The sequence below is a fragment of the Eubalaena glacialis genome, chromosome 5, assembly GCF_028564815.1.
Source record: "Eubalaena glacialis isolate mEubGla1 chromosome 5, mEubGla1.1.hap2.+ XY, whole genome shotgun sequence".
Lineage (NCBI taxonomy): Eukaryota > Metazoa > Chordata > Mammalia > Artiodactyla > Balaenidae > Eubalaena > Eubalaena glacialis.
In genome coordinates this window covers 155,891,334-155,952,281 of record NC_083720.1, presented here as the reverse complement: position 1 = coordinate 155,952,281, position 60,948 = coordinate 155,891,334, and the positions used below count along the sequence as shown (strand labels likewise).

The 60,948-nt window shown below is 41.9% G+C and overlaps 1 protein-coding gene across 1 annotated transcript; it reads left to right on the top strand.

Annotated features, from left to right (window-relative positions):
• The first annotated feature begins 252 nt into the window (after window positions 1-252).
• GUCY1B1 (guanylate cyclase 1 soluble subunit beta 1) lies at window positions 253-50,468 on the top strand. Its single transcript, XM_061191781.1, has 14 exons — window positions 253-320; window positions 846-919; window positions 16,419-16,519; window positions 18,147-18,265; window positions 31,288-31,485; window positions 34,379-34,609; window positions 35,880-35,996; window positions 36,964-37,097; window positions 41,543-41,740; window positions 44,794-45,031; window positions 46,004-46,144; window positions 47,545-47,699; window positions 47,998-48,124; window positions 49,235-50,468. The coding sequence occupies exons 1-14, from the start codon at window positions 318-320 to the stop codon at window positions 49,256-49,258; spliced, it is 1,860 nt and encodes a 619-aa protein (XP_061047764.1). The 5' UTR covers window positions 253-317; the 3' UTR covers window positions 49,259-50,468.
• The last annotated feature ends 10,480 nt before the right edge of the window (window positions 50,469-60,948 follow it).

The window sequence follows — 60,948 nt, the reverse complement described above, 5'->3', positions numbered from 1 at the left end:
CCCCCCCGGGGCAGACCTCTGCAGAAGAATACGTTTGGTGGGAGGACGCAGCAGCTGCACCTCCCGCCCCAGAACTGGTGCGCGGAGCCGCTGCGGCTGCTCCGCCGTCCCTGCCGCGGCCTCAGACGAAAGCTCGTCAGCGGGCGGGGCGGCACCGCAGCCGCCGAGCTCCCTGCGCTGCGCGGCCGCGGATTGGTCGGGAGGCGGGGGGCGGCGGCAGCCGGGGGCTCGGCGCGCGGGCGCTGCGGGAGGGGCATCGGGGCGCGCCGGGCCGGGCGCCGCCGCCTGGGTCGCTCGGCCGAGCGGGCGCGGACACCATGGTGAGTGCTCTCGGCGCCCGGGCCGCGCGTCCCGCCGGCCGGTGGGGCCTGGCCGCCGAGGGGACCGGCCGAGCGCCGCGGACGCGCGGGGGCCCGGGGCAGCCTGGCGGCTCGCCGGCGTCCGGAGGCGGCAGACCGGAACGGCCGGGGTCGCGGCGCGGGCGGCCGGTGCCCGGCTTCCCGGGGTCCGCACCGCGCGGCCTCCCGAGCTCGGGCAGGGGGCGCGCGGCCGAGGCGGGGGGCGCCCGTCCCAGGCGGCCGGCGGCCGGGGAGGGGGCGGGCTCGCGTGCCCTCCGGAGGCCCAGCCCGTGTCGGCGGCCTGGGGGTGGGGAGCACGGGGACCGAAGGGCTCTGCGCGCGGCCGGCGCCGGGGCCGCCCCTCCCCCGCGCCCGCGCCCCCCGGCCGAGCGGCCACCGAGGAGGCAGGAGCGGGGGGCGGGTAGCGGGCGCGGCGGCGGCCGCCGGGCCCCCGGGCGCCTTGCCCCGCAGCCGGTCCCTGACGCTCGGCTCTCCCTGGCCCCGCAGTACGGCTTCGTGAATCACGCGCTGGAGCTGCTGGTGATCCGCAACTACGGCCCGGAGGTGTGGGAGGACATCAAGTAAGTGCGCGCCCGCCGCCCCGCTTCCTGCCCGGGGCCGCCGCGCTCCCACGCTCGGAGCCGGCCGGGAGGGGCGGGCGGGAAGGAGCCCGGGGGCCGCGCGGCCTCCGCCCCGGCGGGCGTGGGAACGCGCTGCCGGCGGCCCGGCGGCTGCCACGCGGAGGGGCCCCGGGGACGGCGGGGGCCTCGCAAGCGGAGCGAGACCGGCTCGCGGGCCCTTTGCACACCTCGCAGGCACGCGCGGCAGGGACGCCTTTCCGGGTGCGGACACTCCCTCTGAGCAGCTGTGAGCCGAGCGCGTTTTTCCCTCTGAAACGGAGGGACACCTCTCCCGCCCCCCCACCCCGTCTTTTACGTCTGATTTGTGCCGTGGTGAAGGCTGTCAGCGGTAGGAGGGCCCCCTACTTTCTGTCCACAGCTGCGAGCCCCGTGCTCTGCACGTGCGCGGAAGTACCGCAGCCGCGGGAGTTTAGACCTGCTGCAGCGACCGGGGCATCGTCCCTGCGGACCCCTGAGCGTTGCAGCCCAGCAGCGCTCTCTCCTTTTGTCCCTCTCACTCTGGTGAAATTTGCGTGTAACGTGTATGGACGACCGCAGCCAAGTCGCCACACCGACACCCAGTACTCTCTGGATTTGCATCCTGGGACAGCAGTGCGACTGCCACAGGCAGCCAGAGGGAGAGAGGGTGTTTTCCCCGGTGGGCAGAGAACACCTTGCTGTTATTCACTCTCATTGCCTGTGCTCACGGATTTCTTTCTGTTACGTCAAGTAGGTGATGCTTTATGCGGTTTGCTCCTAGATGTATTACAGTTAGTGGCGGTGAATGCTAACAGGCTCTATCATGCAGTTCCGCGGTAGTGATTTCTTCTACAGATCTGTTTCCGTGGAAATGCCCAGGATTAAATATTAAGCAGTAGAATGCAACTTTTCCTTCCCTCGGGTCTGTACCCTTGAGCATTGTTTCAGGTTCCATAAGCCACTTAGGTTGCCCACGGAGCACATCTAATTACTATAAAGAGAAGTGGGGATTTGAGAGTTATGTGGTTCAAGCAAATGAGAATCGAGGCACTAAAGCTTACTTTGGGATTTGAACTTTCTATCCACCTTATTAATACCTTCATAATTTTTATGTTTCTTGGTAGACAGAGTTATAGAGAAGGCAGGCATCAAGAGTAAGATGTTAAACAGTGTAACCTCAGTGTAGGATTGTTTTTAAGCCGCTTTCTCTGTGAATGTATGAAAACGCCATGTATATCTCCCACGTGCTAATGTCTCATCCGTAAGCTAGAAATTCCCACATTTCCCGGTGGATGTGCGATGGCAGTGAATATGTTTAGAATTTTGAGAGCACAGGATGGCTGTTGTGGTGAAACAGTCTTATGTATGTTTATTGGATTTAGAACGTGTGTCTTACCCATTATCAGTTTCAATCACTGTCAAATACAGAAATGAAAAATAATACCTCACAGGGAAACGTGTCGGAAATTTAAAAATTGAAGTATCGAGTGATTTGTTTACATTGGCCGTATTTTCCACAGAGGTCAAAAATATCTAAAAATTTACAAATCCCCTCGATGTGAGAACTTAACTCTACCAAATCACGCTAAGAATGTTGTTGCATTTTCCTTTAAAAAAAAGTATTAATTTTCAATTAAACATCAATATCGTCTAACTCATGAATTTATTTTTAAGTAGCATCAAGCAGTATCCTTCATCTGTTTAAGTGCTAATAATTTAAATCATACAAAACATTTTTTTTTTTCTGGTAAAGTGAAGCAAATATTATGGATCTTTTTCCTACAAAATGACCTCAAGGATTGTGTGCCCCTGCAAGAGAAATGCTACTAGTTATACTAGTGTTGGCAATCCAGGTGTTAAGTTTGATTCTCTTTTGTCTCAGCATCCCTCTTGGTGGAGCCCATCTTGTCTTGGATGTGGTTTAGTATCTGGACGGGAGAGCCTTGCTGAGCTTTTTGCGTGGAGGACCTTAGAACGGCTCGCTGTGAGGACCCCTGAGGGATCACTGTGTGCTCCCTGGAAGAGTATTTACTTAGATCCACAGAGATGCTCACTGCCTGGGGGCAGGACGGGAGAGGTTGGCAGGGTTTAAGTTTAAAATGCTCCCTGGGAGATTCTGAGTCCTTCTCTGACCTCACCATCTGCTCTAGGGAGGGTTGCTGCAGTCACTGGTCCAAGATACTTTCAGGTGTACCTTTTTATGGAAACTGAATATATGAAAAAAAACTTTTTTGTCTCAGTAAATTCCAGACTCCTCTAGCTTCCTTTTTGCTCTGTGAGAAACTGTCTAAATTGATGTTTATAAAATTTCATATAATACTTTTTTGGTTTAGGAGGGAGTGGCCGTCCATCCTTCTTCAGAAAGTATGCCAAACATTTAAGGACAAGTAAAATCCTAAGTAACAGATTCCAGACAGAAAATTCTAAGTGGGTTAGAGCCAGAAATGCTTCATTGTAAACTCTGCGTCCACTTACACTATTACCAACAATATAACCATTTCACAACAGTTCTGAATTCCTCTTTGTAAGAAAATGAAAAATTGTCAAGACTGAGGGTCAGCAAACTTTCCCTTAAAGGGCCGAATAGTAAATATTTTAGGTGCTGCAGGCCACGAGTCAATATTGATGATATTATGCATACCTGTATAACCATTGAAGTGTAACCACTTAAAAAATGTAAAAGCCATTCTTAGATCCCCAAACAGCGGAAACCAGTGGTGGGTGAGATTTGACCCAGAGACTGTAGTTTGCGCCTCTGATCTAGACCATAAATACATGTAAAAAAGTCAAAGAGACCTCTGAATCTACCTCAGATCTTGTTTTGTTGGCTTCCTTTCAGTTTTGAGATGGCCCTTTCTGGAAGCCATGGGTCCTAAGGGATGAGAAATATCAATCGCCATTTCAGGAAAAACATCAAGTCAGGATATACATATTAGAAAAGCACCTAAATACTTGATTAATAACCATCTCTGTCACCCTCCCATCGGCCCTGGCTACGCTAACATTGCATCAAATTACTGGGTCCAGAATCTTGGTACGTGATTTGGAAGTGAAGTAATGACATGTTAGTTGATAAATATTGGAGTATGTTCCTTTAGAAGGCCGCCAGGAAGACGATTACTTCCCTGTGTAAAGAATGCAGACATGTTTGGTATGTGTTGTGAGATTTATCTATAGCAGGGCAGCGTACTTTTTCATTCAGTGACTCAAACCTGCTTTCATTCTCTAGTTAAGCTTATTTTTAAGGAGCACAGTCTAGTGTTCGGGCAATGAGGATGGAAAAGTGATTGACATAATCCTTGCTTTCAAAGAGAGTCTAGAGATATCAGGATATTCCTAATCTTATTATATCTTGATTTTTCTGCCTGTAACTCAAACGTGGAAGCATTTGGCTGTTGGATAGCATATTCTGATCTTCCAGTTTTGAAGTTAATGCATCTACTTGAATTTGCTAATCATGAATTAATCATTATAGTTCACATACGCAAATGCGTGGCTGTAAGCTAGTTACGTGACTTTCCCAGTTGCCTAAACTTTCCAAGACAACTCTGTAAGGAAACAGATAATAACTACTTCATAGGGTTGTCATATGTTGAATGATGCCTGTAAAGTGCTCAACACAGGTCTTGATAAATAACTGTTTAATAAATGGTAGCTGTTAAGGATTTTCACTCTAGAGCCAGAGTTTTTCAGCTCGTCCCTTCCCCAGCTCCGCCTACATAAGAGTAATCCATTGAATCCACATGCCACATCCCTCTAAGTGTGCACTCATCACTCTAGGACAGGTGGTGACTTCTTGTCATTTCACTCCCTTTGCTACTTTCTCCATGCCGTGCAGCCGGTACCTGTCCTTCGCATGCGAGGTGCCCCTGAGATGCTCAGGTTCTTCCTTCCCGGCTCTGAGCACGTTCCCTTCTTACTCTGATGGCCCCCAGCAGGTTCTCTGCGTCTGACTCATCCCACTTCTCCCCCTTCTGCACATTACAGGGAGACTTCCTTTCACGATGCTCTTTTTCTGCTCAAGCTCTACTTTGGAATCCATCCTACATTGTATTCTTCTAGCCTCCCCTCCTCCAATTCCTGTTTGTTATTTGAAGATGCAGCATATGCTCTTTTTAAAAAACATTAATTAGTTTGTTTCATTTTTTAGATCCCATATATAAGTGATAACAGACAGTATTTGTCTTTCATTTTCTGTAGCGAATTATTTCACTAAGCATAATGCCCGCCAGGTCCATCCATGTTGTTGCAAATGGCATTATTCCGTTCTTTTTCATGGCTGAGTAATATTCCATTGTGTATATCCACCGTATCTTCTTTATCCATTCCTCTCTTAATGGACACTTAGGTTGCTTCCATATGCTCTTAATATTCATTTTGTCAAAACAAATTAAAACCAAATAGTGGACCACATTTTGCCATGTTTTAATCAGATTTTCCTGTTCCTGAGGCAATATAATTAAATTTCTATACCTTCCTATACTCTTGCTCAAGTAGGTTTTAAAATATTAACAGTACTTTTTATTATAAAAGCTGTTTAAAATTTCCAAAGTCCTTTCCTCTCTAATTTCACATGAGTGCCACAATACCCATTTGAAATAAGGAAGGCCCTTCTACCTCAATTTTTTTTCCAGCTTTATTGAGATATAATTGGCTCATAACATTGTGTAAGTTTAAGGTGTATGATGTATGGATTAGATATACTTGTAAATTGCAGAATGATTCCCACTGTAGTATCAGCTAAACTCCTCCGTCCTGTCACGCAGTTACCTTTTTCTGTAGTGAGAAAGTTTGACCTACTCTCTCTCTCTCTCTCTCTCTTTTTAAATATGATCATTGTAGCTACTCCTTTATTTTTTACTTATTTTAAAATTTTGTTTTAGGCCACACTCGTGGCATGTGGGAAGCTTAGTTCCCCGACCAGGGATTGAACCCGTGCCCCCTGCATTGGGAGTGCAGAGTATTAATCACTGGACCGCCAGGGAAGTCCCTAGACCTCCTCTCTTAGCAGCATTTAAGTGTGTGATACAGGATCAGCTACAATCGCCATGCTGCACTGCTGATGCCCAGACTTGTTCATCTTGTAGCTGGTTGTCTGTACCCTCTGAGCAATGCTGCCCTGTTTTCCCGCCTCCCAACCCCTGCTAACCACTTTACCTTGTTTCTCTGAGTTTGTGTTTTAGTTTCCACATATAAGCGGGCTCAGGGCTTTTCTTTTTAATGATGGAGTTGAGTCTGTAAGAGGTTAAATGATGTCAGGAAGCTGAAGACTCAGCACTCCAGCTCTGCTCTTCTGATGGCAGGTTTACTGCTCTTTTTTTTTTTTTTTTAACTTTTATTTATTTATTTTTGGCTGCATTTGGTCTTTGTTGTTGCATGCGGGCTTTTTCTCTTGTTGCAGCGAGCGGGGGCTACTCTTTGTTGCGGTGCGTGGGCTTCTCGTTGCGGTGGCTTCTCGTTGCAGAGCACGGGCTCTAGACGCACGGGCTTCAGTAGTTGTGGCGCACGGGCTCAGTAGTTGTGGCTCACAGGCTCTAGAGCGCAGGCTCAGTAGCTGTGGTGCACGGGCTTAGTTGCTCCGAGGCATGTGGGATCTTCCTGGACCAGGGCTCGAACCCGTGTCCCCTGCATTGGCAGGTGAATTCTTAACCACTGCGCCACCAGGGAAGCCCAACTGCTCCTTTTAAGATAAAAATAGGAACTAATGTAGTTACATACTGTACAAATGTGAAATCGTATTAATTTTCATACCCAGAAACTTCCTCAGTACAAATAAACAAATGAATGCATAAATTAAAAAAATAGGTAAACTAGATAATTGTTTAAAAGATCAGGACCTTTTTCTGTAGAAAGACCTGATGGTTAGCCTGAAAGAAGGAGGGGGCCCAGTGTGTGTGTTTGAAGCCACGTGTGCCCATGGAACTCGATGCCCAGTGCAAACCCCATCTCGTGACCCCCCAGGGGCCCAGGGCTCACCCAGAGCCCGGACCATGTTATGAGCAGCCAGGTGCCTGGGCGGTCAGCCAGCTCACACCCTCATCTCAGGGCTTCTCCTTCATGGTCTGAAGTATCCCCCAGACATCAAGCTGGGTCTTCGTTTCCCTTGCATTTGATCATCTTTGCGAAATAAGAAAATCATAGACGCATGTTACTTAATAAGGTGTCAGAGGAGGAGCTTTGTCCGTTGCAGTGAGCCCCAGAGGAGAAACCAGAGGATCTGTCTTCTCTACCCTCATCCCCAGACCTGCTTTCGGCGAACGTTGACTAGACGTTGGTCCTGGTAGCCACGAGCGCTGTCCTTCCCACCCTCACCTCTCTCCAGGGTGAGAAGCTAGCAAACGTTTCTCATCAGTGTGTTGGAAAGTGATAAGCGGGAGTCGATACTGTGCAGACATCACCAGGAAAACACACCTGAAGAAAACTCTAGAATCGGCCGGCTCGGAGGCTGACACCTGCCAGCACGTGGGGCCTGGGGGCTTTTCCATCACTGCTTTGCCTCTCTGTTCATTAAAGAGGAAACGGGGGTGGGGAGGGTGGGGAGCGGTTTCTCAGTTTATGTCCGGCCAGGTGAAGCAGCTTTTTCTGCAGTGACACTGAGGTGGGAGGTGTCTACTCCAGGTAGAAGGGAGACGTTCTGATGTATGTATTGTTCCTTCTTGTTGTATTCGCGGGCTTTGCTTGTGTTGGGTATCCTGATGTATTGCCCTTTGTTGTTGTTTTTAAAATTATTTACTTATTTATTTATTTGGCTGTGCCGGGTCTTAGTTGCGGCATGCGGGCTCTTAGTTGCGGCGTGCGTGTGGCATCTAGTTCCCTGACCAGGGATGGAACCCGGGCCCCCTGTGTTGGAGCGCGGAGTCTTACCCACTGCGCCCCCAGGGAGGTCCCTCCCTTTGTTGCTGAGTCCTGAAATACTACGTTGTTCCTCTATTGAAAGTCTTGGTGGTCAGTCTTCAGATCACCCGAACGTGGGACCTTTCAGTCCCCACGGCCTGCTTGCTCTCAGCACCCTCATGGGCCGGGGGTCAGTTCCTCAGCCAGGCTGGCCTTTCCCGTCCAGGAGGGGGATGCCTGTGCTCAGTAGGGTCTCTCTCCGCACGCCCCACTCCGTCCTGCACATGGAAGTACTTCCCAGCTTTGAGATGGCAAGACAAGTCTTACTTCTTAAGGGAAGACTTCTTTCACCTCCACGGCTGTGCTTTTTCTTCATAGCCCATGCACAAGTTTATAGTACTTAACTGTAGCATTATCCGATGAATAGCTGTCTCATCTCACTAAAGTCTAGCATCTATAACTGTCAGAAGCCTTCTTTCTCTCTGTATCTATCTACCTATAATATGTATATGAATTATCTTTCATTTTTTAATTTCCAGAGAATGGAGCACGTGCATATTCATCACACTTAATATTTTTTTTCTGTAACCAGGATTTATTATGCCAGAATGGTGACATCTTCAACTACTATTTAATAAAATATAAGCTCCGTTGAAATGGGCATTTCTGATATTAACAAAGGCAGAAGATGTAGCAGTAAATTATAACGCCTCTTTTTGGGAGGGTCAGCGTTCACACATGGATATAATAAAAGGACTAAGAACACTGCTGTTGGATTACCAATTTCATAAACCCCAAGACACTTACTGGGTTGGATTCAGGGCAAGATTGAATCCTTTAGCAAGTGTCTCAAAGATGCTGTTTAAAGTCAGTATCATAGACTGTAAGTAGACGTTTGTGATGCTGAAGTTAAATTTAAAAACCAGATGAGAATGCTCACCAGGGCCTTCAGTGTTGAATGTAGCTGCTCACACGTGTTGGACACTTACATATGTTCCGCAGTAGTGGTCCTAAAAGCTTTGTACCTGTTAACTCACCTAATCCTCACATCCACCATAGAAGATAGATTCGTTCATTATTCTTATTTCATAAATAAGGGAACTGAGTCTTCAGGACTTTAAACGCCTGCCTCAAGCCACTCATTTGTTAATCATCAGAGCAGAGATTTGGACCCAGATAGGCTTGTAATGATCATATTATGTGCTTTTCCCCAAACAAGGACTTAACGAGCTTCTCCTTTCCGATTTTCCAAAGACAATTTAGCATGGAAATGGGCAACATATATGTGTGTTACTACTACCATCTTTGTTTCTGTTTTCCTGTACTTGTCATGCGCTTGCCAGGTGCTTGTGGCTGTTATATTTTTTACAGGTGGTTTTATTCAGGAACAGGACCTCTACTAAAGAAAATCAGAGCCTCAGAAATTCTGAGCAGTTCATGTAGTTTTGGAAGCGCTCTGGGCCGCTGTACTCGTGAGCCGAGTTCAGGGTAAAGGACACACAGGGCTGAGGGACTCGTTTGTCTGATGAAGCTGCCGCCGAGTGCGCCTTTGAAGTGTTTGTGATTGTGTTTCCAGAACTGGGGCAGTTTACTCATGAGGCTGTCTCGTGGCAAGCTGGACACAGTCAGAAAAAAAATACCGTTATGTATCCAGAGCGGTCCTTTGCCTAAATCCATGTCACTTGTGGGAACGTGACTGTCACCGTTCATAGGGCTTGGATGAGTGAAGACGCTGGCTTGAGAGGACTGACCTCCACCAACTGGAAGGGGGCCCGAGCAGGAGGCCTCTCTCCTCCAAACCCCCCAAACTAGTCTCTCCTTCGGGGATTCAGACTTTTTGGGAATCGTCGGATTGTGCTGTGGAAAATTGAGAGGCAGTTAATGCTTCACAGCCACTCCAAATAAAGGAATGTAAAATTTTAATTTTTAGGTGTCATACATCGCAATTGCCTTGTTTTATGGTGGGAGGTTTTAATTTTAATACCAGATGGACACAACCCAGCCTTGAACGTCCTTACCTGTCACTAAAATGGACCATCCTAGGCTTTATCGTCACGACGATATCTGCATGCTGTCTGTAATACAGCATGTGCTGGGATAATGGTTTTTACAGGATCGGCACCCCTGGGAGCTGTCGTTGGTCAGGTTGATCGTTTGACGTGTGTTGATCTTTTCTGCCTGAGACCAGACCTTATTTTGAGACTCCTGTATGCAGCCTGTCCCATCTAAGAATTCCCGTTTTCATACCTCCCTGGGAAGCTTCTTTCTCTACTAGCCAGCAGTCTCTGTAGTATCCTAAACTTCCTTGAAAGGTGTGTAGTAGCAGGAGCTCAGTGTCAGAATATGAATTCAGTTTTGTACATTCACATTTTGAAGGTAAGGAATATCTCCTTAGGTATGGAGTTATGAGAAATGCTGCCTGGATATTTCTGACCACTTTAAAAAATAAATAATAAAAAATTCCCAAGTTTGAAAACAAACTCTGAACTTCTGCCAGTAACGTGTGATTGTTTGATTTTTGGTAGGGAGTTTGGAAACACGTGGAGGGAAATATATGTAATTATATTTAATTAATTCATTCCCTTCTTTTCAAACGTGCACACATTCACAGAGTGAATCCAGGCATCTGGGTTAGGCACCAGTGATTAAAAAAACAAAACCATAAAACCCCACCGTAATAAAAATATCTGCGACCCTTTTGGGGAAAGGTAATTTGTGTAAATAAATGATCAGTTTAAATTCCAACAAGTAGCCATCTCTAAAAGTAAGTAGGAAATGAACTGCTACTGGGAACGTTTTTCACGTATACAGACTCAATTTTCAAATACTTCTCACGGCTACAAATATATAGAACAGAGTTGTTTCTTGTTTTGTTTCCAGGTGAAAGTTAGAACTTCATTTTTAAAGCTCTTGGGAGAGGTGGAACTTGTTTGGGTTCGGCTGTCTGAAGTGATAAATTCTGTCAGCTGAGCAACACACTAAGTGCAGCTTTGGTTTAATTGTTTGGATGCTGAGTGGAAACCTCTCCCCGCGCTGTCCCCGCTTCCTCCACTCGCCGTTTCCTTGTCCTCCGCCTTCGTCTTCTTCAGCTACTGACTACTGTCGGTTAGATGTTCGGGACATTGAATGTGGGAGGCCTTCTCCCTAGATTCTTCTGCCACCAGCACGGCCCCAGGTAGCGCGGTTCTGCCTGTGAGAGCTGAGCGCGCCCGTCCTCGGGGCGGTGCGTGTAGGGTCCTTCCTCTACGTGATGTGCAAGTGAAGACGGTGACCTGGGATGAAACCAGTTGAGCATCTTTCCATCTGGGTTTACTTGGTGGTCAAAGAAATTGCCTTTCTACCTCCCCACACCTCACTTAGGCAAACTTAGAACTAAACCTTCTCTAAATATTTATTACTGTCTGCTGACCTCTTTCAGGGAGTAATGCACCAAGTAGAAAGATCTAATGCTTAACCCCAAACACAGTTATTAAGTGTACAGGGAAAGATAACACAAAGTACGGTCAGTCACACTATTGGAAACAGTGGGAGACTCGTCTGGGTTTATCCAGGGGTTGTTACAGTCGTGATGGGAAACAACAGCGTAATCACACACACCAAGATACTTGGTGATAGTGTTTCGTCGGTTGCCATTTGATACATGAACAGCGTTGAATACATTTTAATCCAGTTTGCCTATGGCTTGATATGGTCTTTTTTGTCAGCTAAAAATTATTGGGAAAAGAAAAACATGTCCAAAGTGTTTCATTTTGGGGAAAATTTTCAGTCATGTTTCTCAGAGAAGCCTGTGTTTTCCTCACATGTAAACGGCATGTAATTTAAATAACAGGGAATTCTGTAATTGTCTTGTGTAATGCAACATTCTAAACAAAATTGCTGCCCAAAAATATATTCTGAATAATGAATGAGTCTAGAAAATTTGGTCAGTGTGCATGGCTGAATTTGGATAATTTAAGCGTAAAAGGAATTCTACATATCAAGAAGATAAATCAAATATTGTTAGAAATGTTGTATGTATATATTTGAGTCATCATTTACTTTGCTTTTAAGGAGGAAAAAAAAACTTGAAAGTTATGGGGTGACAAAGTGAGGGATAGAGAATTATAAGGTGATGTTACCTGAATTATGTACGGTGTTTATGTAATCTGAATAGTAGCTTACTTCCCAGCCTTTCTTTCATTTGTTGGTCACCCTCTGTGATTTTCAGGTAGCTGGTGAAAAAACATTTTCTTCCCTCAAAGAACAGGTAGAGCTGAGAGATTATTATCACGTCTGTGCTCTCTGGAGGCCAAAACATTTGCCAGCAAAGAGTCTGAAGGAACCTAAGTTTACCTCAAAGTTAGAAGAAAAGCAGTGTTGAGAATTGAGAGACATTCACTCAAAATGTCTACTGGCTTCAATGGCCATATTGCCAGAAATTAATTTTTTGGGTATGGCTGCTTTGGCTCTGTAAATTCTCCTGTTCAGTGTAATGGAGCAGACCAGTTGGCAGTAAAGTGTTTGCAATATCTCCAGTTAGCTTTTACTCCGAAAAGGGAAGAATCTGAAGAATGGGCTGCAGAAAGACGTGCGTTGGGTCCAGAGAGATGAGGTCCCAGACGTAAGTGTTGCCTCTGGACCCTTTGCTGAGACGTAGCTTCAGGAAGCCTCTGTGGTCACTGCTTAACCTTGCATCCTGCCCCTCCTCCTCTGCCCTCCCCTCACCCGTTTATCCTGATCTCCTTTCTTTTGTAGCATTTATCACCTCATAATAAATTATAAAATGTGCATATATATTATGTAAACATAATAATATATAAATATGATAATACATGAATATAATGATACATGCTTGTTGTTTGTTTCCATCTGCTAAAATGTAAAGCTCTTTGAAGGCAGGAATCTTCATCTGTTTCGTTCATTCATATATTAAAAGTGCTCAGAAAAGTGCTTGGAGCATAATAGGTGTTCAGTTATTTGTGGCAAGACTCATCCCCCAGGGGGAAAAGGACCCAAAGGGCGACCCAGAGTTCCCAAAGATTTCTAAGACAAATGTAAATAAGGAATTCTAAGCATTTTGAATAATTTATTGGAATTCAGTGTGAGATTTTTGAGAAGACGATTATTTCCTTTCATGTACTGCTGTTTAATTTATATCTTAGCCTCCCTCCGGGGAGCATGTTGGGCTGATTATTCCAGGAAGTAAAGCTTAAAAGATAAAGGCGCTTATTTTATTACAGCAAGAGAAAGAAAAGAGGGAATGCATTGACTCATGGTTATAGGGGATTTCTAGGGAAATGGCCATTTCTCTATTTTGTGCAGAAGAACTTCGTATTCTGTTTAACGGTTATGAATTGGTGACTGTTTCTGAGAAACTGAGTTCATTACAAAAACTTACGTCGTTTGATTTATCTCAATTGGAAGAAAAAGAATAGGGCATAGAGCATGAGTTAATTTGTCTTTTATTATATATTTAATTAAAATTTATTTATATTTATTTATTTATTTATATTATTAGAATGCCCTAAATCAGAGGCTTCAAAATTCCAATCTGTAGACCAGTGCTGTTTCATAATAAAATGTTAGTGACAAAATGAGAAAAATTAGACTCTCCATATCCTGCAAATCAGCAATTTCTTCTCTAGGAATTTATTCTAGAATAAATTAGAATTTAATTTAATTCTAAATCTAGATTTTTACATAGAAATACAAATACTGCTACAAGGATGTTCATCACAACATTTTGTTTGGACTTGTGAAAAAATAAAAGGAATTTAATATCTACTAAAACTTCAGTGTGCCTAACCAATGCAATTTTATGTAGTCAAGGTATAGAAAGGTATGTTTATTGACATGAAAAGATGTCCATCAAACAGTTACGTCACTAAAGGAAGTTTTAAAGCATTATGATCTGGTGTGTGTTATATATGCAATTGTTTTCAAGCATAAGGAACCTGAATATAATACCAGCGGTGGTTGTCTCAGGATAGTGGAGGATTTTTTTAAGTTTTTCATTTCATATACTTTATATTTTTATACAGTTAGAAATTAGAATGTGTAAGTTACACAGTAGCATTTATCAAAAGATAAGTCAGTGTTTTTACATTCTATTTTCATAATTTGGGGATATTTCACTGACTTTTGGTATTAAAAAGACTTGAAGTTTTGAAGATGTGTTCCTTTCATTTAACAGCAGCGTATGTTCAGCCAAAGGGAGAGTTTCACAGCTTGTATGTAGCTCTTTGATTTTTTTTAATATATAGACATGGCAAGCACTGCGGTCACCAGTTATATATATAAAATGCTTCAGCAGCTTAGAACACACTTTTGCACTCTTTATCTCACTACAGCTGTGGAAGGTGGGTTATATTATTGCTCCCATTTTAGAAGAAAGTGTTTTAAAAAATTTTTTTATTGAAGTATAGTTGATTTACAATGTTATGTTAATTTCTGCTCTACAGCAAAGAGTTTCAGTTATACACATATATGGATTCTTTTTCAGATTGTTTTCCATTGTGGTTTATCACAGGATATTGAATATAGTTCCCTGTGCTATACAGTAGGACCTTGTTGTTTGTTCATTCTGTATATGATAGTTTACATCTGCTAACCCCAAACTCCCAATCCTTCTTTCCCCCGAGAGAGAGGGGTTTTAATGCTCACATGCTTATGTGATTTGTCCAAGTTCATTCGACTAGGAAATCCTGGGCTCTGAAGTTCACGTCTTCGTGCCCACCAAAGTCATGCTTTCCCCCCACGTGCACTGTTACGCGTAACTGCAGGCAAATAAATGGACTGCTCCGAAGAACACAGGGTGTTTGAAGAAATGTCCGTCCTCCCTGGACCCAAGCTGTGCTACCATTTGGAGCAGACACTGGTGTCACAGCCACGGGCAGCCCCTGTGACGGCCCCACTTCCGAGGGAGAGGAGGCAGGAGGCTGCCAGGCAGCGAGGAGGAGCTCTCCCAACCCCTGTGGTGTGAAACTTCACCCAGTTATGTTCTCCCCGAGCTGCCTGTGTTTGTGCATCTCACGTGGACAAGGTGCCTGGGACCTTGGCTGTGCTCTTCCAGGGCAGGCAGTGTTTGGAACGATGGATTTCTCCTCCCGTTCAGACACTAGTTTGAGGAAAACAATCTAAATCCCATCAAAGTAAATATATAACCATGACAGCTATTTAACTGATAACTGTGATTTCCTGTCACTAATCCTGCGTCTATTTTGAGTCACTGCACTTGATACGCTGAGGATGTGCTGGAAGATGTTAGCTGTCCACCGGGCACCGCAAGCTTCACATGTTTAATATGGAGCCCTGGGCCTTACCCCTTGGTCCACGGCCAGCCGTCTGTCCCAGTTCAGCTCCTGGTGACAACGTCCTTCCAGCTGCTCCGGCCAAAACCGCAGTGTCATCCTTGTGTCCTTCCCTTCTCTCACGTCCTGCGTCCATTTCATCAGGGAGCCATGTGGAACCTTCATGTACACCGGGATCTGGGCCACTTCCCTCCCTCCACTGCTTTCATCCCAACTCAGGTCACGGGCCTTTCTCGCCTGAATGTCCCGGTGGCCTCTAACCTGGTCTCCTTGCTGTGGCCTTGCTTTGTCCTTGCTGTGACATTGCTGTGTCCTTGCTGTGACATTGCTCTGTCCTTGCTGTGACTTTGCTCTGTCCTTGCTGTGACATTGCTCTGTCCTTGCTGTGACTTTGCTCTGTCCTTGCTCTGACATTGCTCTGTCCTTGCTGTGACATTGCTCTGTCCTTGCTGTGACTTTGCTCTGTCCTTGCTGTGACATTGCTCTGTCCTTGCTGTGACATTGCTCTGTCCTTGCTGTGACTTTGCTGTGCCCTCTCTTCGCCCTTGCTCTATGTTGCTCTGTCCTTGCTGTGACCTTGCTGCGTCCTGTATGCCTTCCATCCACGCTCCGTGCAGCCCCAGGATCTGTCCCCTCACTGAAGCTTCGGCTGCTCCTCCAATGCCCTGGACGGCCCCCGCCAGCGCTTTGCACCTACTCTTCCCCCGTCCAGGGCTCCCAGGCTGCTCAGGGCTCCCTGCAGAGATGCTTCACGCTTGACTCCATTGCCGGCTTCTCAGTGATGCTTCCGGCTGTCGTACTTGAGTCCCTTACCCCCTTGCCCAGCTTTATTTTTCTCCAAACTACTTGCCATTATTTTATATATATATATATATGTGTGTGTGTGTGTGTGTGTGTGTGTGTATGTATATATATATGTCTTAGTTATATCTTAGTTTTATGCCTCTTCTCTCTCCCCTCCTAGAATACGTTTGTTCCAAGAGGTTGGTACTCTCTCCTACTAAAGGCTGTATCCCTAGTGCCTCTAACTGTGCCTGGCACATAGAGGGACTCAACACATATTTGCTGCCCATTAATTTAACCAAAAGTTATTTCGTGATTCTATTTAATATCAGGTATACTATTGGGCATTAGAGTACTATACAAATGTTAATCTTGTTAAAACATACTTAAATATATCATTTTTAATTTGGGGAGGGGGATGTGAAATAAGATCTTTGTAATCACTAGACTTTTAGGTACCTGTCACTGATTTCACCAAATTTGCCAAAAGTAAATTCTGTTCCAGATATGCAGCCATTTCTTATATGATCATTGTAGCTGTTCTTTTATTTGTCTGTCTTGTTTTTGTTTTCTAGGAGAGAGGCACAGTTAGATGAAGAAGGGCAGTTTCTTGTCCGAATAATATACGAAGATTCTAAAACATATGATCTGGTTGCTGCCGCAAGCAAAGTCCTCAGTAAGTTAAATGTGACTCTCCTTCTTTGGTTAAAGCCACCGTAGACGTCCAAAGGCATGCGTGGCCCAAGGTCGCGGTGTGAGCTGCGCAGGGCATGTGCTGAGGCTAACATCACACGTGGGGCACAGTCACCATAGACGTCCAAAGGCATGCGTGGCCCAAGGTCGCGGTGTGAGCTGCGCAGGGCGTGTGCTGAGGCTAACATCACACGTGGGGCACAGTCACATGTAAGGTTAGCCTCAGGCCACACTGAGCCCCACCGCTCTTTCTACAGACTCTTTAGAGAAGAGAGGAGCTCTCTGCCCCTCCCCACAAAAAGCCATGTGTTGAGGAAGGAAAAAAAGTATTGATACTTAATGTAATAAGTTAATAACGCGATAATTTAATGTTGCCATGTCAACAGCACAGTAATTACAAAAGTGTAGAATGCAGAAAATATTACCTCCAAATCTCTTTTGTAATCACAGGTTTTATTAGGTATTGGTAAAAGAAACAAGAAACTGAGGTCTGCATCAGACAAAACTCATGCAAGGAAGGCAAAGTCCAAAAAAAAAAAAACTTGATGGGAAAAATGTTGTTCTCAGAGTAGTATCTCGCGTCTTCATGGTACTTAATTTACAGCTAGGCTACAGGTTGGACAGACTAGATGGATACTTTTTAGCTTTGTCAAGTATAGCTAGAAGAGCAAGTGCTACCTTTTGCAGGGTACAAGAATTACCAAAAAAAAGTATGGTAAATTGTTAATAATAATAAGAAAAATATCTTGCCTCATTGGTAATCAAAATTGACACAAATGTGAAATAATTTTTATACAAATTTGGCAATTAAAAAAATTAAATATCTAGTGTAGTCAAGGGTAGAGTTAAAGGGGAAATCGTACACATTTAAAATCTGATGGTAAGATAAGAGTTTTTTTGGAGAATAATTTTGCGTCATCAGTCAAAATCTTTTAAAAAAATGTTCAAATCCTTTAGAAATTTTTCTTAAATGATTAGATTTATTAACATTAAGATTTATGGGTGTTTTCATTTCAGAGTTACTTACATTATCAAAAATTGGAAAAGCCTACGTTTTGAGCAAGTGGGCATTGGTGAAATAAATTGTTGCATATCTGTATTGGATAAAATAGTGATTAAAATTGATATTAAGAAAAAATTTTAAATTTTAGGAAGTATTAATAATTGAATATTAAGAAAAACACAGGATATTAGGGTACATACTATATGCAACCGAGTTATTAAATATGCATATTTATATAAAGAAAAATAATAGTGTACCACAATATTATCATGTGCATTCTTGATGATTTTCAAGATCCTTCTGTATTTTTTGGAAAAAGTAGGTTATACCTTAAGTATAAGTTTAAAAAAGCTCAAAATTTTGTCATGCAAGCTGAGAAACTGCTTTGCTTTAAGTACCAACTTACCCTGTTAACACGTCAATATGCTGTCTTCTCAGATTTCATTGTATTTTCCTGGCCAGATGTTTTTCCTGTGATCTGTTCACTCTGTACAGAAATTGAGGATATTTAACATTTTTTATTATGCACTTGTCTTCATTCCTCCCACTAACAATTTTCCATCTCTAATATATTTTCTTTCTGTTGCCTCTCAAATCTATAAACTAGATCTCAATGCTGGAGAAATCCTCCAAATGTTTGGGAAGATGTTTTTCGTCTTTTGTCAAGAATCTGGTTATGACACAATCCTGCGTGTGCTGGGATCTAATGTCAGAGAATTTCTGCAGGTGAGCAGTTTGAGGTCCTGGAGCTAAAAGTTCTGAGTTTTTGATTTTCCAATGTAGTCTCTAGAATCCTTTTGTTCAGCCAGCTGGATGAGTGTCTAGCTGCTGAAATGGAATCATAGTGACATTTTTCCTAATTCACGTAAAATAATAATTATTGGATGGTCTTGAATACATTTTAGCATTTTTCCTTCATGTTTTTTCTTTAATTTTTGGTACTGATGCTGAATACTCAAGTTGTAAACTAGTGGTCTCTGAAAGACTCAACATGTTGTGATCTGTGCAGCTGCCTTTTTAAAAATAGTTCTTTGTGCTAGTAGCTGTGGTTTTATGTCTATAACATGGGCTTATTTTCTACTTGTAAGTCACTATGAGTTTGCATATCATAATTAAATAGTATATCAGTATCTGTGATGTTCTACCTGAAGCTCGCTGTTTCGGAGAAAGCGCCTGCCATCAAAACAAATTTGAGAATCATTGCTCCCGGTTACATATTAGTTAATCTACTCTGGAGAGGAAAATAGGAAATCTTCCAAAGTCAGTCTCAGGTGAAGTCAAAGATAAACAATGTCGTCAAAGGCCTTTGTCTTCTTGTTAAAATTACCTTATTATTTTTTTTTTATTATACTAGCAAATGACACATTAGGTGGGAGACTATTTTGGGATTGACTGTCCTATTTTAAGCACAGGCATTTGTGAGACCCTCTCCTTGAAATGTGTTAACATTGAGTGTTACATGGTTGTTTGTAAAGGATATTTCTAAACTGGCCGCTGAAAGCAGCCAGATCTTGCTGGAAAATGATGTCAGTGCAATACTAGCTGAACTGGAGCCCAGTTTGGGGGGAATGTAAACTACTTGCAGTCCAGCTGCATTATTGATTTAACAGCCAAAATAAGAACTGTAGTGTTTAATCAAAATGTTGGTGGTTTACATAGTGACATTTTTCTTATAAACTAAAAACAGCATTAAATCAAGATGGAAACTGGTTTGTGGTCCCTGCCATGGATTTACGAAACTACTGGTGTCCAAAAAAGCTGCCACTTCCAAATGAAGTAGCTGCCAGGAGATATTTAAATTAACCTTTAACAGGTTGTATTTAAATGGATTACTTTACATGGATTAAAGTTTGAGATGTAAAAGTATTTTGGGATTTGGGGGTTTTGAATACATTTCCATGTTTGATACTTCTGTTGACTGCTGTCACCTCAGCTAAGTTTCAGTTGTAGTTCCTCTCCCTTAATTTTAACATTGTCAATGGCCACATCTGTGTCAACAAACGGTTTACTTTTTTTTTTTACCCTTTACTCATTGTGACCGACTGCTAAGTGTGTAGTGGGACAGCAGAGGATGGGCAGCTCCTGGCGGTTTCTCCTGTTCTAGAGCTGCCCTACCCGGCAGGGTGGTCTCCACGTGAATGCTCAGCCTGTGAAACGTGCTCTGGGTAAAACACACACCAGGCTTCAAAAAGAATGCAAATAGCTCATACCTATTTTATGTTGATTACATGGTGAAATGATAAAATTTTGGAAATACTGAGTTATATAAAAATGTATCATTAACGTTAATTTCACTTGGCTCTTTTTCCATTTTTAAACATGGCTATTAGAAAATTTAACATTACATGAAGACTAATATTTGTGACTTGCCTTAATGGCTGTTAATGCCTTTTATTTTCCCTGGGCAGCATTATTTTAAATAGTCCTGAGTCTGTTTTCCTCAAAGTCAATAGGCAGTTTTAGTTAATATACCTTTAAATTACACACGATTTTATTTTAGTTTTTTCTTTTGGTGCAAGTGTGAACAATGAGGAAACTGGAAAGTTAGAATACTGTAAAGTTTTCATCAGTATTGTCTACTTTGATTGAATTGTTTTTTTCCTGGTTTTGAAATTAAATATCTTAATGGCAAATTGACTACATTAACATACTGCTTTTCTTAAAAGTAGATATTTGTGTTATGAGTAGGCTAATTACAAACAAATTAAATGGACCGTTTTTCTGTAAAAGTGACTATGAAATAAAACAAATGATTTTCTTAAATTGTTTTAAGATCCTAGCTCGCATTTAAAAATTGACATTTTTCATTACATAAAATAATAAAACATTCTTCATGGTAGACTTTAAAGAGTTAGATAACCTGGGTCTTATTCTAAGGATAGTTAAAAGATTTTTTTTGTGTTTCACCACCTGACTTTAACCAATCACTAAATCCTTAGACTCTATGTCGTAAGTACTGAATTTTCAGAATCCTACCACTTTTCTTCATTTCCCTACCCTTCCGTGGGACAGTCTACCATTATATACAGAACGGATCGGTTTCCCCATCTCTCTGCATGACCCCTCCATCTCCTCTCCATTCTATAACTAGTGACTTTTCTGAAATGCAGATAAATCTCCCATCAGTTACTTACTTAAACCCTTCAGTGATTCCCAGTTGCTCATTGGAAATGTAAAAAGCAATTAAAATAATTGAAACTACTCACATCCCCGTCTATCTCTCCTCTTACTCTCCCCCAGCCCAGCCAAACAGGACTTCTTCCAGAACAGTTTTTTGTGTTTTGTTTTTTAAACTTGCTCTCTCCATCCTCTGAGCTTTTGCACCTGCTCTTCCCTTTGTCTGGAACACTGTTCCTGCTCCTTTTCACCTGGACCTGTCCTCTTCATCCTCCTGGTCAAATTACTTCTTCCAGGAAGGCTCCACTCCTCTCTCCTGGCTCTACCCTATTTGAATCAGGGAACTGACATTTCTCATGTTTTCACAGTACATCTATTTCCTCACCCATAGGAGGTCTTACACCGTAGATCATTTCCTTTTTGGGGCTGGAATGTAAATGCCATGAGGCCAGAGGTCGTGTGTAGTCTCTTAATGATGGTATCATCACAGACATTATCTGGGAATGAAAGAACATTTTTTAAAATGAATATTTGATGTTTATACAAAAATAGGAAGCAAATACCCCAATAGCTCAAGATTAATTCTTTTATTAAGAATAATAAAAATCCATTTTGAGTGAGGCTATATAACTTTGTTTACAGATAGATTATAGATTGAAATATAGATGAATAGACACACTCTAGACCAATTTCTTCTTCATGTGGGCGTGGCAAATTACTGTTTATTCATTAACATACAGGTGACATTACTTGTATCTATTGAAACTTTTAAAATGTTTGTCCTAATATTTCCATCTGAGGCTCTCAGGCAACAATGAAATAGCTACTGAGATTGTAACGCGGGAGACCACTGGCCATGCGTCAGGCTGGTCTCCTCCATCCACTCCCATCCTTTGGAGGAGGGCTTCCTTGGGGGGTGTCTCTCCCGGCCTCTCGGTGGGATACATTATTAAGAGCGACTCCCTATTAAATATACATATTTTTGTTTTTCTTGAAATAATTTTTAAGTTTTCTGAGTACCAGGCACAGCATATAACAGGCAATCAGTAAAGAGTCTTCAAATGATAGAATTAGTTAATTCTGAGTTCTATGTGTATACTTTTTATTTGGCCCAGGCTGTTTTATCCAGATAATACCTCTGTTCCTTTATACACATTTTATACTCAAAGAGATGCTGTATAGATAGTATCTGTAGTTTAGTTCCAGAAAAATGTTTGTTTCTCTCGTGGATTTTGTCATTTCCTTTGATTAGTGAACTTAAACAACTTAACAATTTACCAGCTTGAATAATGGGCAGTTCTCCTTTGAAAGGCTTTGCTACCAATAGCAAATTCCCGGCTCTGCTTACACACTCTCCCTTGCATTTTCAAGGTCATTTTAAGAATTTTTACATCATGCCTATTTTTAGTCTACCTCAACACTTTCACGAAAAGAGCTACACATCTTAAATGGATAATGTAATAAAATATAGGTTTTAGAGGAAACTTTTTAGAAACATTATTCTTCCAAAGACATTACACAATTTGGAATTGATTTTTGTTAAATGTCCTATGAAATCATCAGTTTGTGGACTATTGATAAAAGTAGATAGTCCTTGCAATTAATTATTATCCTTTTGCTGATTTAGTAACCGAATACATGATTTATCAAAAAGAGTTAAACAAGGGACTTCCCTGGCAGTCCAGTGGTTAAGACTCTGTGCTCCCAATGCCGGGGCTGTGGGTTCAATCCCTGGTCAGGGAACTAAGATCCCACATGTGGTGTGGCCAATAAAATAAAATAAAATAAAATAATAAGTAGAGAAGAAAAAAAAGAGATAAACAAGAATAGGAAGACATTTTGATTTAGATTTTTGGATTTTACACATTTTATCTGGATTTATTGTCTTAAAGGTAAGACTATATTTCAGCAAGAATTTTTTCTCTATTCTGTGACTTTCTTATTCTTAACTTAGGAATAAAGTGTGGTTTCATGCTGCTGCTGTAGTAAATTTCTATCTGAAGCTTCTAGTGTATTGATTAAAAGAATGCAGAGAACAGATAGGATTTGAAAGCTCCATAAAACATACAGCTGGTAAGGACTGTCCAATCTGATGGTCTTCCCAGCCTAATCCACGCTCCCCTTTACTTTCTGACGTCCTGTTGTATTACTGCAGATTGCGTTTTCCCCAAAGCGCCACACTAACATCTCCCATCTCACACGCTCTGCTGCAGTGTGACTGTGCCTCTCCCCCACAAAAGGGTGGAGTCCCCTCCCCATGGATCTGGGTTGGCTTTAGTGATCATTTGACCAGTAGAATATGGCAGAAGTAACATTCTGATACTTCTAGGCTAGTTCATAAGAACTCTCGAAGTTCCCATCTGAGTATCTGGGAGCATTTGCTCTTGGGATGTTCCCTGTAGGAACCCAGCCCGTGAAACGAGACGCCCGAGCCACAGGAGGGGCCTGTGCAGGCCCTCGGACAGCGCTGCTGGCTGCGCTCTCGGCTGTTAAGAGTCCGTCCCAGCCTCCATCTCACTCCAACCCGAGGACTTCCCACCTGAGTCCAGACAGCCCACACAACACCATGAGAAATAATATTAGTGTGTTAAGCCAATAAGTCTGGGGTGTTTTGATACGCAGCAGTGGATAATTGGAACAGCACTCTGTGTGTTGTTTTTCCTTTTATTTTTTGTGTCTGTGTTTGTGTGTGTGTGTACATGTGTACATGTATTTACGGATGGATGAGTAGAGCTTTGAGTTGTCCATGTTTGAAGAGATAAGATGGTATACGGCCTCTGGATCTGGAACCCAAGTCAGTCCACAGCAGGGCTACTGATTCATTTTCATTGGTGTCTTGTTATTTATTATGTTATATATTTTTTACTTCCCCAATAATTTTACAGAGGTAAAATGAAACCTAAATGAGCGTGGAAAGCTGACTATTGAAAAATAAAGGAGCAATTTGCAATCTTAGAGACCAGTCAGGATTTAAATTATGAACCTGCTTAAACATGCATAGGCATCTCAGTGGAATAAGCAAACAAATATTCCGTCATCGTTCGCTGGAAACACTGGCTTCCTTCCACTACTTTGGGTTTGATGGCATTTTCACTTACTTTCCCAGTTCATAGACCTAAGAGTCTTCTGCCAGGTCCTTTGTTCAGCCTGCAACGGGATTTTCTTCAATCTGTGTCAGCTCCAGGGTTTGGCTTCTAAAAGACTACGCTGTAATTTGGCCAGCCCGCCAGGAGCAATCGGGTTGATGGCTGATCTGAAAGTCTTCAATGTTTGTGCAAAGTGTTATTTCGGGAAATAGGATTTTTCCTGAACAGCTGTGAAATTCTAATATTTCCCTAAATTATTTATAATGTTTCTTAGAAAAAAATGCACCATTCATTTTATTTTTAACTTTTGAATTTCAAAAAGAGCTTTTCTCAAAATCCCAAACACCAATTTCTATAACCTGTGTCTCCCTGAAAAAAAAACGCACAGTGTAAGAGCCATGAGTTGAGTTGATTAGGTGTCTTGCTGAGGACTGTAGCCAGGGACGCAGCCTCTCGGGTGACTCTGAGAAACCGTGGCACAGACGAAAGGGGCAGGTCGGTGTGTATGTGGTGTTGGTGAAGGGGTACGTGCAGTCAGGCGCACATCTCGGTACCAGGCGTCTGCTGGCCACCAGGAGCAGGGATCTTAGTTAATGGCTTTAGTGCTTTTCTGAGTGGGGGAAAATGCAAGAATCCAGGTTCATCAGAATTTCCTAACTACCTGAGGGCCTGTTCTAACATTTTTTTTCATCCCTGAATTCTTTCCTGGGTGTATTGAAGGTCAGCAACTGCAGGGGCACAATGACTAAATTCTTGTAGAACCGGGTGAGGAGTGACATCCCTTAGTTGGCATCTGCAATTTTAAAGTTGACACGCTAGAACTCTTGAAGGAAGATAATATTTTAGAATTTTAAGAACTTTTTCTTTGAATAACTCGTATATATTTTCACAGTTTTACAAAATATTGATTGTCAGAAGTTGTATATGAACAAGATTTTTTAAACATGAATTTAAAGGCAGTATAATAAGTGAAATAGCTTACACAGGTAATTCTATGACTCTTTGCCTTTTTTTTAAATTAAATTTTCTCTTGAGAGGATGGTAATGATAACTATAAGTAGTTTTAAAAATATCACCATTTAAATATTTTTAGTGACTCTGGTACAGTTTCTTTTTAAATAAGGCCTTGCATTATTCCTTTTAAAAAAGATTCCCTGTAGCTTTTCGGTTGGAAGGCTATTTCTCAAGGAGCAGCTTTAAGTAGAAAAGGCACAAAAGTATCGTTAAACATTGACCCTTACTTGCTATGAACTCATGCTACTCACGCCCGGACTTGGTGCTTCCCATTATGTAGGGGTGACTTCTCAACTTTATCTGTGTCTTGCTTGTTTCAGTTTTTCATGTTCAAATTCTAACATAACATCTTTCTTCTAAAACTTAAAATGCTTTTCAAATTGCATGACTCTCACAAGTAAATATTGATGTTGGTCTTGCTTTTCAGAAGTGTGACGAATAAAAAGAAAGGAAATGCTGTCCCTCATCCTCTTTCCTTAAAAAAAGGGAGGTTTGCAGTGACTGATTTTTAAGATTGTTTCCAGCTCTAGACTTCAGTAATGCTCTCAAGTAACACAGACAACTCTCTCCCCATCCCCTAGAATAAGGATTCTTTTTTTCTTTTAATTAGTTAATTAATTTTTTTGGCCGTGCTGCTCTGGCTCTGTGTTTGTGGGGTCTCAGCTCCCCGACCACGGATTGAACCCAGGCCACGGCAGTGAAAGCCCGGAATCCTAACCACCAGGCCGCCAGGGACCTCCCTAGAATAAGGATTCTTGAACACTGAAAAATCTCTCTCTCTCTCAACACTTTCAAGGCAAGGTCTTACTATACCCATTTATGTGCATCATTTAGGAATTTTTAATTAGATGCCCTGGAAACAGGGGAATGAGGTAGTTAATTCCCAGAAACTTTGCCTCTGTAAGTATGTATAAGCTTATTTGTGCCATGCATATTACAAAGAGAAATTTTGCATTTATTTTGAAGCATTCCAAGATCTTTAAAAATATGGAACTTCAAAGTAATATTTCTCAAAGGATTAATAAATTCTCTTTTGGTCCTAAATCTGTGGGGTGTACTAAATCCCAGGACGCCAGCACTAGTTTTTTCTTCTGTAAATGATAAAGGCTGGAGGACTTACAAGTAGCAGAATTCCTGAGAAACAGTACATTCATCTTGCTTGTAGAAAAAGCAGTAAATGATACCAGAACATTCAGAGAACCGAAATGAAAACCTCAGACCAACCTTTTGGCATCTTGAGGCAAAATAGATGAATGAACCTGCTCTCTGTTCCTTTCCTGTTTCCTAGTGTCATAAAGCTAAGGAGAATGACGTGAAAGCGTATTTGAGGTTTGCTTTACTGTTTCCTGGGAATCTACTTGGGCTGAAATATATGCATTTACATTTTTTTCTTTCTCTTATTTGTGTACTTCTTTGTAACTAGCCATTCAGCTCTTTTCTTTGTATAGCCACCTCCACGGGTATATTTAGAAATAAAACAATGCCAGTTTTAATTGAAACTCTTGTTCTCCAAAATATATTGCTACAACCATGTGGACCAATAATTAGGTTTGTATAGATGGTGTTATAAAATGTAGACAGACAAGGTTTTTCTCTTGGCTATTTTGAGTATCTTTTTGGTGGCCTTTGAGGTTCCTGCACACAATTATAGTCTGTGAAGAAAGTACATTTTTAGCAGTACAGATGTACTCAGTTGAAAATAATTTAATATATAATCATGAATTCCATTTCTCATAATAGACAGGCAATGGTAATCACTTCAAGTTTGAGAGAGAGTAAGACCCAGTAAGGGAAGCTGTAACTAAAGAAATCCCAGGAGTACTTTTTATGGTTAGACACTACCTAAAGAAAATCAATATTACATTAAGTGGTGTTAAATCTTTTATGCTCCAGGAAAGCACTTTAGTTGTCTAATTAATAGCCAACTTGACAAAACAGTCAGTCTCTGGAGAGTTGGTTACCGCAAAGGCTTAAAAGATTCACGTGACCTCATGTGTCTTGGTTTCCCACTTGCTTTGAATTGATAAATTTAAGCAACATTTTATTATTAATACTTTAGTATTAACAATACCTTTAAGGCAAATATTAAATTAAAATGGCTTTATTTAATTAAATTATTTAAATTAAAATGTCCCCACATTTAGGGAGCAGTGCCTGTCCCTGTGTGACTCCTGGCCCATCTCTCGCTTTCTTTAGCATCGATGATGCAGAGAAAGTGAATGGTACCATCGGTACTGCTTCCTGCCATCTGCTTACCTGCGTATAGAAATGTGCTCGTATAATATGACACAAGATGAAAACAGATGAGTGTGAAAGTAATCTAGGCGTATTGACTTAAGATGTACTGTATGTGAACATTTCATAGAAGAGAAATTGAAAAAAAAATAAACTACATATTTCAAGTTACTGTTTGACTCATTTTAAATTTTTTCATGAAAGTGAGCCGCAACACAGTACCCGGGCCTGACTACATTAGGAAATTATTTTAGGAACAAGAACTGCAATTTAATTTAGCAGCAACAGGCTGAATTTTGACTTTGCGGGAAATACATATAAAACTCTCTCGATGGTCTTTTTTCTCACCAGATTTTCTGGGACAGCATTTTTGCAGCATCAGCAGACGTGTAAGGGATCTGGCAGGGTTATGAGGAGCAGTCTTCATGTCTCCCTTCCCGGGAAGGGATGCCCGTGGGAAGACCTCGTCCTAGGAAAACCCTGCGTGTTACTTAGCAAGTGAAGTAGTCTGTGGCCTTCAGCTGCTCGAGGTTTCTGTGAACTGTCCGTCCTTAGCATCTGCCGTGTTGGGTTCCTTCTACCTGGCAACGCAGCCTGTGGAGCGATCAGGACCGCTTGGTATCTGAGTCGAGAACTGGCCTGACTTGATTATAACAGGTGGAACTGGGGGGCAGAAGACCAAATTTTAGCCCTAGGCCTGAAGGCATTTCAAAGAAGAAGCCAGATTCACCAGTTGAGGGGGCTTGAGCCATCTATCCCAGTCAGAACGTCAGCCTTCATGATCTCAGCTCTCACCTTCACTCCGCGTCTTTGGACCCTGTCCTTTAGTCTAACCCTGACCCTCGTAGGCCCCCAAAGCCACTCTGCACATTGGTTTGTGATGTAAGCCATGCACTGCTTAGAGTCAGGGTCCGAGTGGTGCAGATCTGGGCCGGCCCCGCCCGCTGCCCCCGGCTGCACCGCCCAACCTGCGTGACACGCGGTGCGCGGACGAGCGTGTGGCAACACGGCCGCACGTGCCCGGACGGGGCCGCCTCATACCACGCTCGCTCCACGTCCTTCCTGACGTCTTACTGGATCCTTGTTTCCCTAAACTGGCCTCTTTGAGACATCTGGAACGAGCACCGTCCTTCCGTTTTGGCCCCTTTCCACACCTCCTTTTCAGATGTGCTCCTTGAGGCCCAGGGCATCCTGAGGCCGTTTTGCTTTTCCCATTCTCTTTAGCAATAATCACCAGTTATTGACAGGTTCCTATTTGGTGAATTGGCTGTTTTATTGCTACCATGACAAATGCCCACAACCATAAGTGCTTAAAACCACACACATTATTATCCTACAGTTGCGTAGGTTGGGAGGCCATAGGGGTCTCCCTGGACCATGGTCAGGGGGCAGCAGGGCTGCGGACGGGGATGGAGGATGGGGAAGGTGGGGAAGGTTTCCTCGCTCGTTCGGGTGTAGGCAGAATTCAGCCCCCGTGGCCAGACGTAGGGCTGTGGACCAGTTTCCTTACCGGCCGTCAGGGGGGCTCGTAAAGCCGCAGGCTCTCCCCAGGCCCTGCGTGCGGCGTCCTGTTCCTCAGACCCTGTTTCCTCCTCAGTTCCCACATCCCTCCCTGCAACCAGGAAAGGTTCTTGGCACCTAAGGACTCAGTCGCTCATGGGATTAGGCTGGGTCCCAACCATAATCTTCCCAAGCAAGGTCCATAACCTTAATCCCATTTGCAAAATCTCTCTTGCCATGTGAGGTAACATGTTCAAAGGGACTAGGTCTGGAATCTTGGGGACACCATTATTTTGCCTACTACATCTGGGGTGGGCTCATGCTTTATATACATCATTTCAGTTATTTCCATTTTATCAGAAGAAATCAAACCTTAGAAAGGTTGGGTAGGTTGGCTACGTTATCATGAAATGACAGTGTCATGATTTAAATCCAAGTCTGCTTGATTATTTTTATTATTATTATTTACTTATTTTTTAAATAGTTGAATTTTTTTTTTCATTTTTCTTTTTTTTTTGGCCACACCATTCAGCTTGCGGGATCTTAGTTCCCCAACCAGGGATGTAACCTGGGCCCTCGGCAGTGAAAGCACAGAGTCCTAACCACTGGACCACCAGCGAATTCCCAAAGTCGGCTTGATTTTTTTTTTTTAATAATAAGTGATTAATTTTATATTTGGGTTTTATTAAAACATCTTTATTGGAGTATAATTGCTTTACAATGGTGTGTTAGTTTCTGCTGTATAACAAAGTGAATCAGTTATACATATACATATATCCCCATATCCCCTCCCTCTTGCGTCTCCCTCCCACCCTCCCTATCCCACCCCTCCAGATGGTCACAAAGCACCGAGCTGATCTCCCTGTGCTATGCGGCTGCTTCCCACTAGCTATCTGTTTTACATTTGGTAGTGTACATATGTCAGTGTACATATGTCAGTGCTCTCACTTGGTCCCAGCTTCCCCATACCCGCCGTGTCTTCAAGTCCGTTCTCTACGTCTCTGTCTTTATTCCTTCTAAAGCCACCTTGCTCTTAATTCCTATAGCATGCTATGCTATGTGTGTGTGCTACTATATTTGTGCAACACACACACAGAGCACGCATTATGAATTAAGTGTTGCACCATGTCAGTAGTATAGTTTGCACCATTTCTTCTGGTGATCTTTAAACAAATCTTTTTTTTTTTTTTTTAAATATTAGAGAGTAATAGAAGAAAGTGAGGAATTTGGTACGTTCTAAATCACAAGGCTATAAGAACAGAAAATATTTATTTGCAGATTTATTAGTTTTCCAAGACTTCGGTTTCAAAAGGTTCAATTTCACAGGTTAGCTATGAGGCTGTACCTTGCTTGGAGACTGTAAATGAACATGAAATTATACTGATTTAATTTCCAAAATGATTTTAATTACTAAAATATTATTTCACAAAGAGTGCTTATATTTTCATATGCTTATAAATGTAGTTTTTGAATTAATCGTCAAGTTATAGGATTGTAGTGGAAACAAAGTGTAATATGTGATCACTTTGGGCATTCCATGCTGGTTATCATAACATAAATATACAACTGCCCCAAACTCTTATAAATATGCATACCTTTGTCTTAGCTCATAACTGTGTTTCTTTTTTCTGCTTCAGGCATCCGTTTTACACCCCCTTGTTTGTTTACCTTCCTTAAAATGTTTCCACTGTTAACAGTCACAGATGTTTTTCTTTTTTAAAAATTTATGGTAATATAGTTGATTTACAATGCCGTGTTAATTTCTGCTGTAAGCAAAGTGATTCAGTTATCCATATATATGCACATTCTTTTTCATATTTTTTTAATGCAAAGGTTTATTTATTTAGTTATTTATTTTTTAAAATTTTATTTATTTTTGGCTGCGTTGGGTCTTTGTTGCTGCACGCGGGCTTTCTCTAGTTGCGGCGAGCGGGGGCTACTCTTTGTTGCGGTGCGCGGGCTTCTCATTGCGGTGGCTTCTCTTGTTGCGGAACACGGGCTCTAGGCACGCGGCTTCAGTAGTTGTGGCGCACGGGCCTAGTTGCTCCGTGGCATGTGGGATCTTCCCGGACCAGGGCTCCAACCCGTGTCCCCTGCAGTGGCAGGTGGATTCTTAACCACTGCGCCACCAGGGAAGTCCTCATATTCTTTTCCACTATGGTTTATCACAGGGTATTGCATACAGTTCCCTGTGCTCTACAGTAGGACCTTGTTGTTTACCCGTCCTACACACAGTTTGCATCTGCTGACCCCAAACTCCCAGTGCATCCCCCCCGCCCCGCCTTGGCAACCACAAGTCTGTTCTTTATGTCTGTAAGCCTGTTTCTCTTTCGTAGGTATGTTCTTTTGTGTCATATTTTAAATTCCACATATAAGTGATGTCATATGGTAGTTGTCTTTGATGTACTTCACTTAGTATGATCATCTCTAGGTCCATCCATGTTGCTGCACATGGCATTATTTCATGCTTTTTTATGTCAGAGTAGTATTCCATTTTATATATATATATATATATATATATATGTGTGTGTGTGTGTGTGTGTGTGTGTGTGTACCACATCTTCTTTATCCATTCACACAGATGTTCTTCTTAATTTCATCGCCTTAGTTTCAAGTTCCCCGTGGTTCCTGCCTTACCGACGTCTGGATGCCGCAGGGGAGGATGTGCCCTGTGCATGTTGGCATGGCCAGTGGGCCCCTGAGCTCGGACCTGAGCCTGCTTCCTCAGCCTCCTCTCCGAGGGCAGCTGCCACGTGGGAGCAGGACTGACTCATCACTCTGTCCTCTTCCTTGCAGAACCTCGATGCCCTGCACGACCACCTTGCGACCATCTACCCGGGTATGCGGGCCCCTTCCTTTAGGTGCACCGATGCAGAGAAGGGCAAAGGGCTCATCCTGCACTATTACTCGGAGAGAGAAGGCCTGCAGGACATTGTCATCGGGATCATCAAGACGGTGGCCCAGCAGATACACGACACTGAGATAGACATGAAGGTAATGGTCAGTGACCGGCGCTCTTCTGGGCACAGATGGCCTGCGGGGTGTTAGAAAGGTGCTCTGAACGTGCCCCTGGTCAGCGCTGCTGGTGGCACTCGGCAGAGGAAGATACCAGCCGAAACAGTGGCAACACGGGCAGTCTTCTATATTTGGCTTGGAATGCATATACAGGGTAGTTTCCCCTTGTGGGAGCAGATTTTTCTTTCTAATTATATATATTGCTCAAGGCAACGGGAAATTTAATTTGCATTTCCTGTGAGCTCACACTAGCTGGGAAGCGGGAGGATGTGTGTCTGGCTGAGCTGTGGCCTTCGGAATACAAAAAAACCCTGTAACATGGACACATTCTAAAATAATACGAAATGAAGTATTATTTTACTGGGTCTTTTTGTGTGTGTGGATTTTTTGGTCTGCCCCTGAAATGTGGTTCAAATATTTCATTTTTGTGGGCTAAAACTTTTGCTTTTTTTTTTTTTTTTTTTAATTAGATCAATTGGTACAAGAAGCCGGTCTCAGACTTTAAAAAATGCGTTGCTATTGATAATTCACACTGTCACTTTTGAGTGATAATTTCAAGGTATTGGTACAATAGCTGTGCAATAAAGGGAGCCATCATTTTTCCTTATTTCTAATCCAGAGGGTCACTCCCAGGGAGCTGTGTTTTCTGTGCTCAGCGTATTCAGCCCCAAGAGACATTTTTCAGTGGCCCTAGGTTTGAGAAAAGTGGGCAGAGGGTACCCTATTTCAGTTTTCTTTCTTTATGGAAAGTCTAATAGGCAGTGCTTTCTTAGATCTATAGTTACATTCTAACATGTGTGGGAAGCCCAAACTTTAAGTACAGTATTACACAAATAGAAATTGTAACATTTAAATTGATTAATTTAGAAAAGTATGCCATATATTTAATCTAGTAATGTCACATTAGATTTCACGGGTTTTTTTCTTTCAAGAGTTGGTGTCATTTTTTACGTGATCCCCAGGTGCATCCTTAGTTTTTCTACAACTAGAAAGTGGGAGTATGGGTAACGTAACATTATCAAATCTAGAGACATTTAAAAATTAAAAACTTGGGTCAAGGATTGAAATTCACCCGTGATTAGGAATCTCACTGGAATTAAATTAAAATTGTATATGCCTTTCATTGCCAACTTTGGATCCTGACACCGAACTAACACTTCACTTATAGTACATGAGCCTGTATCAAGGGGGTTGTAAACACTGGGTCTGCTCTTGGTTTGTTCATTACGTAGCCAAGCTGAGCAAGAAGTAAGGGCATAGAAACTTTAGGAAAGCAACATAAACTGGGGCACCCTTGGAAACTGCAGTTGCCATGGTTATTAGAGCCTTTGGTATGGGAGGTTGACAGCAGTAGCACTCTGTATAATTATGGGGTTCACTTTATACATCCCACTTATACGATGTGGGTTGTCTTGTGACCTTCATTTATTGAAGTACTCCAGACAATACAGATGTCTGAAATACTTGCATTTGGTAATTATATTTGGTATATTTAATGTTTTTCAAAGGCACTGTTTTAATTTCCTGAGGTATTCTTATGTTGAATCCCTAAGTTTAATAGGTCCAGAGCTACCAGACAATTTAACTACTTCAGGAATATTAGACCATGTCATGAAGGTGATGTACGAAGGAGAGGGTAAAAATATGATCAGAAAAGCTGTTCATTTCGCTGATTTAACCAAAGCAAAAGGGTATAATTGAGGAATTCATTAGTAAATTTAGGTTGCATATAATTCAGTTCTTCTAGCTGAAATGGAAACACAGCAGAACATCAAAATTTTAAGATTGTTTTGTTTTGTTTATGAGACTTTAGGGAAAATCACTCTTCATGGGGCAGAATTTTCCAATCATAAATAAGAATACTAATCTTTCAGCAGTGTAGTAGATTAGTGTGACAGTTTTAGTAGTAATATCCTGATTTCACCATGAAACTACATTTGGGAAAACATATACAATAGCGTCCATATTAATTGAGATTTGTTCTTACGTGTCAGAGTTTGCTGCAGTGAACTAAGGAAAAAAGTGAAAAAGAGCAATGTTTTGCCTTCATTTAGCTGCAACTGAAGAAATACTCATTCAACTGTTTCCCGTTTTGATCTGGCCGCAATTTGAGATACAGTTTTTTCCCTTTATAAGAGGATGTGTTGGTTGCAGTTTCTTAAACTCAAAAGGAAAAATCTTTTTTAAAACTTAATCATTTATTTGCCTAGAGAGCTTCGCTCGTGATCATGATTACTCCCATAGAATAAAGTCCTAGATTTGGAATTAAATCAAAAAAGGTTTGGGTAAGGGGGATTTTTATGCATTTTGTCGATCTATTCTTCAGAAAGATTAGTCAAAATACCCCCATTAGTGGCATGGGAAATGACTCTTCTTCTGTATCCTACCTCATTTGGTACTGTAATTTTATATACTTGCCAATTGATGGATAAAAAAATGACATGGCATATATTTTTAAATATGTATTTCTGTCCTTTCATTTCCCTGTTTGTGCATGTCATTTTTGATCATATTAAACATACCACTCTGTATGATGTGTAGGGTGTCTACTGTACGTGTGCCTGGCTGAGGGGTGCTGAGCCCACCAGGACACGGGGGTGCTTTCCCCCAAATTGTACCAAAGAGGCTGCATGGACCACTAGGGGACTCGTACCAGATTTGCTATCTTTCTGTGAATTTACTTATTCAGTCTTCAGATTTCATAAATCAATGTCCAGACATAGTTTTTCTATATTAGGCGTGTATAGTGTTTGCATATATTAAATTTTTAAAATTAACCTGCTAAATGCAGTTCTCATCACCAGTTTCTTAGGTATTTAGGTATTGTAACTAAATGCAGACAATTAACACCATTTCCCCTTTTGGCATCCAGGTTATTCAGCAAAGAAACGAAGAATGTGATCATACTCAATTTTTGATTGAAGAAAAAGAGTCAAAGGAAGAGGATTTTTATGAAGATCTTGACAGATTTGAAGAAAATGGTACCCAGGAATCACGCATCAGCCCATATACCTTCTGCAAAGCTTTTCCCTTTCACATCATATTCAACCGGGATCTCGTGGTCACTCAGTGTGGCAATGCCATCTACAGAGTCCTTCCCCAGGTAAAAGTACATCACACTCTCTTGGGGCCTGAGACAAAAGGCCACAAAGACACTGTTGTTACAGGTGACCATTCATACCTTTAACCCTTTGCTTGTATATCAGGTAACGTGGAGCACACTGTACGTCACAGAAGTTCTGTAACTGTAAACTAAGTACGTTTGAGCATACTGCAGCTTTGCCTAGGACAGCTACTTATTTTTTTCTGTTTTAATCACAAGGGCAGCGGGAGAATTCTGTGGGAATAGTGTACTTGTTTTAATGAGGAAGTGAGTAACTTTCCAGTAACAGTCAGTTTTCACTTAATTTATTCAACATGGAGCAAATAGTCACTGAATATCTACTGTCTGAAAATAACTTTCAAAATCAAGCACTGACATTTGCAGGGAAAAGAAAGGAATTTAAAATACACCAAAGAGGAAAGCGATAGAGGTTACTGTGGGGTTTAGTAGAAAAAGCATCAAAGGACAGCAGTTGGGTGATGCCAGGAATGTACGTTTGACTTGTATTATTATTATTGTTATTATATTATCATCTTCTTATTCAGACCCATTGTCAAGTCCTCTCTTCCTACTTTTTCTTTTCTCTCCTTTTCTGACTTTTGGAATTGCACATGACGTGTGTCTAGAGATACTTTTTGCTTGTAATTAAGGACACTTAATTCGGGATGAACTCACATGGGATCCGGCGTGAACCCGTAAGTCTGGAAGCAGAGCGATGTGTGGACTGGGCGGTTACGCTGGCTCCGCCTCTCCGCCATCGATGACCTTGACTGTGTCACGTCCCTCTTGGCCTGCTCTCCCCTTGTTATGCTGTGAGGCTAGAGGGTGGACGAAGATCACTTAGTGTAAGCAGTCTCTCACTTCCCTTTTATTACTAATTAGCCGCCGCCTGATAAACTGTGAGTGGCGTGGGTGGTTTTGCTATTTAAATTTCATTGTAAGCCGTGGACATCTAACACCTCATGCTACAATTTAAAAGCTAAGTTCCATTCTTTTTTCTTCAAAAATTCTTCTCTTGTTTAGATTAGCTTATATTTGAATATGAGTCCCCTGATTCCATATTAGGTTTCATGTTCAGGCGACTACTGGATGTTCATTTAGTTGCCGAGCTGCTTAGATGATGACGTGAGTCCACAGTTGAGGTCACTTTCCTACAAAATAATTACGCTTTTCTATGTTTCAGTGCTGTTGAGCTGGTCTAATCTAATAACTACTATCAAATCATAAGAATTATTGACTAAGTATCCTTTTCTTTTCATCTGCATTTTAGCTCCAGCCTGGGACCTGCAACCTCCTGTCTGTCTTCTCCCTGGTCCGTCCTCATATTGACATCAGTTTCCATGGGATCCTCTCACACATCAATACGGTCTTCGTATTGAGAAGCAAGGTAATTGAGATACTATTTCAGTAAATGTGAGGAAGTAAGGTCTGTTACAGATTAGAAGTGTTCCACAGGGATAATTAGCTGCAAAAACATTCTGTGAGATGCAGAAGGTGTAGAGAGAGCAAAACCAGAGCCCGAAGGGAGTCCTGTTTCAAAGGCAACGGTGCTGATTTGGGGGTTGCCTGTAGGGCAGTGGGACCCTCTCCTCTGGTTAGAATAAACTAGCGAGAGTTTGGAGAAGGCCTTGCCCAGGCTGCCTGGGTGCACACAATGAAACCAACACCTTTTACTCAATATACAGCTACAGACTCCTATTTTAGAAATCTGGGGAACTAATAAAGATGTTTTAAACTTTACCCAAAGCCGCTGGTTTGTTGTTCCCTAAATTGTCTGTTATTCTTCAGGCCATTTTTGTGGGGAAATACAAGTGATAACATGTTCATTCAGTTGATAGTTTAGGTGGTACCCAGATCTCGTAGTTTCTGTTCTTGGGGCTGATGTAGCCAAAGTGTTCCAGAGGACAAAGCTCATCCTCCTTTCCGCCCTCCACCTACAGAGGTCTTCCCTGCACCTGCTTCCTGTATTTGGAACCAGCTGCTTCCAGCTGCTCTGGGCATGTAGGGGTGGGCATGGGCACACTGGGTCTGGTCTTTGCTAGAGCCTGGGATTACGTGCTGTGGCCATGGTGGAAAATCAGAAATAAGGCTCACTGAAGCTTTCCATAAAGATGTGAAAGTAGCACAGCTACTGTCTTTCTGGGTTCAAAGGAAACGGTCATTTGGCTTTTCTGCAGTGATGTAAGGCTGTCTGCTTGTTACCTGGCGGACTCTGGTGAAACGCCTCTCCTGCTCTACCTGGGCCGATGTTCTCCCTTACGGTTTGGTGGGAATGAGGTCTCTGTGTCCTTCTCGGCTGAGTCGTTAGGTAGAGACAAAGGCATGAGTGGATGGTTGTGTCTTGCCTTTTCCAGGAAGGGTTGTTGGATGTAGAGAAATCAGAGTGTGAGGATGAACTGACGGGCACTGAGATCAGCTGCTTACGGCTCAAGGGCCAGATGATCTACTTATCTGAAGCAGACAGCATACTTTTCCTGTGCTCACCAAGGTAATCACTGCGAGGTGAATTACAATAGATAGAAGTACCCATCTTGCGCTAATGAAGGAGTTCAATATCTTTTATTCAATTGTTTCTACAAAGTATGCTTAGACTTCCAAACTCTTTTTATATGCCTCTCTATAACAAGGATAACTTCATTGAACATTTGCAATAAACTTGGAAGAAGTCATGTCTTCTGTTTTATTTGCCATATCTTAGTCAGTTTGCTGAGTGTTTATGCCATTAGATCAGGGGATACCTAATCTGAAGGTAGGTAACTCTGTAGCTTTGTACCTTCTAAAGATGCATCATGTCCATAAGCAAACCTATAAAGCATGTAATGCGATGGCAGAAATACATGGTTATATTTGGCACCACGAAAATACTTTTCTAATGATTTCTGGATGTAAGCTATTTCATATTAAAACTATTTCGCTACTTTAACTGAGATACACTATTCAAAATATAGTTTTAAGTTGACATTTATGTAAATAATGTTATTTATAATAAACATTGGGACTTCCCTGGTGGCGCAGTGGTTAAGAATCTGCCTGCCAATGCAGGGGACACGGGTTCGAGCCCTGGTCTGGGAAGATCCCACATGCCACAGAGCGGCTAAGCCCGTGAGCCACTACTACTGAACCTGCGCTCTAGAGCCTGCGAGCCACAACTACTGAGCCCATGTGCCACAACTACTGAAGCCCGCGCGCCTAGAGCCCGTGCTCCACAACAAGAGAAGCCACCACAATGAGAAGCCCACGCACCACAACGAAGAGTAGCCCTTGCTCGCGGCAACTAGAGAAAGCCCACACACAGCAACAAAGACCCAACACAGCCAAAAACAAATAAGTAAATTAATTAATTAAAAAAATAAATATAATAAACATTAGAGGGAGGTAAAACTGTAGGTTGGTGTTTTCCCAATGTGACAAGCATTCTACTAAAAGATGCATGGGAATTTAGAATAAGAAACATATATCTAAATTTACTTTAGAGCAGTAGACATAGACAACTATAGAACTTGTTGTTAGGTGATATTTTGTGTATTTATAACTTTGTGCAGACAAAATGTATGCACGTTATTTAGTAACACTCAAGAAAGAATGTTCTGGCGGGCTACTGAACTTTGTGCAGACAAAATGTATGCACGTTATTTAGTAACACTCAAGAAAGAATGTTCTGGCGGGCTACTGATTAAAAATTTAGCGTAAAGTCCAATTGATCACTTCTCATTTAAAGATATTGTCTTAAAATTTCTGAAAACCAAATGAATTTTGTTAACACCTTCCTTGAAAATTATTAATATGGTATTAAAGACTATATAAGACTAATGATGGGTTTTCCCCCTGAGAATATATACTATGAAAATAAAAGAGACAAAATTAGGAAATATCAACTCTTTATATTTTTTATTAATAACCTCCATTGATCTAACTGTATCTTCAACTGCTATAAATAAGTGTTCTTCCTTCTGCCTCTTTCCAAGTTGAGCATCGGTAGAATGACAGCTCCTCAATAGGGACAGTTTCTATTCATGGAGAGAAGGGTTTCTTTGGAAATAGAAGCAGGAAATTTGGAGTCTACTTGCTAATCACCATATGCAGAAATTGGCTACATAGTGACACACTCACTGATTGTCATATGGGACCTGCTCGTGTGTATAGAGAAACCAGTACTCACACGAAATGAGATCAACTGAAAGCAGTTTTACTTACAAAATAAATAATCCCAAGAGGAAAAAAGTTACTGGCACAAAAACAGAAATATAGATCAATGGAACAAGATAGAAAGCCCAGAGATAAACCCATGCACATATGGCCACCTTATCTTTGATAAAGGAGGCAAGAATATACAATGGAGAAAAGACAGCCTCTTCAATAAGTGGTGCTGGGAAAACTGGACAGCTACATGTAAAAGAACGAAATTAGAACACTCCCTAACACCACACACAAAAATAAACTCCAAATGGATTAGAGACCTAAATGTAGGACCAGACACTATAAAACTCTTAGAGGAAAACATAGGCAGAACACTCTATGACGTACATCACAGCAAGATCCTTTTTGATCCTAGAGAAATGGAAATGGAGACAAAAATAAACAAATAGGACCTAATGAAACTGAAAAGCTTTTGCACAGCAAAGGGAACCATAAACAAGATGAAAAGACAACCATCAGAATGGGAGAAAATATTTGCAAATGAAGCGACTGACAAGGGATTAATCTCTGAAATTTACAAGCAGCTCATGCAGCTCAATATCAAAAAAACAAACAACCCAATCCAAAAATGGGCAGACAACCTAAATAGACATTTCTCCAAAGAAGATATACAGATCGCCAACAAACACGTGAAAGGATGCTCAACATAACTAATCATTAGAGAAATGCAAATCAAAACTACAATGAGGTATAACCTCACACCAGTCAGAATGGCCATCACCAAAAAATCTACAAACAATAAATGCTGGAGAGGGTGTGGAGAAAAGGGAACCCTCTTGCACTGTTGGTGGGAACATAAATTGATACAGCCACTATGGAGAACAGTATGGAGGTTCCTTAAAAAACTAAAAATAGAACTACCATATGACCCAGCAATCCCACTGCTGGGCATATACCTTGAGAAAACCATAATTCAAAGAGTCATGTACCGCAGTGTTCATTGCAGCTCTATTTACAATAGCCAGGACATGGAAGCAACCTAAGAGTCCATCGACAGACAAATGGATAAAGAAGATGTGGCACATATATACAATGGAATATTACTCAGCCATAAAAAGAAACGAAATTGAGTTATTTGTTCTGAGGTGGATGGACCTAGAGTCTGTCATACAGAGTGAAGTAAGTCAGAAAGAGAAAAACGAATACCGTATGCTAACACATATATATGGAATCTAAAAAAAAAACAAAAAAACAAATGGTTCTGAAGAACCTAAGGGCAGGACAGGAATAAAGATGCAGATGTAGAGAATAGACTTGAGGACATGGGGAGGGGGAAGGGTAAGCTGGGATGAAGTGAGCGAGTGGCATGGGCATATACATACTACCAAATGTAAAATAGATAGCTAGTGGGAAGCAGCTGCATAGCACAGGGAGATCAGCTCGGTGCTTTGTGATCACCTAGAGGGGTGGGGTAGGGAGGGTGGGAGGGAGACACAAGAGGGAGGAGATATGGGGATATATGTATACCTACAGCTGCTTCACTTTGTTATACAGCAGAAACTAACACACCATTGTAAAGCAATTATACTCCAATAAAGATGTTAAGAAAAAAATGGGGGAAAAAAGTTCATAGCTCATTAGAATAATAATAAGTTTTGAGACCAGTGAGACCCAATTTGATGACGTCTTCTCACTCGATATGAGCATTTTAACCCTTCACTTTCATTTTGCAGTTCCAGTCAGTTTTCCTCTGCTTGCTGGCAGGTCTTGTAAACCATTTGGTGGATGATCTGGCCTCTTTCCTGGAGGGTGTGTGTCAATAGTAAACTGTTTGATCATTTTATTTTTCTTTATTAACATGCTAATTTTTGCTTTGATTTATGGACATTTCTGCTGAGAATATATTGCAGGGAGACATTTTATTAATCCCAATTTAGTAAAGTCACAACACAGTTATGTCATTTTAGAGAAATTATTATTATGAACGACTGGAAATAATTACTTTGCATTTAAAGAATTCAAACCAAGAATGTAACCTTCAGACATTTTAACCAAATACTAAATGTTTTTAAAAGTCAACTTTTTACTTACCAGATCTTCACCAAATCAATAAATATTACATTGTTCTAAGAATGACTTAAGTTACAAAGATGCATCAAATTCAGCAAGAACAAATACTGTTTCAAATAAATGAGAAAATTAGTCAAAGAAAATAAGAGTAGTAGAAGAAATTAGAGCCAGAAATAAGAGTGGAATAGAAAGTGCATATTAGAAAGTCATGAGTACAGAAAAGTCATGTCGAAGATGGGTCATAAATCAGGTTGTAAACCTTTCATCATTGTGTGTGAAAGAGAAGACACCTAGTTACGTCATAGAACCCCTAAGGCAACAATGAACTAGCTTTTCAGAAGAAACACTGTTATCCTTGTTAAAGAGAGTAAAGATAACTTTTGCTTCATCTCTTCATAATGAGGAAAAACTGTGGCAATAATACGTAACAGGCTTGTGTTAAAAACCCGAGCGGGTTTCGTAGGGCGGTTTTTCACATTATCTTTTAATTCAGGCTGATGGCGTTAGAAAGTGCCATTTGGCAAAACTGCATGTCAAGTTCACTGCTCTTTGATAGATGTTTAAATATTGAGAAAAAGGAAGCATATTCCTCTCGCGTTTCTCCAAATCTTCTTCCGCCTGACCTGCTGAATGGCAGGCGGCGGGATGAGACTCCTGGACAGGAGCCAGGGCGCTGGTGCCGTGGGGACCCTGGGGACTGACAGTGCCTCCTTCTCCCTGTGACAGTGTCATGAACCTGGACGACCTGACCCGGCGAGGGCTGTACCTGAGCGACATCCCGCTGCACGATGCCACGCGGGACCTCGTGCTGCTGGGGGAGCAGTTCCGAGAGGAGTACAAGCTGACCCAGGAGCTGGAAATCCTCACGGACAGGCTGCAGCTCACGCTGCGCGCCCTGGAAGACGAAAAGAAGAAGACAGACACGTAAGCACATGCCCTGTGCTTCAAGAGGGGGGCAGGGCTGGCCTTCGTGGTAGCCGGCGGCCCTGCCGTACTTAAGACTGACCGGCGGGCTGTGCCCGGGCCCAAGCTGGTACTGCTCGCTGCGCGGCAGGCCGGTAAGTCCAGACGCAAGTTGCTGGGGCAGGGAATAGCGATCGTAGTCGGAAAGACGGCAGACCCGGAAGATGGCGGGCTCGTGTCCCAAACGACCATCTGGCCTGAGTTAGAATTCGGGCTCCTTTTATACTAAAAGGGGCGGGACCAGCCAAAGGGGCGGGGCTAAAGCCAAAGGGGGTGGGACCAGCCAAAGGGGCGGGGCTAAAGCTAAGCACTTCCTGGTTCCCTGCAGCGTCTGGGGCTGGGAGGTGTGAATGTCTTCCTTCCTGCGGCCGCTCCCTGGTGAGCCTGGTCAGGCTGTTTCCTGGGAGCTAAACAAAGGTATTCAGCGTGAGGCTCATGACCTGGGGAGCAGGGTTCCCAGAGATGGGCCATTGTGTACAATTCAGTCTGATAAGCAACACCCCGTTAGTGATTAGCTTGTAATAGAACACAAAGTTTCTTCCCTATAACAAGACTCCGAGGCGTGGGACCTGCCGTAGGTCTGGAGTCCTAGGTAAACTCTAACACATCACTTAAATAGAAGTTATGCACGCAGAAATCAATCAGTCCTAATAGTAATTTTACAAACCAAGCTGGAAGAATATACGCTAAAGCATGTCTCTGGAAATCATTAGAAGAATAATTCAAGTGCGTATTTCAAGTCCAACTACCGATTCATCCATTTCTTCACACAAGAGGTGTACCGAGCATCCTCTCGGTGCCCGGGCTGCCCAGGTGCTGGGGGACACTGAACGCTGAACTTAGGTATGGCTATTATATTTTAAAAGCGTTCTGTTCCTGGACTCCAAATTATTTTTGGGTTCGGCAGGTGTGAGTCTGACAGACTGTAGTGTCATCTGTGATGACAACAATTGCATCTGTAGTTTGATACGTGAACAAAGCTATCAAAACACAAAACTATTATTTTTCTACGAATGGTGGATTAAATTATGAACTATTGGGCAAGTAACATTTAAGATAATATTTCGTTTTCAAGTAATTCATTTAAACAAATACACATCGTGCATACTGCTTGGCCTTGCTTGAGTATATTAATTAAAATTAATTAAAAGCATGAAATCACTGACTTTCGTAAGAGAATTTTACCGGGGGTCTTGCGTGTTCATTTTTAACGTTTGTATAATAGGAAGCTATCTTGGAGAATTGACCTGATCTTCCTTCGTGTAAGAACTATGTCACTCTACTTGACACCATAGGGTTGGTAACAGCACCACTTCCTGTCCTTTTCTTGCATTGATGTGTGTGTGTTGCCTATGGATGGATGCTGTGCCCACAGGTAAACACATCAATTAACCGTTTATTGGCAGCTTAGGTGGATAGAGAATCCACGTAAACGTCTGTCTTCATCCCTAGCTTCTTCCTGCACTTCTCCTACTTTGTATAATGAAGCTGAAAACTGTAGTTTCTTCGACACCACTTTACTTTCCTCACGGCCCTGAAGGGAACCCCTTAAGCGTTCCAGGTATTTGGCAAATTTCCAAAAGTATGTGGGATGAGGTGGGCCACTCAAATTCCTACTACTGCTCGAGAAACAACTCAAAATGTATATTTTATCAGTCTGTGGTACAGCTTCCACCATGAAAAATAACACATTTTATGGAGCTTATAAGATTGTACTTAGGACCAAGGCTCACAGTCACCTGGATTTGTAAGTCTGAGTTACTCAGATCCTGCTCTGGCTGTTATATTAGAAAACCACCAAGGTTTCCATCTTCGTTGATATTTGGTTTTCAAGGTGATTTAATTATAAACATTTACTATGAATTTTTGTTGAAATGAAGTAGTTGTACTGGTCACATTTAATATTCAAATATAGCTTTAAAATATTGTATAAAATGTTCTCTGTTTGAAAGCGGAAAGTGAAACACTGAATAAATTCCACTAAAGGTAGCGAAAAAATGAGACCTCAGCTCCATTTTGCACCTTAAACTTAGCACCGGTGCCGTCTGGCTTAGGGGAGAAAGAGGCTCGGAGGTGGTGTTTGCTCCTGTGCGTCGTCACGTCAAGGAACCGCAGGTCTGCTGGCTTCTGCTTCTTTGCTCAGCTCTCACCCCTCCTGTGTGCTCTCCACTCTCCCCGCTCCCCAGGGTCCCTGGTCCCATCAGCGTGGTCTCAGGATTGTCAACGGAAATAAGATCTTTTCTTGTCTAGACCAATTTCTACCTGCTTTATCCGTTTCTTCCATGAAGGAGTGAGGCAGGAATGAAACAGAAAAATCTGCCCTTTCTTTCTTTCTTCCTTCCTTTCCTTTCCTTTCCCTTCCCTTTCTTCCTTCCTTCCTTTCTTTCTTTCATTGAAGTATAGTTGATTTATAATGTTGTGTTAGTTTCAGGTGCACAGCAAAGTGAATCAGTTATATATACATATATACATATTCTTTTTCAGATTCTTTTCTGCTATAGGTTTTTACAGGATATTGAGTAGAGTTTCGTGTGCTGTACAGTAGGTCCTTGTTGGGGAAATCTGCTTTTTGCGTCAGATGGCAAGCGTTGAGGCAGATGGCTTATCCCTGAGAGGTGAACGTGCCCCTGGTTTTGTGGGATCTGTACGGTGCTAAGTGCTTGAATGGCTTCTTTCATCCTGTGACTGTCACAGCAGGAGCATCGACACACAAGCCCACGCAAGACAACTTCGACTTCCCGGTGTCAGTCCTCTGTTTTGTCTGTTTGTTTTGTTTGGCTTATTTTGATTTGCTTTGAATTGGTTTGGATTTGGAGATGTTCTATGGGATTAAAACAAACCAATTATTTATATTTTCTCGACTTGACTTATAAAGATGGCTAATAGCGGGTGTCCTGTCAGAACCCAAGCCTGCACAGTGCACATGGCATTGAAGTCTACGAAGTGGGCAGTAGAGGCACTGACGCTGCTTGCAGCATCTCTCACTGTGGCTTTATCCTCACGCCTCTGGACAGGTTGCTGTACTCTGTCCTTCCTCCGTCCGTGGCCAACGAGCTGAGGCACAAGCGTCCAGTGCCCGCGAAGAGGTACGACAACGTGACCATCCTCTTCAGCGGCATCGTGGGCTTCAACGCCTTCTGCAGCAAGCATGCGTCTGGGGAAGGGGCCATGAAGATTGTCAACCTCCTCAACGACCTCTACACCAGATTCGACACTCTGACAGATTCCCGGAAAAATCCGTTTGTTTATAAGGCAAGTCCAGGTCCTGTCCTAATGCGGTGCCATTCATGATTCTGAATTTTCAAGCCGTGGCTTCCAGAGGCACTGCAGTCACCATTCCCTGACTGTAGCCCTGCAGGCTTGGTACGGGCAGCTCTCATGCATTCGTTATTTACCATTTTCTTAAATAATTACCTCGCGTTCTAAAACATTCTCTTCCTTGTAACCCAGATGAATGGAACGGACGATTCCCTAGTTAAAATGTTAAATCCGTGCAGGTGGTTTATCACACGTAATATAAACATGGCATTCGTGTCAGTGGTCTGCAAGCGACATTTTTACTGAAAGGTAAAAGTGATTTGCACAGTAAAGAAGTCATGGAGCCTAAGAAGGGGACTGAGACCTGCTTTTAGATAACATCAGCTTGAGGGAAACATTTATAAGGCATTTTTGCCCTTGGTTTCAATTAGTAACACATATAATCTTGGAAAAATGAAGTCAGTGGAACATTGCTTCGTAAAGGCAAGAATGTGAACTAAACCACCCCCAGGCATCTGGAGTCATAGAAGTGCCACAAGGACTATTTATTTTAGAGTCTTTTTCCGAGGAACTGTGTAACACTTGGTGAGCACATCATAAAAATCAGTGGTTAATGACCAGGATAAATCACTGAACTGGGGGCAGTGCAGCTTTGGCCCATCCAACCATCAGTGTTTTCAGGGGAAATAGGGTAGTAAATTGTTCTACTGGGTAGTAAGCATATCTGAGCTGAGAAACCGGGCCTTAACTAGAGGAAAAATAATGCCTGTAATCAGACTCCAAGTGCCAGATGTGTACATTTCAAATAATGACGTTTTCTTCTTGTTGGAGTTGAAGGTATCAGAATTTTAAGAGATTCAGGGGAGGAAAGTTGAAAGTTATTGATAGCAATTGGAAAAACATGTTTTGTGTAAGGGTAGCAAGTGAAACAGTCCTGTTTGTAATGACCAATCTGTGCCCTGCTAGGTGGAAACGGTCGGTGATAAGTACATGACGGTGAGTGGGTTACCAGAGCCCTGCATCCACCATGCACGTTCCATTTGCCACCTGGCTTTGGACATGATGGAAATTGCTGGCCAGGTCCAGGTAGATGGTGAATCTGTTCAGGTTAGTAGATAAAACAGATATTATAATGGTAGAAATAGACCTTTTGGACAACTGATTTATATTCTTGACCAGCTAATCATTAATTATGTACAAGGAATAACATCTTGACAACAAAGACCAATATTTTTAATGTTTTTTTTAATTGAAGTATAGTTAATTTACAATGTTGTGTTTCTACTGTACAGCAAAGTGGTTCAGTTATATAATATGTGTATTCTTTTTCATGTTCTTTTCCATTATGGTTTAATACAGGATATTGAATATAGTTCCCTGTACTATACTATAGATCCTTGTTGGTTATCTATTTTATATAGAGTCGTGTGTACATGTTAATCCCAAACTCCTGATGTATCCTCCCTCTCCCTTTCCCCTTTGGTAACCATATATCTGTTCTCTATGTCTGTGAATCTGTTTGTGTTTCGTAGATATGTTCATCTGTGTCATATTTTAGATTCCACATATAGGTGATATCACATGATATTTGTCTTTCTCTGTCTGACTTTCTTCACTGAGTATGATAATCTCTGGGTTCATACATGTTGCTGCAGATGGCATTATTTCATTCTTTTTTATGGCTGAGTAATATTCCATTGTATATATGTACCACATCTTCTTTATCCATCCTTCAGTGGACACTTAGGTTGCTTCCATGTCTTCGCTATTGTGAATAGTGCTGCAATGAACATTGGGGTGCATGTATCTTTTCAAATTATAGTTTTCTCCAGGCATATGCCCAGGAGTGGGATTGCTGGATCATATGGTAGCTCTATTTTTAGTTTTTTTAAGGAACCTCCATACTGTTCTCCATAGTGGCTGCACCCATTTACATTCCCCCACCAGTGCTGGAGGGTTCCCTTTTCTCCACACCCTGCCCCGGCATTTGTTATTTGTAGACTTTTTAATGATGGCTGTTCTGATTGGTGTGAGGTGATACCTCATTGTAATCTTGATTTGCATTTCTCTAATAATTAGCGATGTTGAGCATCTTTTCTTGTGCCTTTTGGCCATCTGTATAAACAAAGACTAATATTTTATTGAACCCATCGTATTACATTCTTCCATAGAAATGGGAAGCCTGTCCACCTGTTTGAAATCTTCTTTATTCCATGTACTGAAAGTCATGAGGATGAGATAAAACCCCCTGTCCCTTCTGGTTTATTTTTTAAAATCTCTTTTCTGTGTCTCATGTAAGTTGCCAGATTCACATCTTTGAAAGCTTCAAGCTTGCAAAAAGAATGTTTCTCTTGAAAGATTTTTGTGAGGGTTTTTATCTGTAATATGCTTGGAGTTCTAGAGAATTCTTATGATTTTTATATGATGACTCTATGTTATTCTTTAATATAGAGTAAGCAATAATTCATATTATTGAACTTATTAAAACAGAGCTTTGATTTCTGCAGATAACAATAGGGATTCACACAGGGGAGGTAGTCACTGGTGTCATAGGACAGAGGATGCCTCGCTATTGTCTATTTGGAAATACTGTCAACCTCACAAGCCGAACAGAAACCACTGGACAAAAAGGAAAAATAAATGTGTCTGAATATACGTACAGGTAAGAGACACATCTAGTTATTTACTGATTTGAAAAATGTCTCTTTGCATGTGTTTTAATTCCCTGGGTGATTTTATTACCTTTAACATTTATCACCTCTGCTCTTAGGATTATTTATTGTTTATTTGAGAAGGTGGTGTCATTATTTCCATTTTAAGTGATTCTTCACCATCGTAGGAGTTTCTGCTATGCTCATTGTTACTAAAACCTTGAGGTACCTTTAAATAACTTTGGTGTGTGTCCCTTTCCCCGTGCAGCCATACTCCACGCTTCTCTCCCTGTTCCCTGTCCCCTTTAGATGTCTCATGACACCAGAAAATTCAGACCCACAATTCCATTTGGAGCACAGAGGCCCAGTGTCCATGAAGGGCAAAAAAGAGCCAATGCAAGTTTGGTTTCTATCCAGAAAAATTACAGCAACAGAGGTATGACTCATCAGCGTGTAATTCCTTTTTAAGACAGACTGTAAACATGGGGAGCTAAATCATAATCACTGAAAACACGTTTCATTTGCAAAGAATTCTTGCGTACGTGAACTCTTCAGTAAAGCAGCGGAAATACTGAACCGTTAGTGGCCGGTTAGAACAATACGGACTTCTTAGGGGAGACTTTACGGTTGCTGGTTTTGTCCTCTAATGAGATGAAAACCAAAGCACTAGACGGAGAAGACCTGGCTTTGGTTGTTCCTCCGTAACCTGGCTCAGACCCAGCTGGGGAGTGGGCGGTGAGGGGCGTCCCGGGCCCTCCCCAGCGCCCTCAGCTGTTGTGAGGTCGCCACCAGGGCCAAGACAGGGCCGCCTTCACGGGAGGTTTCCTGACCATGACGCTCCAGATCCTTCTGAGGGCCACGCTGTCACCTCGGGGAATGTTTGGGCATCTTTGGACATCCTAGTCCCTCGTGTGTCTTTCCTGGAGAGAAGAGTGATTTATACTTTTCCAGAATCTAAATGATTCTGCAGGGAAGCTATAGGTCCGTGCTCATGCCCTGGGCGTACTCCAGCCTGAACCCAGGTGCTGGGGGGGCGGGGGGTTTCACTCGGGGGTCCTGTGACCCAGGGTGGCTCGTGACACCAAGGTCCTGCCAGCTTTGCCCCCTCCCAGTGGGTTGCATCAGAAACAAGTCTGATGCTTTGTTCCCTGCTGATGTACCTGGTTCTTTAGAGGGGGTGAGACTCCTTGACTATATGTCTTTTCCTGGATGTACACATTCCTTATACATGCTTTTAGAGTAGAAGTCCTAAGAGGAATGGAATGCCAAGTTGTAAAGTATTCATCTTCACCTTCTCTTCACTGTTTTTACTTCTGGTGCCAGCTGGCTTCCTGATGTTCTTCTGATAAATTAGCTTCCCTCCGGCATTGCTTATTTTACCTGGGTGCTTCTGTCTCATCCAGCGTGATGGTGGGAATGACTTAGAAAAACTGTAGACACGAATGCAGATCAAATTTTATTTAAAAAAAGAAAGAAAATCTTTTGGGAGTCCTACGAGCTTTATTATCACTGAAAATTAATACCCTGTTTTTTCCACTTTGTAAAGGAAACAAAGCAGGATGACAACTGAATCTTGGACGTTGGGGTGAAGAGGACGGGGTGAGGTCCAGTCTTCCCCTAACTCATGCCAAGCCTGGGAGCAGTCATTCCCTTGGTCCTTTTCCATTTCCCCAAGCCTTTCTCCTAGTTATCTCTTTCCTTATTCATTATTTAGCTTTAGCTCTGCTTTTGAGTATTTTCAAGGTTTAGTATATTGTCTGAAGTTTGGCTTCATGTGGGTGATGTGAGCTTCACGTGTCTTAAAATCTACTACAAGCATCACCTAACATGGTGATTTGCAAGTAGTAGGCACCCAATAAATATTTGTTGAATTTAATTAAATGAAACGGAACAGTATTTGGCCATGTGTCTACATATATATATACACACATATATATATATACACACACACCATGGTTTTCTAAATCTGTTCAGTGCTCTCTCTATATATATGCATATGTATATTTTAATGACTATAACATATAGAAAAATTTTATCATGTTGGTGTATATCATTATAGAAATCATTTTCTAAAGGAGTGAATTCAGAATTTTAGGGAAAAAATGCAATTTATTTTCAGACTCCCCAAATAAGAATTAATATATCATGCTAAGAAAATACTGACTATTTTGAATTATGCTAACTTTCCTTCAGAAATAGAGAATACGCATTTCTGTTATTAAACTATTGGGTTATTCATTCAGATCACGTGGCAATTATAATTCCTCTAAAATGCTGTCGTTTGCATTGTACCCCTTGTATAATTATAAATCTCACTAATCCCATGCAGCTGTTAAAGAAAGCGGCACTGTTTCACAATGAGCTATTGCGTTAGTTTGGGGTGAATGTTAGGGGCTCTGACCACATCCAAGGAAAAAGCTGGAAGCATGGCTCTGGGGTGTTCCTGTTGGTCAGAGCCCCTCCTGGCCCTTTATTCCCAGAAATTAGCTCCTTTTTCTTAGCTTACAAGAATGTGACTATATCCAGGGCATCATGTTCAGAAAACTTACTTTAATTTCGACACAGAATACATTCCTGTTGGACTCATTAGCCTGTTGTCCTTCAATATCTCTGATAATTTATTAACATCTATCTTTATAAAATATAGTACAATTACTTTTGTGTAAAAATGTTTGTCTTTAAATTTAGCATTTCCTATCAGCACATTGATATTTGTGTAAAATGTTCTGTGTTCATGTGTAAGAGATCCTGCAATAAATTATTTTTTCCACTTGTCTCTAGACAGTTTTTAATTCAATAAAAATGAAATGAATAGTCTTGTCGGCCATTTGATTGATTAGTGCCATTTTTGGAAATACATCTTATCACTTTGCCTGTTATAGGCTTTCGTTTTGATTCCCTGCTGTTAGGATAAAGCTGAATGGTCCCTCTTCATCAGGCCTATTCCCAGATGGTATTTTTCTTCAGTGACAGCGGCAAGACCAGCCTTGGCAGGGGTGGGGAGGATATATGCACAGATACATGTGAAGTGACACTGACGAGCTCCCGGCATTTTAGGGGTGAAAGACACGTACAAATAACTAAACCGTCTGATATTCATAGTGATGAAACATATTCAAGACACAGAAAGAATACTCAGAGCGTGAGAAACAAGAGGACGGAAGTGGGGTGGGAAGAAGGAGGCGGGAGACCAGCTGGATTTTGTGGTGGTTTTGTCTAAAGGTGAATTAATGCGTCGCTTGTAGAAGCCTACTCTCAGTGCCTCTGGGTCCCATCTGTTCAGCCCTTCTGGGTAGCACCAAAAAAACAGAACCAAATGTTATGTAAAGGTAAGAGTTTCTCAGTTTGATTTGAGGATAATATGTACATGCTTTTAAACTTTTACAGAAGAACAGCAATTTATACCCACGCACAAATATATTTCAGCACCAATTCATTATCTCATTTTACTTAAATCTTCATTGATTCACCAGATGACATGTTCTGTCTCTTCGTCATGGAAGGTGTGACCTTGTGGTTTGTAACGAGATCTGTACGTTTGGCCTTAGTCCCCATCGCCTTTCTGGCTCCGAGCTCCTACAACTCTAGCAATTTCCTAAGTGATGAAAATGACAAAGGTGTCCTTCATCACGTTAGTGAGGTGACTCTGGGCCTGCGCTGGGTTGGGGGGAGCTTGTTGTCAGGTGAACCGACCTGGAGTTCAGAGGATGGGAAATGTAGTCCCACCCTGACCCAGGTCTCCTGGGAAGGGAGAGGGCCTGCAGGTTAAATGCTTGCCAGCAGCCAGTGATTTCATCAAGCCGGCCTGTGTGATGACGCCTCCAGAGAAGCCCAGAGGTCGGAGAGCTTCCGGGTTGGTGGACGCGGGGCGAGGCGGGGCGGGGGGGGGGGGGCGCCTGAAGCTCTGCGTCGCTCGCATCTGGCTGTTCTGGGTCGCATCCTCTTGTAATTATCCGGCAGCTAGTAAGTAAAATGGGACCCTCAGTTTGTGTTTCTCTCTGGCAAACTCACTGAACCCAAGTAGGGGGCTGTGGGAACCGTGGGTCTGCAGCCGGTGGGTCGCAAGCGCGGGTGACAACCTGGCCTTGCTTTGGTCTCCAAGTGGGTGCGTCTTGTAGGGCTGAGCCCTGAACCTGAGGAATCAGAGGCGATCGTGGCGTGGATGGTGTCAGAGCTGAGCTGCATTGTAGGACACCCGGCCGGAGTCGTGAGAGTTGCTCTGTGGTGGGGAAGACACCCCACACTGTAAATGGGTGCAGATTCTTGCAGGGGAAGAAAAGGGTCGCTTCTCTGCTCACCGCTAAGTGGGTTTCTCTCCGCAGCCTCGCTGCCGGCTCTTAGGACCGCTAGGGGGCAGCAGAGGGGGCCGTGCAGAATCGAAGGGGGGCGGGCGGAGGCGGGAGGGGAAGGACGCGGGGCTCGCGTAGGAAGCGCTGCTCGCGTGTCTCGGCTGCGGACCCAAGGCCGCTCCCTGCGTGCACTCTGGAATTCATCCCTCCCACTGTCCCCTACGGTCGAAGGAACGTCATGAGAATAATGATTTCTACGCCATTATGACCGTTTGTGTGGCAGGAAATCTATTCCCATGCGTCATGTTCAGAAATTGCACCCACATTTTTCCTGCTGATTCTGTAGGAAGGTGTGGAAACGTGTCGAAACAGGCCATTTGTACTAGAAGCTATCATTTCGTCCAGAATCATTATAGGCAATCTAAGTTGCGTGTAGCTCATGTTAAAATCTATCAAATACAAATAAAAGTATTGTTTACTGACAAGGAGAAAATTGGAAAACCCCTTATTTTGCATTAAAAAATACATTTAAATGATTCTCTCTTGCTTCTACCACATTGGAGAGAGGAAATAGTATAGGGTAGATGTAAAAAACCAAACAAAAGCAAAAATCACTCTCCAGAGAGTCAAGAACCTGAGTCCAGGTCTGGCAAGGCCAACCCTGTGGTCTTGGCATGTTCTTTAACTTCTTAGATTCCTAATCTGTGAAAGGAGCTGGACAAGATGATGTCTATAGTTAATTCTTGCTCCAAAACTCCAACATTTCTTTGGTAAAAATTTCAGGGCAGGGATGCTGTGACTTTGGCCCGGCCCTCTGGGGAATTCTTAGAAAGACAATCCAGTCTTGACTCTTTTTAAGTCAAGGGACAATGAGCAGATCAACTGGGTGATTTTAAAGCTAATTTCTAAGAAATAAACAACTCTCCGGCAAACACCTGCTGAAGACTTTTGACTCCAAGCTAAAATCAGAATGACTAGGTCACATTAGTGTATACAAGTATTAAAGCATTAAAAACTGGCCCTATAATATTTCCCTAATTATGTTAAGTTCCAATTCTTTAGTAAAGAGCTGGGCTTTTGATTCTCTAAAAATAAGGGGAGAAAATGTACCTCTATTTCAAGCAGTAATCTTTTTGAGTAGAAGATAACCTCTTAAAAATTAAAGACAGGAAGTGACAGTGAGTGGTACATATAGGTTTTTTTTTTTTAATTATTACCAATAAAATGTATTGCCCATTTTGTATTAACTTGCAAAATATTTCCTGTTAAAAAAAGAAATCTGTAACCCAGAGGTGGAAACCACTTAAATATCCATCAGTGGGTACATGGATAAAGAAAATGTGGTCCATATATACAGTAGAATATTATCCAGTTTTTAAAAAGAAGGAAATCCTGCCATTTGCAACAACATGGATGAAACTTGAGGACATTATGTTAAGTGAGATTAGCCAGACACAGAAAGAGAAATACTGCATGATCTCGCTTCTGTGTGGAATCTAAGAAGGTTGAACTCATAGAAGAAGACTAGAAGGGTGGTTACCAGGGGATGGGAGTTGGAAGAAGTGGGGATTGTTGGTCCATGTGTACAAACTTTCAGTTTCAAGATGACTAAGTTCTGGAGACCTAGTAGACAACAGGGTGCCTCTGGCTAATGATGCATTGTGACAACGTGCACCCCAGGTTGGGACTTGAACCCACGGGCTTTTAATTAGAATCACTCTCCTGGTGTCAGGACTTCCTGAGCCTCAGGTTCTTTGTGTCTCAGTGCAGGAGGAATTCAGCGAGAGGCAAAGTGATAGGCAAGAGGTTGATTTATTAATCTAGGACGCTTGTGAGGGATACAAGCGGACAGGCAAGGGGGCTCTGCCCTGCGAATCAAGCGGGCTACATTCTTATAACCAAAGGGAAGTGGGGAGGGGAAAAGACTGTCTTCTTTCTTGTTCTTGGAGTAGCCATCACTAGATCCTCCTTCGTATTGGGCGGGAGACTGGTTGACCCTATGAGGTCAAACTAGGACTGTCATAGTGCTCATTCAAACCAGCAGAAGGGTGGTGACATAGACTAAAACATGTTAAGTCATCTCAGGTTTCGTATAATGAGGGTCTCCTACTTTGGAATGTCACCTTTCCCTTATATTCCTATCCTTGGTCCTAAGGATCATTATCTTGCTGGACTTGACCAGCGGGATGCAGGCCTCATTTTTTCGCTGAATGGCCTGGGACATATCTCGTGCTTTTATTTATGAATTTATAGTTAAGCAAGCCTGCTTCCTTCCACAATGTTCTGATAGCTTTCTTGAGTGGTCATGGACTCACAGTGGTCTCCCAAAGTTCCGTCTCTATAATCCCCTGGTGGGATTTCTAAAACTCCCTGTGTAACTCTCCTATTTGATTCCTATCATTTGTACACGAGAAATTTGCTAAGAGGGTAGATCTGAAGTGTTCTCACCATGCATACACACACACACACGCACACACACACAGTGACTATGTATTATGTTAATTAGCTTGATCATGGTGATCATTTCACAATGTATACAAATATCAAAACATCACAAGGTACACCTTGAACATATGCAGTTTTTATGTCATTGATACCTCAGTAAAGCTGAGAAAAAATGTTTTACCAACTTAAAAAATAAATCTAAAAAAATCCATAAATACTTTCCCTTTTGTGGTTTTCTGCATGACATGAATACAGTTCCACATAATTTATATATACCCATGATTACAATAAAATCGTAAAGCTCTGGGCAACCACAGCACCAAAACTTGACATAGTGATTACACATAGCTTTTAATGTATTAGTACAAATAACATCCCCAAAGGGATTTCAGTTATTTTTGTGTAAAAATCATCGCGGTGAAGCCACAGGCTGAGCCAGTTGAGTTCTCTGCTCCTGGGCAATTGGCGCTCTGATGGGGGTGGGCAGGCTGGCCCGCAGGAGTGAGGGGTTTGTATCCTGGAATCAGAGACACGGTGGAGGCAGGGCCTGAGGAAAACATCAGTGTCCCGAAGTACGCAGAGTTCAAATTTAGGATCTGCCGAGAAAGTCTAGCAGCCTGTTTGAAGAAGCCAGCAGCTTGGAGGGTTAGAGGCAGGGCAGATCTGGGAGTGAAAGGTGTCTGAGCCTGAAGCCTTTGCAGGTGCCCAGTTCCTGTGCAATGATGTTTTTGGAACACATCTGTTTAATGATTTTATATCCTCGATTTGAAGTGTAGAACAAGATTTAAATAATGGGGTGGTTGTTGCTCCTTGTGTATTAATATAGCTATTTTTTTCCTCCAAAGCACAATATTTTTTACGTCTGATTAGGAAACTACAAGGGCGCTCTCTCTCAGCAGGGTCAGATAAGAATATAATGTTAGTCATAATGTGAGTCACATACGATGTGAAGTTTTAAATTTAGAAATGTCTAGTAGCCACACTTTAAAAAGTAGAAAGAAACAGGTGAAATTGATTTTAATAATGTTTTATTTAACCCAATATATCCAAAATATTATCATTTCAGCATGTAGTCCATACCAGAAATTATTACTGAAACATTTTACATTCTTTGTTTCCTCCTAAGACTTTGTAACCCTGGGTGAATTTTACATGCACAGCACATCTCAGTGCAGACCAGCGTTGAAAGATAAACCGAGGCATATTGGAAATGTTAAGGTTTATTTGAGCAAAACCCCATTCCAGTCAGGCAGCACTATAGTGGAATTGGCTAGGAGAGCTCCACTAGAGGAGCTGGGAGAGACTTTTGTCACTGAACGCACGTTCGTGTGCCTGACGCACAGTGAGGCCAAACAAACCGAAATGTTGGAGTTTGGAGCAGAGAAAGGTTTATTGCAGGGCCCAGCAAGGAGAACAGGTGGCTCCTGCTCAAAACACCCGAACTCCCTGATGGTTTTCAGGGAAGAATTTTTAAAGGCAACTTCTGGGGTGAGGGCTGCAGGGTGTGTGACTTTCTTCTGACTGGTTGGTGGTCAGGTAACAGGGCGGGGCTCCAGGAATCTGTGCTCAGCCTGAAATCACCACCCTCCACCTGGGTGGGGCCTCAGTTCCTGCAGAAGAGCTCAAAGTTACTGTTATGTGTATCCCTTCAGGAGGAACCAGGACCCTGCCCCCAGGCTGCACCATTGTTTCTTTTTTTTAATTTATTTTTTATTGAAGTATAGTTGAATTACAATGTTGTGTTAATCTCTGCTGTACAGCAAAGTGACTCGGTTATACATATATATACATTCTTTTTCATATTTCTTTCCATGATGGTTTATCACAGGATGTTGAATATAGTTCCCTGTGCTATACAGTAGAGCCTTGTTGTTTATCCATTCTATATATACTAGTCTGTACCTGCTAATCCCAAATTCCCAATCCTACACTCCCCCATCCTCCTCCCCCTTGGCAACCACCAGTCTATTCTCTATGTCCCTGATTTTGTTTCATAGATAGGTTCGTTTGTAACATTTTTTTAGATTCCACGTATATGATATCATGTGGTATCTGCCTTTCTCTGTCTGACTTACTTCACTTAGTATGATAATCTCTAGGTCCATCCGTGTTGCTGCAAATGGTATTATTTCATTCTTTTTTATGGCCGAGTAGTATTCTATTGTATATATGTACCACATCTTCTTTACCCATTCATCTGTCGATGGACAGTTAGGTTGTTTCCATGTCTTGGCCATTGTAAATAGTGCTGCTGTGAATGCACCATTGTTTCTTGACTGCTCCTCCCTTGTTTCTGCATTCCCTCACTTCCCTGATTAGCAACTGTTTGGTACTCAGGGAAGGTCCAGGAGGCTTAGAAACCCTATTTCCAACAAACAAGAAACAGGGAACATGGAAAGGACCTATACCCAGGAGGGCCTCACAGGGTCCTTCTTGGTTTCACTTTCATGGAGAAAAGGCAGGAGCAGAGTAATGGAATTCCTGATTGCCTATAGTTTAAAGCTTTGTTGACTGACTGACTAATTGCTCTTAGGTTTCAACTTTATAACCTTGTTACACTTACAGGCTCAGGTTTTGGATTGTTTATGTCTGCCGCCAGTGCATTAGAGCCACATCTGTCTAACAGCCTCCTGTTAATTAATTTAACCCAGCCACTATTCAAGTGCTCACAGGTCATGTGAAGCTGGTGGTCATCACTGGACAGCTCAGCTCAGATCCACAGGATGTTGATGCATGAGCTCAGATCTTCTATGAAAAGCGAATAGTCCTTTTAGATGCTTGATTGTTTGCTCCTTGTCAGTACTCTGAGTCATACCTTGTTATTTATAAAAACAAAACAAGAAAAGTAGATGAATAGTTGAAAGTGGTCATTAAGTAAAGAAAAAAGTTTATGCATGCTCATACTTTTTCATTTATAATATGCAGTTTTGAATAGAGCATTTCTTTTGAACATAAATACTCTATGTACTATGACACAGTAGAAACGGTGATAAGAAGTGTAATAAAGAAAAATGAGTTCTATCTGAGAGATTTTTAGAAAAATATTTAAGGAAAAAGAAATTGGACCTTTTTATAAGTTGCTGACATTTAGCAACTTAGCATTTTCAGATGATAAAGGACCTTCCATTTTCACGTGATGATTCTTTTGCAATGTTTTTGCATAAAAAGCAATTATGAAGCACTATTATCTTTTGACAAAGCTAAGACTCTTTATAAAGATTTAGTTCATCACTCAGGGACCACCCACACTCCATTCTCCTGTTCATTTGTATTCCTGTTAAAGATTGTTCTTTCCCTGTCGACCTAACCTGCTATTTTTGCATTTGACAGGAATATTACCCAGGTATTAACTAAAAATTAATCATGCAAAAGGCAGCTGCTAGAAGTTTTGCACACGTATATACATGAACAGTTTTTACTTTGCTTGTGCTCAACAAAGTGTCCCAGAACTGTAGGGACTCTTCAGACTTTAGTGGGAGCAAATGTCCCTACCACACTGACCACAAGCTCTTCTATGTGATTTTACCAAAAAGTTGCTCCTAATGTATGTATTTTTGAGATTCATAACTCTTTAAATACAGCTCTTTGCATTCCTTAACAGGTGAATCCCTTTGAAAAAGAGTTCTTGTAAAAATAGTGCTAACACTATAATAAAAGTTACAAACTCCTTTTTAAAATGTGCATTTCTTTAAGTGTTGTCCGTATTGCAACTGCTAACTGAACTTCAAAGACAAGATCAAGCTAAGGGGAGATCAGAGCCCCTGCTGTCCCTGAAGCTTAGGACAAAGCCTACATCACCAGGTGGCAATCAGGGGGCAATACTACAGTCACTACAGAACGCCCTTGTCCCCAACATTGTTTGGAACATTTTGCATGTGTTGAATCCTTGTAGCAACCCATTGAGTAAATATCCTTATTATCACCTCCATTATTTTACTTAGAAGGAAACTGGGGCACATAAAGTTTGGGTTCCTCACCTAAGGTCAGACAAGAGTGAGTGAAGAACCAGTAATTATACACGGTAACCAGATACAGAGCCCGTGCTTCCAACCAGTGTGCTCTGAGGCCTCTCAGGTTACAGGTGAGCAGAGCAGCTGGCAAGTGATGAACTGCCAGTGTGTGTCTAAACATTAGAAGATTGTTGGTCAGGTAATAAAGTTCTAGTTGGACAGGTGGATGAAGAGCGTGAGGGAGATATGACAGGTGGTTTGGGTCCTGCATCTGATGACTAACACTAAGAACAGGATTTGAGGCCTGAGGCACAGGCAAGGGACCAGCGCAGGTCTAGAGAAGGGACACAAGGCAGCAGTCACAGGATAGAACAAGAGAACCCGTATGGTGTGCACTAGGAGAGATGTCGTGTTAGTAATTGGCCCCATTGTGCCTGAAGACCAGATTGGCCTTAGAGTTTTCAGGCTGTGAGACCGACTGATTCAAGAGGGGGCTCTGCTGGGCTGGAGGGGGAGTAGAGAAAGAACATCATTGGCTGAGTCCTTCCATGAAAGCACCTGCTCAGAGTGCAGACTGCTGGCTCCCTGGATGTAGAGGGAGTCCTCCAGAGGGTGGCAACCTCACCGGCCTGCACTTGCCCCCATCACTAGCAATTTCTATTTATCTGTGAGGGCTGCTGACCAAGGGAACGTTTTTTGACTTTTCTTTCTAAGGCTTCAAACAAGGTCTCTCAGAAATACAGAAGACATTTCCTTTATTTCCCATCTTCTGTTGTACCTGGATGTAATCCATTTCCATTCTTCTATTTGTTCTAATGTTGATAACTAAAAACAGATATCTTTGTGACAGTGAAATATAAAATCTTTATTCATTCTTCTGGTGTTATATCAGTTTCCAAGAAAAGGAGGGACCTGACTTCTTCAATGTTTCTTATTATCAATCTTATTTGAGCAATAAAATAAATAATGATGATATTGGATTGTAACCAAAGTATTAAAAAAAAAACTTTCTGAATCCATGCTGATTTAAATGTGACTGAAAAAAAATTAGATAAATGAGGGAGATAGGACAACTCTTCCTTATGGAGTAACTCCAATAGAAATAATTACAAATGAATCAGCTACTTGGGGATAAAAGGGAAAAATCTGGAGAGTCTGAGTAATAGATCTAAAATGAAATCAAATTAATTAATAGGTACCTGGAGCTAACCTATTCCATACTTTTGGCTAGGAGTTTCGCTTCACTGTAAAAAGTAGTTGGAGTACTTAAAAATAACTCACTGTGTTACACTCTACTTAGCATAATAGAAAATTTCATTTTTCTCAAAATATGTTCAGGGAACAACACTATACATGTATTTATAGTATATCCCCCTTCCATATTTATATATTTTGTTGTATTAAAGATTACATGACGCTGTGTCTAGCACACCGTATATTCGTTCGGGAGTCTTCCTTAGTTTGTCTTCTTACATTACCAGATGTCAAGTCCCTGTTTTCTGTCCTCCATATTCTATATGCTTTGACAGATACTCAAGTTTGCCTTCTCATTAAGCCTTTGTATAATACAATTTCATATATTCTTTCACAAAATTTGAATATTGTATACACCGTTTAAGTCTTTCAGAATTTTCCCGTATCATTAAAAAAAATGTCATTAATTCAATTTACCAAAATTTTAATATTGTTTATTCCCATTTTTTAACCATTACAAATAATGCTGCAATGAACCTCATAAATTTTTGTGCTTTTTTCTTATTATTTTCAGAGGATACATTCAAGAAGAGCAATTTCTTGATAATAATTAATGCTTCTTAATGTATTTCTAAATTACCCTTCAGACAGACAGTGAGTGCTTTAGGACAGTGTTCACTTTCCTGTCAACACGACAGAGTACTGTTAGTATTTTTATATTCATTAAATCTTTCAAGCCCTGAATTCTATCTCATTATTTTCTTGTATTTCTGTAATTATTTAGTGAGTTTTAGTATATGCATTATTTCCTGGCCATTCTCTTCTCTCTCTTCCTGTGGGTATGGCATATTTGTATTCTTTGACCTCTTTATGGGTGGGATGTTTGTTTTTATGGACTCTTTGGAACACACTAGGTAATAGAGATGTTAGTATTCTGTTAACACGCACAGTATTTTCCCCCTAATTTTCATTTCCTTTTGTAATGTTAGTTTTGGTTGAGCATAATATCCTGGTGGATTTCTCTTCCTTGTCTTGTAGACATTATGACAAACTCTGACCGTGTAGAGAGTCGTACATCTGTGTAGCAGAAGTATTTTATGTGGAGTTTTTTGTCTCCGGAATGCCCAGATCACAGAGACTGAATTCTTTTACAGTTACCTGCATCATGCTTATATGACCATGCATCCCTCAGTACAGCAAAACTGTGTATCCTTTCCTTCCCTAAATCATGTTTAAAAATGAGTGCCGTAGACATCTTTAAAAGAATCATGCATGAGATGAGACTCATGCAGTTCCCATGTCGTAGGGGTAGGTACCTCCTTTCCTTTCCTTCCTTCCTTCCATCCTTCCTTCCTTCCCTCCTTCCTTCCCCTCATTCTCTC

What these genes read in the sequence shown, in the direction of transcription:
- GUCY1B1 (XM_061191781.1), top strand. An exon ending in TCTACAGAGTCCTTCCCCAG is followed by an intron (nt 34,610 to 35,879) that starts GTAAAAGTACAT and finishes TCTGCATTTTAG; the next exon opens with CTCCAGCCTGGGACCTGCAA. An exon ending in TCTTCGTATTGAGAAGCAAG is followed by an intron (nt 35,997 to 36,963) that starts GTAATTGAGATA and finishes TGCCTTTTCCAG; the next exon opens with GAAGGGTTGTTGGATGTAGA.